At 44.9% G+C, this 72,089-nt stretch overlaps 1 protein-coding gene across 1 annotated transcript; it reads left to right on the top strand.

Moving 5' to 3' along the window:
• The first annotated feature begins 26,407 nt into the window (after positions 1–26,407).
• Positions 26,408–57,397, top strand: LOC134910876 (transmembrane 4 L6 family member 4-like). The gene is made up of 5 exons (XM_063919262.1): positions 26,408–26,584; positions 47,338–47,427; positions 49,778–49,926; positions 54,476–54,680; positions 57,120–57,397. Exons 1-5 carry the CDS (start codon positions 26,411–26,413, stop codon positions 57,135–57,137), a joined length of 636 nt encoding a protein of 211 aa, XP_063775332.1. The 5' UTR covers positions 26,408–26,410; the 3' UTR covers positions 57,138–57,397.
• The last annotated feature ends 14,692 nt before the right edge of the window (positions 57,398–72,089 follow it).

The following is a 72,089-nucleotide window of genomic DNA, read 5'->3' as shown; positions in this document are numbered from 1 at the left end:
TGTCTCGGATTTCCCTTTGTCTCCCATTAAGACCTGAGGGGGCATCGGAGTTGGGCAGACTTAATCCGCCCTTCAAACGCGGCTGCCATGGGCTCAAGCAACCATAGTCTCGCAGGGGATTTCTGACAGCACGGGCGAGACAACGGAGTTAGGGCACCAGGGGCTATTTTCTATTCCCGCTCCCATAACCAGCATTCCCTTCCAGTACTCTGACCATTGCCATGAGATCTCCTCCGGTCAGGAGTACTGGAATCATAACACTCTGTGTATTGTCCCCTTATATATTTGTAGATGTTGATCATATCCCCTCTTAGTCTCCGCTTTTCCAATGTAAACATGCCTAGTCTTTCAAGCCTTTCCTTGTATTCCATCGTCTCCATGCCCTTAATTAGTTTGGTCGCCCTCCTCTGTACCTTTTCTAGCTCCAGGATATCCTTTTTGTAGTACGGTGCCCAGAATTGTACACAGTATTCAAGGTGTGGCCTCACTAGTGATTTATATAACAGGAGTATAATACTCTCGTCCCTAGCATCAATACCCCGTTCTGGATGATGGAACTTTCAGTTAAAATAATTACTGGACTTTAGCTCTCCTATCAATCATTTTTTCAACAGTATACTCAATGAATCTAGCTATGCAATACTGGTGTAGGAAACATGAACGATAATTTCCTGAAAATTCTGCATCGATAACAGGTATCGGAAGTGAACAGAAGAAATAGAATTTTTTAAGTCCTTGGCGAAGCTAATTGCACAGGAACAAAATTAATACTGTAAATGTTCCTATAAAGCCTAGTAAACATGGGTCCAAGTTGTTCATTGCCAATCCTAAACCTATAATGTCTGTGATGCCGGTCAAAAAATATTTGGAACTGCAATACATGACAAAGCCTCTCACTGCAAATAGACTTATGGCGTTATATTGAATAAGGTGCAAGTTTGCTGGAGGTGCAGGATGTCGACCCGAGAATGGAAGTAGTTTTAAAGCAGCGATCATTTACAAAGCAAAACCAACCTGGTTTTACCTTGTAAATGATTGCCGCTTTAAAAATACAGCCATTCCCACACATCATGCCACACCTCTGGCAAACTTGGAACCTATTATATATAGCCCATGGACTTACACAATTTAAAAAATTTCAGAGAAACTGAAATTTTTGGATCATCGGTAGAGAATGAGGGTGGAAAAGGATCTTAGGTGGAGAATGAGGGTGTTTATGATGCGGCCATAGTTGCAGTAGAATGGAAAAACACCTGTGGCAGGATATGGGGAATTTTATGGCCAAATTCAGCCCATGGTAGATGCTCCACCCAAATCATTTTGAAGTTGTGAAGTATAACATCTCAGAAACTGCTCTGAGGACTTCCTCCATCAAGTTGTTGAACTGTGCACGAAATGCTGATGAGAATATCCAATCAATTTTAAGAAGGTTACAGAACTTTTTCCTGAAATATGCAGAGATTGTACTCCTATATCAGACACAATATTTACAGGAATTTCTAATATTTTTAGAACATGTCAAACAAATAAATAGCTTAACAGTTGTAAATCCTCAGAGTGGTACAAATTAAGCCATTTTGCTGTCTCTGTCAACTATACCCAAATAATTGTGAACTCATTGGAGCCTGGTAATTCTGTGATAAAATCCATGGACAGATACATCCAGGAACCCTTGGAAACCAGTAAAAGAGTCAAGAGACCGTAACCAATGGTTCAAAAAACTTTATTGCGGTGACATATGTCATGACAGAACAAAGTCCTGTCTTCAGGTCAACCAGCAAACTAATCTACAAGTACTTTACACAATTATTTAACACCAGTATGTCCAGAAAAACTGTGGTCATGTAATTCAGTTACAACTTGTAAAACCTGAAGGTGTAGGCGGAAGAAATCAGGAGCATATAGGAGATTCCTGGTGGTCTCAAGTGGAGCCAGACTTAAATTTGCTTTAGATCAGGAGTCAGGGCTACTTGATTTAATAATAGCCTTTTTGTCTGGTGTAATGTAATGACAACAAACATTAGTTTTAGAGATTTTTTAAACCAGGACAATAGCTATTGACAAAATTGACCTTTATAAAAAATAAAACCCAATGGGGGTAAGTCTCTGCAGATTCAATAAATGCCTGGTTCTTTTAATTATACCCCTTTCAGACTGCCTGAGGAGCTCCCTGTGCGACCTGCCTCAGGCGCCCTGCTGCCGCTGTCTGCAACCTGGCATATTGCCGGGTTGGTGGCGTCAGCGGTGACACAGTGAAGGCAGTGCTTGGAGATAGAACAACAAAAGAAACTACTTGTTCAGCGCCTCAAACTAATCAATCATTTAAATAAAGCCAACAAATTAAGGTACAACAGGCTCCTGAGACACTGCGCCTGCCACACCACTATGTGAGATGGATTGGAAGACTATAGAACAAGAAAAGTGGCTGCGCTGTGTGTCAGCAGCTATATAAAATAGAGAGCACAACGTATAAAATGTAAAGAATTTAATCTCTTAATCAGTATAGTTATAAAACATGTAGGTTAATAATACACCTATATCTGTCTCAGGTGATATAAAGGTTCAGCCGTGTGATAAAACGGCTATCCAATATATTAAATCCTAATTGTGCAATAGGGAGGGAACAGGAGAATTTGTAGATGTAGTTCCATATAAATATAAAACGTATACTACCTCTCCGGCAAGGGCTGGTATAAACTTGGCCGGGCGTTCCCGGCTAGTGAGTCCTGCGTTGCCTGATGTTCTGCACAGAGGAGAGGAGTGTTGCGGTGCCCAGTGCCGAGCACCTCCCAATAGAAAGTGATGTATAATCGTCTCCTGTACTCCTGATCGCCAGCCGGCGATACAGCAAGCTGCTGAGATGCACAATGTGATTGTACAGCGGAGCGGAAAGGTGGGTATCCCAAAGCTGAGTACCTGCCGCCAGGAGGAAATGTGCGGTCGTCTCCTGTTCTCGTGATCGCTGGCTGGCGGTGATAGCAAGCTGCTGTCGGAGAGTCAAAGGCGGTTTCTTGCCGCAGTCAGCCGGTCAGCTGGATGGAAGAGAAGCTGTGTGGATTGCACAGGATTAATTCACCTGGACCAGGTGTATGGAAGGCGGGGTCCTGACGCGTTTCGTCACGATCACGTGACTTTATCAAAGGTATAATCCTGCCTCTAGGCCAGTCAGTATTTATGACCCCAGTGTCTCATCACAAACAGGTGTCAGTAATGAAAGATAAAATAACACATTCAATATACGTTGGCTCTCATAGTAAAACAGAACTTATAAAAGTTATAAAGCAACCAAATATATAGCAGAAACATTACAATAATGAGGTATAATAACATATATCATATTAAGGAATACAGATTGGACATATAAAGAGGTTTTGAATGTTCCCATGATATACATGGGAACTCTTATAATATGGACTAATCAGACATCATCAGCTTGTCTTAATCTTCAATCAGAGATCTAGTGATAGCAGCCACAGGAATCTCTAATGATATCAGGTGAGAGAATACCTCTCCAGAGATAGCACTGGTCATAGGAGTATGATACAGAAAAGAAAAAAATCATGTTTGTAGATATATAACTATATATAAGCTGCTATATTAGTTTTTCTTCATATTTATTTTATTTATATTTCTATACAGCACTAATTCACCCAAATGTATAAAGGGCTGAATGTATTAAAAATAAAGCACTTAACATATACAAGTGTTACCAGCATGGATTCGAACTCAGATCTAGACAAACACATTGTTCAGTGGTTTAACCTCTTGCACCACTGATTTAGTAGATGTGTGGAAGGGGAAGTTTCAAAGTTATGTATTGTCATTCCGAAATGAGAGATCTCATGTTATAAACCCAAGAATGTTATTAGCAAAGAGTTGAGAGATCAAATAAACATCTAATGCTACAATAGGTGTGTAGATGCATAAAATAAGAAAATTAAACTATAATGGATAAAAATGTACATAAACCTGGAACATTCTATCCAATATCCTAATACTGAAATATTGAATTTATTTACTCTATCAGAGACTTGGAGGTCAGGTGCCTCTGATTAGCACCAGCTAAAATGCTTAAAAGGCAAACAAGAATCTAACGAACATTGTGTGTTCATGTCCCACATAATATTCCAATCCTCCAGAGATAGCACTGGTCATAGGAGTATGATACAGAAAAGAAAAAATCATATTTGTAGATGTATAGCTATATGTAAGCGGCTATATTTGTATTTCTTCGTATTAATTTTATTTATATTTCTATACAGCGCTAATTCACCCAAATACATAAAGGGCTGGATGTATTAAAAATAAAACACCTAACATATACAAGTGTTACCAGCATAGATACGAACTCAGATCTAGACAAACACATTATTCGGTGGTTTAACCTCTTGCGCCACTGATTTAGTAGATGCGAGAAAGGGGAAGTTTCAAAGTTATGTATTGTCATTCCAAAAATAAATTCTTTATTATTTTTTTATTTCATGTATCTACACACCTATTGTAGTATTAGATTTCAATTTGATCTCTCAACTCATTGCTAATAACATTCTTGGGTTTATAACATGAGATCTTCCATTTTGGAATGACAATACATAACTTTGAAACTTCCCCTTCCTCACACCTACTAAATCAGTGGCGCAAGTGGTTAAACCACTGAATAATGTGTTTGTCTAGATCTGAGTTCGTATCTATGCTGGTAACACTTGTATATGTTAGGTGTTTTATTTTTAATACATCCATCCCTTTATGTATTTGGGTGAATTAGCGCTGTATAGAAATATAAATAAAATTAATACGAAGAAAAACAAATATAGCCGCTTACATATAGCTATATATCTACAAATTAGTGATGAGCGGATTCGGTTTTACTCGGTTTTACTCGGTTCTCAAAACGGCATCTTATTGGCTCACGGATGTCACGTGTTTTGGATAGCCAATAAGATGCCGTTTTGAGAACCGAGTAAAACCGAATCCGCTCATCACTACTACAAATATGATTTTTTTCTTTTCTGTATCATACTCCTATGACCAGTGCTATCTCTGGAGGATTGGAATATTATGTGGGACATGAACACACAATGTTCATTAGATTCTTGTTTGCCTTTTAAGCATTTTAGCTGGTGCTAATCAGAGGCACCTGACCTCCAAGTCTCTGATAGAGTAAATAAATTCAATATTTCAGTATTAGGATATTGGATAGAATGTTCCAGGTTTATGTACATTTTTATCCATTATAGTTTAATTTTCTTATTTTATGCATCTACACACCTATTGTAGCATTAGATGTTTATTTGATCTCTCAACTCTTTGCTAATAACATTCTTGGGTTTATAACATGAGATCTCTCATTTCGGAATGACAATACATAACTTTGAAACTTCCCCTTCCACACATCTGCTAAATCAGTGGCGCAAGAGGTTAAACCACTGAACAATGTGTTTGTCTAGATCTGAGTTCGTATCCATGCTGGTAACACTTGTATATGTTAGGTGCTTATTTTTAATACATTCAGCCCTTTATACATTTGGGTGAATTAGCGCTGTATAGAAATATAAATAAAATAAATATGAAGAAAAACTAATATAGCAGCTTATATATAGTTATATATCTACAAACATGATTTTTTCTTTTCTGTATCATACTCCTATGACCAGTGCTATCTCTGGAGAGGTATTCTCTCACCTGATATCATTAGAGATTCCTGTGGCTGCTATCACTAGATCTCTGATTGAAGATTAAGACAAGCTGATGATGTCTGATTAGTCCATATTATAAGAGTTCCCATGTATATCATGGGAACATTCAAAACCTCTTTATATGTCCAATCTGTATTCCTTAATATGATATATGTTATTATACCTCATTATTGTAATGTTTCTGCCATATATTTGGTTGCTTTATAACTTTTATAAGTTCTGTTTTACTATGAGAGCCAACGTATATTGAATGTGTTATTTTATCTTTCATTACTGACACCTGTTTGTGATAAGACACTGGGGCCATAAATACTGACTGGCCTAGAGGCAGGATTATACCTTTGATAAAGTCACGTGATCGTGATGAAACGCGTCAGGACCCCGCCTTCCATACACCTGGTCCAGGTGAATTAATCCTGTGCAATCCACACAGCTTCTCTTCCATCCAGCTGACCGGCTGACTGCGGCAAGAAACCGCCTTTGACTCTCCGACAGCAGCTTGCTATCACCGCCAGCCAGCGATCACGAGAACAGGAGACGACCGCACATTTCTTCCTGGCGGCAGGTACTCAGCTTTGGGATACCCACCTTTCCGCTCCGCTGTACAATCACATTGTGCATCTCAGCAGCTTGCATCATCGCCGGCTGGCGATCAGGAGTACAGGAGACGATTATACGTCACTTTCTATTGGGAGGTGCTCGGCACTGGGCACCGCAACACTCCTCTCCTCTGTGCAGAACATCGGGCAACGCAGGACTCACTAGCTGGGGACGCCCGGCCAAGTTTATACCAGCCCTTGCCGGAGAGGTAGTATACGTTTATATCTATCTGGAACTACATCTACAAATTCTCCTGTTCCCTCCCTATTGCACAATTAGGATTTAATATATTGGATAGCCATTTTATCACACGGCTGAACCTTTATATCACCGGAGACAGATATAGGTGTATTATTAACCTACATGTTTTATAACTATACTGATTAAGAGATTAAATTCTTTACATTTTATACGTTGTGCTCTCTATTTTATATAGCTGCTGACACACAGCGCAGCCACTTTTCTTGTTCTATAGTGCTTGGAGATAACATAATCTCCAAGCGCCACCCGTACACACACAGGGAACGGGAAACCGAACGCATTGACCCGGCTCCCGTTCACACCGCACAGTGAGCTGGGTTGAACACGAGTTCAACCCTGCTCGTGACCAGCGTTTAAATAACGGTCGATCGACCCTGTATTTCTACCCTTACAACTTTCATACTGCACCTGAACACGGGTTATGTGCACTCATGTGCCAATAACCCGTGTTCATTGGTGGCAGTCTGAAAGGGGTATAAGTTAAAATAGTAACACTGTGTTTTGCACCCTCCAACCTGTGATGTCATTATTCAAGAGGCAACTGCAATCAAATCTGGGTGGTACATATGGTGTAATGATTAGCATTATTGCCTCACAACACTGAGGTCATGGGTTCAATTCCCACCAGCCCTGTTTGGAGTTTGTATATTCTCCCCATACTTGCGTGAGTCTCCTCCGGGTACTCCTGTTTCCTCCCATACTCCAAAAATATACTGGTAGGTTAAATGGCTCCCAACAAAATTAACTCTAGCATGAATGTGTGAGTGTGTACATGCAATAGGGGATATAGATTGTAAGCTCCACTAGGGCAGGGACTAATGTGAATGGGCAAATATCCTCTGTAAAGTGCTGCGGAACATGTGTGCGCTATATAAATAACTGGTAATAAATAAATAAATAACGATAATTCTCTAGAATTGTGTTTGACTGAGGAAAACTTTTTGGAAAAATATGCACAAGGATAAAGCCTCTGAGTGAATGTATCAAATTGAAAGATAACAGATTCAGCACTAAATTCAGAAGCAATCATTTCCATAATAAAGGGTAATTGGCTGTTAGGGCAATGAAATACTCTTGTTGAGACAAACATTTTCTTTAAATAATTAAAGGATTGTAATACATGAAGTGATCCAGTGGAAGGTTCTTCACAAAAAAATGGGGGAGGGGCACATTTAAGAGATGGGGGTACATTTACTAAGCTCCCGATTTTGACCAAGATGGTGCTTTTTCTTCAAAGTGTCATCTCAGGAATTTACTAAACTCAAAACACGGCAGTGATGAGGGCATTCGTATTTTTGTTGAAGTCAAAGAAAAAAATTACGAATGAATACACCATCGGTCAAATACGCCTGTTATTTGCTAGAACTCTGTAATTTACTAAAATTTGTATTTCACAAACACTGCCGGCAATAGCCAAACACTGCCGTGAATAAATACAAATCGTAAAAAAAAGCAGTTTTCAGATAGACCTGCTTTTTTTTTACCGTGTTCTGATAGGCATGTTTATCTGTGTTAAGGGGTGGGAAAGTGTTAAATGTAAGAAAAAAAAAATGCGTGGGTTCCCCCCTCCTAAGCAAAACCAGCCTCGGGCTCTTTGTCAAAATATGGGGAAAAAATGACAGGGTTCCCCCATATTTCATCATCCAGCACCGGGCTCTGCGCATGGTCCTGGTGCAAAAAATACGGGGGACAAAAAGCGTAGGGGTCCCCCGTAATTATTGAACTAGTACCGGGCTCCACTAGCCAGGTACAAAATGCCACAGCCGGGGAACACTTTTATTGTGGTCCTGGCGGCCCTGGCATTACATCCCCAACTAGTCACCCCTGGCCGGGGTACCCTGGAGGAGTGGGAACCCCTTAAATCTAGGGGTCCCCCCCTCCAGCCACCCAAGGGCCAGGGGTGAAGCCCGAGGATGTCCCCCCCATCCAAGGGCGGCGGATGGGGGGCTGATAGCCAAGTGTAAAAAATCAGAATATTGTTTTTAGTAGCAGTACTACAAGTACCAGCAAGCCTCCCCCGCAAGCTGGTACATGGAGAACCACAAGTACCAGCATGCGGTGGAAAACCGGGCCCGCTGGTACCTGTAGTACTACTACTAAAAAAATACCCAACAAAAAACAGGACACACACACCGTGACACTAAAAGTTTATTACATACATGCACACCTCCATACATACATACTTACCTATGTTCACACGAGGCTCGGTCCTCTTCTCCATGTAGAATCCTCGGGGTACCTGTGAAAAAAATTATACTCACATAATCCAGTGTATCTTCTGTTCTTTGTATAATCCACGTACTTGCCAAAAAAACAAACCGGAAACCCGACCACGCACTGAAAGGGGTCCCATGTTTACACATGGGACCCCTTTCCCCGACTGCCAGGACCCCCCCTGACTCCTGTCAAAGAGGGTCCCTTCAGCCAATCAGGGAGCGCCACGTCGTGGCACTCTCCTGATTGGCTGTGCGCTTCTGTAGTGTCAGTGAGGCTGCACACGGCAGAGATACAATGTAGCGCCTATGCGCTCCATTGTATCCAATGGTGGGAACTTTGCGGTCAGCGGTTGACCGAAAGTAACCTCACCGCTGACCTGATTGGCTGAAGGGACCCTCTTTTACAGGAGTCAGGGGGGGTCCTGGCAGTTGGGGAAAGGGGTCCCATGTGTAAACATGGGACCCCTTTCAGTGTGTGGTTGGGTTTCCGGTTTGTTTGTTTCCAAGTATGTGGATTATACAAAGAACAGAAGATACACTGGATTATGGGAGTATCATTTTTTTCACAGGTACCCCGAGGATTCTACATGGAAAAGAGGACCGAGCCTCGTGTGAACATAGGTAAGTATGTATGTATGGAGTGTCACGATCCTGACTGTAGTTCTCGTATTTGGTGACTTACCCCTGCCATCTGTCCCGGATCCTGTGTCTTTTTACTCACTGAGTTAAACAGCTTGTCAGCACTATGAGTTTTCCTGAGTTCTCTGCCTGAAAGGTAATAGTTAATTAGCTCCACCTGTGGTGATCTCCTGTGTGAGGCTGAATTCAGTAATCTGAAGTTTAGGCCTAAAAGCCAGCATCCTATGTTTTGCAGAAGTTCAGGCTTCAGTGTTCTCTCGGCCTGCTAGGCCTCATTCTACATCACAGCCTAGTCTAGAGTACTCACATGACAGTGACTGTTCACCTGACCCAGAGTTGTCCAATCCTCTGCCAGCCTGAGACTCTCTGCATCACCTAATCCTGCTCACCAATCACCAGTTCCTCATGTCACACACAGCTCTGTGTGAGCTTTAAAGCTGAGCTCCCTAAAGGTAACCTTTGTACTTTATTTCCTGTGAAAACTCTGTTCCAGTGTTACCCAATTTGGTTTACTTTTGTGTTGCCACTGATATTCACTATTTCCACGAGTCTCAACGTAAAGGCACAGTTGCAGTGGTTCATCTTAAAGGCACAGTACAGTATTCCATAGTCTTAACTGAAAACCATTGCTGCCGTGTTTCATCTTTACTGCTGTTGTAGTTGTGATCTTCAGAGCTCCCGTATCCTTGTGGCTTCAGTGCTTCCAAGAACCTCCGTGCCTTCGAGAACCTCCGTGCCTCCGAGCACCTCCGTGCCTCCAAGAACCTCAGTGTCTCCAAGCACCTCAGTGCCTCCAAGCACCTCAGTGCCTCCAAGCATCTCAGTGTCTCCAAGCACTTCTGCACCTCCAAGCACCTCAGTGCCTCCAAGCACCTCAGTGTCTCCAAGCACCTCAGTGTCTCCAAGCACTTCTGCACCTACAAGCATTTCAGTGCCTCCAATCACCTCAGTGCCTCCAAGCACCTCAGTGTCTTCAAGCACTTCTGCACCTACAAGCACTTCAGTGCCTCCAAGCACCTCAGTGCCTCCAAGCACTTCTGCACCTCCAAACACCCAGTGTTCACAAGCGTAATTGGTGTCTCCAGGATCCGGTACTCCTTCATTCATTCCTCAGCACCTTTTCAAGTTCTGTCTTTCAGGAGACCTCCAGCATCCATACGTGCCTCCTGTCTGCCGACCAAATCCTGCATGAGGAAAACCTAGATTCGACCATCTCAGCTGCAGTTCCTCTTCCCGGTCACCGGAAGAAACCCCGAGTCCACAACACTCCCAAACCAGGTCAGTAATAGTATTCACATTGTCCTCCAGTCGCCAGCGCAGACTTCACTAACACCGGGTCCACAAAACCACAGTCATGACAGTAGGAACTGACCACATGGACCCGGCCGAAAGTGTTTGTCTGACGCAGGACCTCCTAAGCAATATTGCAGGACGCTTGGAGGGTTTGGAGTAGTGATGAGCGGGTTCGGTTTCTCGGAAACCGAACACCCCCGAACTTCACCCTTTTTACACGGGTCTGAGCCATACTCGGATTCTCCCGTATGGCTCGGGTAACCCGAGCGCGCCCGAACGTCATCATCCCGCTGTCGGATTCTCGCGAGATTCGGATTCTATATAAGCAGCCGAGCGTCGCCGCCATTTTCACTCGTGCATTGGAAATGTTAGGGAGAGGACGTGGCTGGCGTCCTCTCCGTTATTGTTGAACTTGATTGTGCTGTGCACTATTGCTTAATTGTGGGAAGGGCTGGGGAGCAGCTGTATATAATATAGGAGGAGTACAGTGCAGAGTTTTGCTGATCAGTGACCACCAGTTATCCGTTCTCTGCGTGAAAAAAACGCTCCATATCTGTGCTCACAGTGTGCTGCATATATCTATGCTCACACTGCTTAATTGTGGGGACTGGGGAGCAGCTGTATTATATAGCAGGAGTACAGTGCAGAGTTTTGCTGACAGTGACCACCAGTATACGTTGTCTGCCTGAAAAACACTCCATATCTGTGCTCAGTGTGCTGCTTTATTGTGGGGACTGGGGACCACCAGTATAATATTATATAGGAGGAGTACAGTGCAGAGTTTTGCTGACCAGTGACCACCAGTATATAATATATAGCATTACGGTACAGTAGGCCACTGCTGTACCTAACTCTGTGTCGTCAATAAGTATAGTATCCATCTACATTCTATACCTGTGGTGCATTTTAGTTTTGCAGTTTGCTGACACAGTGACCACCAGTATACTATATATAGCAGTACGGAAGGCCACTGCTGTACCTACCTCTGTGTCATCATTAAGTATACTATCCATCTACATTCTATACCTGTGGTGCATTTTAGTTTTGCAGTTTGCTGACACAGTGACCACCAGTATACTATATATAGCAGTACGGAAGGCCACTGCTTTACCTACCTCTGTGTCGTCATTAAGTATACTATACATCTACATTCTATACCTGTGGTGCATTTTAGTTTTGCAGTTTGCTGACACAGTGACCACCAGTATACTATATATAGCAGTACGGAAGGCCACTGCTGTACCTACCTCTGTGTCGTCATTAAGTATACTATCCATCTACATTCTATACCTGTGGTGCATTTTAGTTTTGCAGTTTGCTGACACAGTGACCACCAGTATACTATATATAGCAGTACGAAAGGCCACTGCTGTACCTACCTCTGTGTCGTCATTAAGTATACTATCCATCTACATTCTATACCTGTGGTGCATTTTAGTTTTGCAGTTTGCTGACACAGTGACCACCAGTATACTATATATAGCAGTACGGAAGGCCACTGCTGTACCTACCTCTGTGTCGTCATTAAGTATACTATCCATCTACATTCTATACCTGTGGTGCATTTTAGTTTTGCAGTTTGCTGACACAGTGACCACCAGTATACTAGCAGTACGGTACGGAAGGCCACTGCTGTACCTACCACTGTGTCGTCATTAAGTATACTATCCATCTACATTCTATACCTGTGGTGCATTTTAGTTTTGCAGTTTGCTGACACAGTGACCACCAGTATACTATATATAGCAGTACGGAAGGCCACTGCTGTACCTACCTCTGTCGTCATTAAGTATACTATCCATCTACATTCTATACCTGTGGTGCATTTTAGTTTTGCAGTTTGCTGACACAGTGACCACCAGTATACTATATATAGCAGTACGGTACGGAAGGCCACTGCTGTACCTACCTCTGTGTCGTCATTAAGTATACTATCCATCTACATTCTATACCTGTGGTGCATTTTAGTTTTGCAGTTTGCTGACACAGTGACCACCAGTATACTATATACAGCAGTACGGAAGGCCACTGCTGTACCTACCTCTGTGTCGTCATTAAGTATACTATCCATCTACATTCTATACCTGTGGTGCATTTTAGTTTTGCAGTTTGCTGACACAGTGACCACCAGTATACTATATATAGCAGTACGGTACGGAAGGCCACTGCTGTACCTACCTCTGTGTCGTCATTAAGTATACTATCCATCTACATTCTATACCTGTGGTGCATTTTAGTTTTGCAGTTTGCTGACACAGTGACCACCAGTATACTATATATAGCAGTACGGTACGGAAGGCTACTGCTGTACCTACCTCTGTGTCGTCATTAAGTATACTATCCATCTACATTCTATACCTGTGGTGCATTTTAGTTTTGCAGTTTGCTGACACAGTGACCACCAGTATACTATATATAGCAGTACGGAAGGCCACTGCTGTACCTACCTCTGTGTCGTCATTAAGTATACTATCCATCTACATTCTATACCTGTGGTGCATTTTAGTTTTGCAGTTTGCTGACACAGTGACCACCAGTATACTATATATAGCAGTACGGTACGGAAGGCCACTGCTGTACCTACCTCTGTGTCATCATTAAGTATACTATCCATCTACATTCTATACCTGTGGTGCATTTTAGTTTTGCAGTTTGCTGACACAGTGACCACCAGTATATATAGCAGTACGGTACGGAAGGCCACTGCTCTACCTACCTCTGTGTCAAGTATACTATCCATCCATACCTGTGGTGCATTTCAGTTGTGCGCAGTATATATAGTAGTAGGCCATTGCTATTGATACTGGCATATAATTCCACACATTAAAAAATGGAGAACAAAAATGTGGAGGTTAAAATAGGGAAAGATCAAGATCCACTTCCACCTCGTGCTGAAGCTGCTGCCACTAGTCATGGCCGAGACGATGAAATGCCATCAACGTCGTCTGCCAAGGCCGATGCCCAATGTCACAGTAGAGAGCATGTAAAATCCAAAAAACAAAAGTTCAGTAAAATGACCCAAAAATCAAAATTAAAAGCGTCTGAGGAGAAGCGTAAACTTGCCAATATGCCATTTACAACATGGAGTGGCAAGGAACGGCTGAGGCCCTGGTCTATGTTCATGGCTAGTGGTTCAGCTTCACATGAGGATGGAAGCACTCATCCTCTCGCTAGAAAAATGAAAAGACTTAAGCTGGCAAAAGCACAGCAAAGAACTGTGCGTTCTTCTAAATCACAAATACCCAAGGAAAGTCCAATTGTGTCGGTTGCGATGCCTGACCTTCCCAACACTGGACGGGAAGAGCTTGCGCCTTCCACCATTTGCACACCCCCTGCAAGTGCTGGAAGGAGCACCTGCAGTCCAGTTCCTGATAGTCAAATTGAAGATGTCACTGTTGCAGTACACCAGGATGAGGATATGGGTGTTGCTGGCGCTGGGGAGGAAATTGACAAGGAGGATTCTGATGGTGAGGTGGTTTGTTTAAGTCAGGCACCCGGGGAGACACCCGTTGTCCATGGGACGAATATGACCATTGACATGCCTGGTCAAAATACAAAAAAAAATCAGCTCTTCGGTGTGGAATTATTTCAACACAAATGCGGACAACAGGTGTCAAGCCGTGTGTTGCCTTTGTCAAGCTGTAATAAGTAGGGGTAAGGACGTTAACCACCTCGGAACATCCTCCCTTATACGTCACCTGCAGCGCATTCATCATAAGTCAGTGACAAGTTCAAAAACTTTGGGTGACAGCGGAAGCAGTCCACTGACCACTAAATCCCTTCCTCTTGTAACCAAGCTCCTGCAAACCACACCACCAACTCCCTCAGTGTCAATTTCCTCCTTACCCAGGAAAGCCAATAGTCCTGCAGGCCATGTCACTGGCAAGTCTGACGAGTCCTCTCCTGCCTGGGATTCCTCCGATGCATCCTTGAGTGTAATGCCTACTGCTGCTGGCGATGCTGTTGTAGCTGCTGGGAGTCGATAGTCATCCCAGAGGGGAAGTCGGAAGACCACTTGTACTACTTCCAGTAAGCAATTGACTGTCCAACAGTCCTTTGCGATGAAGATGAAATATCACAGCAGTCATCCTGCTGCAAAGCAGATAACTCAGGCCTTAGCAGCCTGGGCAGTGAGAAATGTGGTTCCGGTATCCACCGTTAATTCAGAGCCAACTAGAGACTTGATTAAGGTACTGTGTACTCGGTACCAAATACCATCTAGGTTCCATTTCTCTAGGCAGGCGATACCGAAAATGTACACAGACCTCAGAAAAAGACTCACCAGTGTCCTAAAACATGCAGTTGTACCCAATGTCCACTTAACCACGGACACGTGGACAAGTGGAGCAGGGCAGACTCAGGACTATATGACTGTGACAGCCCACTGGGTAGATGTATTGCCTCCCGCAGCAAGAACAGCAGCGGCGGCACCAGTAGCAGCATCTCGCAAACACCAACTCGTTCCTAGGCAGGCTACGCTTTGTATCACCGCTTTCCAGAATAGGCACACAGCTGACAACCTCTTACGGAAACTGAGGAACATCATCGCAGAATGGCTTACCCCAATTGGACTCTCCTGGGGATTTGTGACATCGGACAATGCCAGCAATATTGTGTGTGCATTACATCTGAGCAAATTCCAGCACGTCCCATGTTTTGCACATACATTGAATTTGGTGGTGCAGAATTATTTAAAAAACGACAGGGGCGTGCAAGAGATGCTGTCGGTGGCCCGAAGAATTGCGGGCCACTTTCTGCATTCAACCACCGCGTACAGAAGACTGGAGCACCACCAAACATTCCTAAACCTGCCCTGCCATCATCTGAAGCAAGAGGTGGTAACGAGGTGGAATTCAACCCTCTATATGCTTCAGAGGATGGAGGAGCAGCAAAAGGCCATTCAAGCCTATACATCTGCCCACGATATAGGCAAAGGAGGGGGAATGCACCTGACTCAAGCGCAGTGGAGAATGATTTCAACGTTGTGCAAGGTTCTGCAACTCTTTGAACTTGCCACACGTGAAGTCAGTTCAGACACTGCCAGCCTGAGTCAGGTCATTCCCCTCATCAGGCTTTTGCAGAAGAAGCTGGAGACATTGAAGGAGGAGCTAAAACAGAGCGATTCCGCTAGGCATGTGGGACTTGTGGATGGAGCCCTTAATTCGCTTAACCAGGATTCACGGGTGGTCAATCTGTTGAAATCAGAGCACTACATTTTGGCCACCGTGCTCGATCCTAGATTTAAAACCTACGTTGTATCTCTCTTTCCAGCAGACACAAGTCTGCAGAGGTTCAAAGACCTGCTGGTGAGAAAATTGTCAAGTCAAGCGGAACGTGACCCGTCAACATCTCCTCCTTCACATTCTCCCGCAACTGGGGGTGCAAGGAAAAGGCTAAGAATTCCGAGCCCACCCGCTGGCGGTGATGCAGGGCAGTCTGGAGCGAGTGCTGACATCTGGTCCGGACTGAAGGACCTGCCAACGATTACTGACATATTGTCTACTGTCACTTCATATGATTCTCTCACCATTGAAAGAATGGTGGAGGATTATATGAGTGACCGCATCCAAGTAGGCACGTCAGACAGTCCGTACGTATACTGGCAGGAAAAAGAGGCAATTTGGAGGCCCTTGCACAAACTGGCTTTATTCTACCTAAGTTGCCCTCCCTCCAGTGTGTACTCCGAAAGAGTGTTTAGTGCAGCCGCTCACCTTGTCAGCAATCGGCGTACGAGGTTACTTCCAGAAAATGTGGAGAAGATGATGTTCATCAAAATGAATTATAATCAATTCCTCCGTGGAGACATTCACCAGCAGCAATTGCCTCCACAAAGTACACAGGGACCTGAGATGGTGGATTCCAGTGGGGACGAATTAATAATCTGTGAGGAGAGGGATGTACACAGTGAAAGGGGTGAGGAATCGGAGGATGATGATGAGGTGGACATCTTGCCTCTGTAGAGCCAGTTTGTGCAAGGAGAGATTGATTGCTTCTTTTTTTGGTGGGGGCCCAAACCAACTAGTCATTTCAGTCACAGTCGTGTGGCAGACCCTGTCGCTGAAATGATGGGTTCGTTAAAGTGTGCATGTCCTGTTTATACAACATAAGGGTGGGTGGGAGGGCCCAAGGACAATTCCATCTTGCACCTCTTTTTTCTTTTATTTTTCTTTGCATCATGTGCTGTTTGGGGACAATTTTTTTGAAGTGCCATCCTGCCTGACACTGCAGTGCCACTCCTAGATGGGCCAGGTGTTTGTGTCGGCCACTTGTATCGCTTAGCTTAGTCACACAGCAACCTTGGTGCGCCTCTTTTTTTCTTTGCATCATGTGCTGTTTGGGGACAATTTTTTGGAAGTGCCATCCTGCCTGACACTGCAGTGCCAATCCTAGATGGGCCAGGTGTTTGTGTCGGCCACTTGTGTCGCTTAGCTTAGCCATCCAGCGACCTCGGTGCAAATTTTAGGACTAAAAATAATATTGTGAGGTGTGAGGTGTTCAGAATAGACTGGAAATGAGTGGAAATTATGGTTATTGAGGTTAATAAAACTATGGGATCAAAATGACCCCCAAATTCTATGATTTAAGCTGTTTTTTTAGGGATTTTTGTAAAAAACACCCGAATCCAAAACACACCCGAATCCGACAAAAAAATTTCGGTGAGGTTTTGCCAAAACGCGTCCGAATCCAAAACACGGCCGCGGAACCGAATCCAAAACCAAAACACAAAACCCGAAAAATGTCCGGTGCACATCACTAGTTTGGAGTCGACTCAGCATCAATTGGCACAGTGTCTGCAGCGGAATTCGTTCTCCAGAGATTCTCAGACCTTCTGCACTAAGACTCCTGACCAACTGCAGATTTTCTACCAGATGTTATTACAGTTACAGGAACTTTTGTCTAGTATTCTTTCTGTGATGCCTGATCTCTTCAGGAATACTACCAACGTTGTTGAACCTGTTTTGTCCCATCCAGTTAATAGAGTCTCTTCCTCTGTGCAAGGAAAAGTTGTTCATCAGAGCTATCCACGGCCCAAGCTCTCTGAAGCTGAACGTCAGCGGCGTAGGGAGCTACACCTCTGTCTTTACTGTGGAAATTCCGGTCATTTTGTTAAAGACTGCATTCTTCGTAAGCCAGGGAATGGTGACAAATCTCAGTATCATAGTGCTCATGTCTACAAGTCATCCACAGTAGCCGATCCTGCTACTGCTGAGAGGGGTATCAAGAAGGCTACTCTGAAAGAGACTCAAATTTATGACTGGGGTCCGGTGATTAAAAGACCTTATCCCAAGTTGGGTGTCCAGAGAAGAATGTTCAAGCCATTTAGAGTCACAGAGGAGTCCGTGTCTACAGCCCAAGGAGGGGCGTCCGTGTCTACAGCCCAAGGAGTGGCGTCCGTGTCTACAGCCCAAGGAGGGGCATCCGTGTCTTCAGCCCCAGTAAGGGGTTCAGAGCGTCCAGCCCCAGGAGGGAGGTCTTCAGAGCGTCCAGCCCAAGGAGGGGCGTCCGTGTCTACAGCCCAAGGAGGGGCGTCCATGTCTACAGCCCAAGGAGGGGCGTCCGTGTCTACAGCCCAAGGAGGGGCGTCCGTGTCTACAGCCCAAGGTGGGGCGTCCGTGTCTACAGCCCAAGGAGGGGCGTCCGTGTCTTCAGCCCCAGGAGGGGGTTCTTCAGAGTGTCCAGCCCCAGGAGGGGGTTCTTCAGAGTGTCCAGCCCCAGGAGGGGGTTCTTCAGAATGTCCAGCCCCAGTGAGGGGTTCAGAGGATCCAGCGCCAGAGAGTCTACAGAGTGCTGCCCAGCCAGAGAGTCTTCAGAGTGCTGCCCAGCCAGAGAGTCTACAGAGTGCTGCCCAGCCATAGAGTCTACAGAGTGCTGCCCAGTCAGAGAGTCTACAGAGTGCTGCCCAGCCAGAGAGTCTACAGAGTGCTGCCCAGCCAGAGAGTCTACAGAGTGCTGCCCAGCCAGAGAGTCTACAGAGTGCTGCCCTGCCCTGTGAAGTGGGGGCTATTGCCTCAGCCCAGCCCAGTGAAGTGGGGGCTATTGCCTCAGCCCAGCCCCGTGAAGCGGGGGCTCTTGCCTCAGCCCAGCCCCGTGAAGTGGGGGCTCTTGCCTCAGCCCAGCCCCGTGAAGTGGGGGCTGTTGCCTCAGCCCAGCCCCGTGAAGTGGGGGCTCTTGCCTCAGCCCAGCCCCGTGAAGTGGGGGCTGTTGCCTCAGCCCAGCCCCGTGAAGTGGGGGCTTTTGCCTCAGCCCAGCCCCGTGAAGTGGGGGCTCTTGCCTCAGCCCAGCCCCGTGAAGTGGGGGCTCTTGCCTCAGCCCAGCCCCGTGAAGTGGGGGCTCTTGCCTCAGCCCAGCCCCGTGAAGTGGGGCTCTTGCCTCAGCCCAGCCCCGTGAAGTGGGGGCTCTTGCCTCAGCCCAGCCCCGTGAAGTGGGGGCTCTTGCCTCAGCCCAGCCCCGTGAAGTGGGGGCTCTTGCCTCAGCCCAGCCCCGTGAAGTGGGGGCTCTTACCTCAGCCCAGCCCTGTGAAGTGGGGGCTCTTGCCTCAGCCCAGCCCCGTGAAGTGGGGGCTCTTGCCTCAGCCCAGCCCCGTGAAGTGGGGGCTCTTGCCTCAGCCCAGCCCCGTGAAGAGGGGGCTCCTGCCTTAGATCAGCCCCGTGAAGAAAGGGCTCCTGCCGGTCCAGCAATATTCCAGGCTCCGCCTGGTCAGTCCGTCCCGGTTCCAGCTGATCCAGCAACTCCAGGCCCTGTCTGGTCAGTCCGTCCCGGTTCCATCCGGTCCAGCGATACTCCAGGACCAGCCTGGTCAGTCTCCTTTGGCTCCAGCCAATTCAAGTATCCTCGGATCCAATCCAGTCCTACTCGTCCAGCCAAAGATTTCTCCAGTTTCAGTCTGTTCAAGCTCATCTGGACTCAAACCGATTCCAAGCATTGGCTCGAGTAAAGAACTTTTGACAGTTGGTCACAGTAAAGGACCTCCACCATCTAGTTCTAAAATTAGACTTCAGTCTGTCTCTGATTCTGTTTCCTCGTCTTCCAGCATTGAGTCCATAGCTTCTGCAGGGAAAACTAATACCTCTTCTCATCAATGTCAGAATAATTCTGCTGTAGCCACCAGTCAAGAAAAATACCAAGGCTATTGACCTTATGTCTGAATGTGTACCTCAGTCTAATGTTTCAGTGGCATCTGTTTCCATGAGTCCAATTTCATCCTCCACTCAGTCTTCAGAACATTCAGCCAATGCTCCGATTTTTGACCCATCGCTTTCTGAGCAAGATAATGCTTTGATGAACCAATACCTTAAGAATTTCAGTGTTGCCAAGAATTGGAAAACAGTACAAAGACAACAGCCTGTGGATTTAAGAATTGGTTATGTTTCCATTGATTCCACTCCAAATTCCTTGTGTTGTTCAGAACTTGTTAATGCAGCTTACAAAACGGATGTAGTTACTCCCAAAGACGACTGGTATCTTCCAATAGACTTGGACTCAGACTCTGAATTTGATCCAGTTTATGATGCTACTCCTTTCCTGGGAGGTCCCATTCATTCCTGTTATGCTTTAACGCATGAAGAGGTTCCAGAATTACCAAAAAACTCTACAGGTCTCTGTATGAAAAGTCCTCGTTATAGAACAAGATTTAATTTAAGCCTCAGTGGAGTGCTAGCTTCAAAAGCACAATCTTCTCGTATTACTAATCTAGGAAAGGAACCTTCTACAGTTTATTCCTCAGTCCTTTCAGATGAAGGAAATTCCAGTTTTGTCAATGATGGATGGTCTACCTGTTCAGAAGATGAAGATCAGGAAGACTTTTGAAGAATTCAGCTTAAGTTTTGTTTCTGGACCTTCTGGTTTCCACTTTTCTGAATCTTTGTGTACAAGTTATTCATCAAGTTCCTCTAAGACCAAAGATGGGTGTACGGAGTCCATCCTTGAAGAGGGGGGTACTGTCACGATCCTGACTGTAGTTATCGTATTTGGTGACTTACCCCTGCCATCTGTCCTGGATCCTGTGTCTTTTTACTCACTGAGTTAAACAGCTTGTCAGCACTATGAGTTTTCCTGAGTTCTCTGCCTGAAAGGTAATAGTTAATTAGCTCCACCTGTGGTGATCTCCTGTGTGAGGCTGAATTCAGTAATCTGAAGTTTAGGCCTAAAAGCCAGCATCCTATGTTTTGCAGAAGTTCAGGCTTCAGTGTTCTCTCGGCCTGCTAGGCCTCATTCTACATCACAGCCTAGTCTAGAGTACTCACATGACAGTGACTGTTCACCTGACCCAGAGTTGTCCAATCCTCTGCCAGCCTGAGACTCTCTGCATCACCTAATCCTGCTCACCAATCACCAAGGACCAGGAAGTATAAGTTGGGAGACTGAGTTGGAAACTGGGCCAGTTCCTCGTGTCACACACAGCTCTGTGTGAGCTTTAAAGCTGAGCTCCCTAAAGGTAACCTTTGTACTTTAGTTCCTGTGAAAACTCTGTTCCTTTGTTACCCAGTTTGGTTTACTTTTGTGTTGCCACTGATATTCACTATTTCCACGAGTCTCAACGTAAAGGCACAGTTGCAGTGGTTCATCTTAAAGGCACAGTACAGTATTCCATAGTCTTAACTGAAAACCATTGCTGCCGTGTTTCATCTTTACTGCTGTTGTAGTTGTGATCTTCAGAGCTCCCGTATCCCTGTGGCTTCAGTGCTTCCAAGAACCTCCGTGCCTCCGAGAACCTCCGTGCCTCCGAGCACCTTCGTGCCTCCGAGCACCTCAGTGCCTCCAAGCACCTCAGTGCCTCCAAGCACCTCAGTGTCTCCAAGCACTTCTGCACCTCAGTGCCTCCAAGCACCTCAGTGTCTCCAAGCACCTCAGTGTCTCCAAGCACTTCTGCACCTACAAGCACTTCAGCACCTCCAAGCACCTCAGTGCCTCCAAGCACCTCAGTGTCTTCAAGCACTTCTGCACCTACAAGCACTTCAGTGCCTCCAAGCACCTCAGTGCCTCCAAGCACTTCTGCACCTCCAAACACCCAGTGCTCACAAGCGTAATTGGTGTCTTCAGCATCCGGTACTCCTTCATTCATTCCTCAGCACCTTTTCAAGTTCTGTCTTTCAGGAGACCTCCAGCATCCATACGTGCCTCCTGTCTGCCGACCAAATCCTGCATGAGGAAAACCTAGATTCGGCCATCTCAGCTGCAGTTCCTCTTCCCGGTCACCGGAAGAAACCCCGAGTCCACAACACTCCCAAACCAGGTCAGTAATAGTATTCACATTGTCCTCCAGTCGCCCGCGCAGACTTCACTAACACCGGGTCCACAAAACCACAGTCATGACATGGAGGTGTGCATGTATGTAATAAACTTTTACTGTCACGGTGTGTGTGTCCTGTTTTTTGTTTGGTATTTTTTTAGTAGTAGTACTACAGGTACCAGCGGGCCCGGTTTTCCACCACATGCTGGTACTTGTGGTTCTCCAAGTACCAGCTTGCGGGGAGGCTTGCTGGGACTTGTAGTACTGCTACTAAAAACAATATTCTGATTTTTTACACTTGGCTATCAGCCCCCCATCCGCCGCCCTTGGATGGGGGGGACAGCCTCGGGCTTCACCCCTGGCCCTTGGGTGGCTGGAGGGGGGGACCCCTTGATTTAAGGGGTTCCCACTCCTCCAGGGTACCCCGGCCAGGGGTGACTAGTTGGGGATGTAATGCCAGGGCCGCCAGGACCACAATAAAAGTGTCCCCCGGCTGTGGCATTATGTACCTGGCTAGTGGAGCCCGGTGCTGGTTCAAAAAATACGGGGGACCCCTACGCTTTTTGTCCCCCGTATTTTTTGCACCAGAACCAGGCGCAGAGCCCAGTGCTGGTTGATGAAATATGGGGGAACCCCTGTCATTTTTTTCCCCATATTTTGACAACCAGGACCGGCTCAAAGAGCCCGAGGCTGGTTTTGCTTAGGAGGGGGGACCCCACGCATTTTGTAAAAAATTTTTTAACACTTTCTTTTTTTTTACAAAAGGTGCACGATGAAGCCCAGCACGGATCTCACAGATCCAGTCGAGATTCATTGTGTTAATGTCGGCAGTGTTTTACTATTCACTCCTGTAAAACACTGCCAAAAAATATGAATGACATCGACATCGGAAAACACGAAAATGCAGAATACGACAGCATAGTAAATTAGTCGTAATAAATTCAAAAAGTTGCAAATTCACACATTCGATGTCATTCGTGTTTGAACTTTAACCTCATTCTGAAAATTACGAATTTTAGTAAATATACCCCAAGGAGTCAATAAACCACATATAGTACTGTAATTGGAGAATCTGAGAACCCTTTGAATGTGGGCTCAGGCAAATTTTGCATGGTTTGTTCTTTACACGAATCTGGTGTACTTCGAATTAACATGATTTTCCTTTTGCAAATAATTGATTTGCTTTTACACATTCCAGAACTTGACAAAATACAAGACTGATAATCAATGATGTTAGATGACTGAATTATTATTATTATTGAAATACACAACACAAGTGAGAAAAACAGCCTCATGGGGGGAATGTAATAGGGTGTGAGAATCAGGAAGTAAGAGATTTTGTGACAGTTCTCCTGTTTTGTTTTGTTTTGTTTTGTTTTGTTTTGTAAATGGAAATCATTTACATGGCAAAATCAACCTGGTTTTGCCATGTAAATGATTGACACGTTCTCTCACACCCTATTACATTTCACCTATAATGTCTACAGTTGGTGTCAATGGCTGTTTTCCATTCATCTGCTTGTAGTAAATATCTATTTTGGAAGATACAATATGGTGGCTCACCATTATTGACTGAATTATTTCTGATACCAGGAGCACTAGATATTAATTTTTAATAGTCATGTTGGTTAGTACCCAAAACTAGACACAGGCATGGTATAAGGCTCCATCTTTCTTTGACATGCAAAAATCCCTATCTGTACTGAAAACCTGTATGGTGAATAAAAACTTTAAGTTTTTAATAATATATTCATCCTTGGTTTGAGATTCAGGTGCAGGCAATTAATATAATATACTAAATTAGATAGAGGAGCTACTTGACATAAGGTCAGTGACAGAATCATGTGGTCTGTTAAGAATCAGCAAAGCTTTTATAGAATACATTTGAAAAAGAATAAAATATATATATTGAACAGGTAAATCTGTCACTTTGAGACCAATATAAATGCATAAACACTTGTGTAGACAAGAATCACTCTAATTAATGATTTCACTAATTTTCCAGTTGATTTGTATACAACTCTGCAACAATCCAGGGATAACCAAGTACTAATGGACAGGCTGGAGATTTGGTGGGTAGGAACACGATCTTCTCAGGATGAAACATTCCAGTAACTTGTGTAACAGAATGAGTGGGAACTCGTGTAACAGAATGAGAGGGAAATGTGATGGGACTTTCAGAAAGGAGTGTCTCATTAACCCCATTTAACATAATTAAATGATGCAAAGGAATCACTTGAATATGTAAAGTTTTGGCTAAATTGAAGTGTAAAATAGGCTAAATTGAAGTGTAAAATATTTCCAACTTCTCTACTATTCACAAAAGCAGAGGTGTCTAGATGCAGAGCTGAACTTAAGATAAGCAGGAAGTTTAGAGGTTAGTAGGAATCCAGATTTTAGACCTAGGAGAACTATCCTCTATGTTTCCTATGATCTATTAGGACAAGATGAATAATAGTAGCCACTGAGATCACAATATACACACAAATTCATATCTCTTCATCAACTGTTTTTGTAACTAGAGAGTCAGGAAAGTCCTTTTTTCATAGGTTCAGAGTTCAGACTGATCAGCGGTTGCAGTGAAATGAGAAGTTGTGTGAGGGAATTGTTGCCTTTTCTTAGGGTGTCTTTCTCTTGCTGTCAATCAAATAAGGAACGATGGGTGCAATGTGCCATTGCCGCGGTATTTCAATGCAAGCAACAGCACCCGGTCTCTCACACTTTCCGGTACTTTATTGGAAGGCGAGCACTTTTGTGTGAATTCAGGCCGCCATTAAGTGACTTGTATCTGTGAGAAGATCACAGCTGATTGGATTGACCCTCTGGATTTACATTATAATCACTGTCATGAATTGGAGTTCATAAGAGTTTCTGATGGGGGATACTGTAGCTGAGCATCTTTTATGGCATCAGTTAGTCCTACCTAAAACTGGCTACAAAGTGCAAGACCATACCAGGTAGTATCTGCTGCCCATATGGGAAACTCAGAGCAGTACATTTCAGCATGGCAGTTAGCCTGTTTCAAGAGATGATTCAAAGCATGGAAAGAGATAAAGTAGAGGGAGCTAAAGGGCTAAATATAACAGCCTGCGAGTTGTCAGAGGTGTAGAATCCGCCCATTTTTTAAAGCAGCAAACATTTACAAGGCAAAACCAGGTTGGTTTTGCCTTGTGAGTGATTGCTGCTTTAAAAAATACAGACAGGCTCGCACAAAGTCTTGCACCTCAGGCAACTCGGAGGCTGTTAGCCCAAAGTACAGCTCCTAACTGAAATTTTTCAAACACAGCCTGTAAATTGGCAGTTAGGAGCTGATTGGCTGGTATTTTTTCTCTCCAGCTTATTTCTGCTTAATGGGGCAGATGTATTAACCGGGAGAAGGCATAAGGAAGTTATTTATGAACAGAAAGATGTTTTATATGTAAAAAGACTTATAAAAACACATAACTGGCCAAAACGGGGTTACAACATCCAAGGTGCTAAACACTAGCACGATGGGACCCTAGCACCTTGGATGTTGTAACCCCGTTTTGGCCAGTTATGTGTTTTTATAAGTCTTTTTACATATAAAACATATTTTTGTTCATAAATAAACCCCCTTCTTTTAATTAATATTAGCAGTCCTTTTTATCCTTCTGCCACCATTGGTCGCTCAGATCTTATCCATCACTTCCAACTTTAATTTTTATCCTGCACTCGTACTAGTGCAGAACCCATTTAAGAGGTAGCAGACGCCTTTTATGTTTTTAGGGAGTGGCATATAGAGACTGTCTTTTGGGGGATTTTTAAGATGACATACTGTGAAAAGCTTGTGTCCACTGCATATATTTTTTTGGCGCTGTTTGTTCACCCCATACACATAAATATATGCTTATCTATGAGAACCAATTTTTAAAGCAGCAATCATTTACAAGGTAAAACCAACCTGGTTTTGCAATGTAAATTATTGCCGGTTTAAAAATACGGGCATTTTCATGCAAAGTCACACACCTCTGGCAGCTCGCACCCTATTACATTTACCCCTAAATCTATATGATGATATATGATGATACTCATTTTTAATGCATCCTACATTGTATTTCACATAGTTATGACATTTGCAAAAAGCAGGCAAAGTTATCTCTCTGTTCCATAATACAGTGCAATGGGGAAGAGTTTGCAGAAACAAATGTCTTCTAGGTATTGATGATCTATTACAATACCCCATCTCTGAAATATGTTGGGAGTGTTCTGTGTGTTTCAGTAGAATATTAACAGGGTTATTAGTTGTCATGACAAATTATTGCTCTTTAGATTATCTCATAGATTTTGATCAACTACCTGTGTGACATCAATGAGTACACCACCATAAAATCATAGACCATAGTAAGCACTACCTGAAGAGAATTACATTACACTGGACCAACTCGCCCAGCACTGACCTGGTTGCTGAGGGCTAAAAATCTTTCATTGGGAAAAGATTTTTACTGTCTTCAATCATGTGCTCCGGGGGCTGTGCGAAATGCCTGGGCATCACCTTAATCCCCTTAGCTATACTGTGTGTCCTGGCAAATATCCTACTGTTTTTCCCTGGTGGAAAGGTAGCCAGCAACACTGATCACATCTCAGATGAAGTATTTTACCTCGGAGGGCTCGCAGGATCTGGAGTTCTGGTGAGTGCATCATTTACTTGTATATTTTTATTAAAAATTTAATTTTCAGGTTGCGTAAGGCTCCAGTAAGTATAATAAGCAATGGGGGCAGGAAAAACAGGTAAACTCTCTGAGGCCAAATTCACTGAGTGTAAGATGCCATACCAAAATAAAACTATGTACTGGGGGAATAATCTAAATGGGTACTGGGATCAGTATGGTCAAGGGGCCATGTGTAAATGCTTTGTCTGAACGAACTTCTGTCTTTAAACACTTAGTCAATAGCATTAACTAGCTATTGGTCACTTTGTTATTGCTATAGCCAATTTAGGTTTTATATACACTATAACTAGTTGTTGGCACCCCTAAAAAAACATTGTTTAACAAGGCAATGACGCTATTTATCATAATGGGTATGATTTAGTAATATTATGGTATTTTCCAGGAATTCTAATTTCTTATCGACACATATCGCTGCAATAAGAAATTATTTTAGCGTGTCACTTATCAACCTACGTACTTTTGGTCGGGCGCAGACTATGATAAGAAACTGTCCTGGTGAAGAGTAATAGGTGAATGTTAGCTGCTGCCTAGTGTCTGCAACACCTGACACACATGCAAATATCAACAAACAGAACAGTTTTAAGTAGAGATGAGCGGGTTCGGTTCCTCTGAATCCGAACCCGCCCGAACTTCAGGTTTTTTACACGGGTCCGAGCAGGCTCGGATCTTCCCGCCTTGCTCGGCTAACCCGAGCGCGCCCGAACGTCATCATCACGCTGTCGGATTCTCGCGAGGCTCGGATTCTATCGCGAGACTCGGATTCTATATAAGGAGCCGCGCGTCGCCGCCATTTTCACACGTGCATTGAGAGTCATAGGGAGAGGACGTGGCTGGCGTCCTCTCCGTTTAGAGAAGAGAGAGACACAGTATTTTCGGGGAGCATTATTAGGAGGAGTACTACTGTATACTACTATACTACTTGCTGAAGTGATATTTATAGATTAGATAGTGTGACTGTAAGTGTATTATCTGACTTGTGGGGGAGACACTGACAGTGGGGAGCAGTTAGAGTCTGAGAGCAGGACTCAGGAGTACATATAACGTACAGTGCACACTTTTGCTGCCAGAGTCAGTGCCACACTGCCATTGTTGTGACCACACTGACCACCAGTATAATAATATATTTTGTGATTGTCTGCTTAGGCCTCGGAGTACTAGTTGCAAGTTGCAACGTGACCTGTCCTGAAGTGACCACCAGTTTAATAATCAATCACCACCAGTTTAATATATATATATATATATATATAATTGTATATAATATATATATATATATATATATATATATAATATTGTATACCACCTACCCGTGGTTTTTTTTTTTTCATTCTTCTTTATACATACTACTATAGTAGCTTACTGTAGCAGTCTGCGGTGCTGTGCTGACCTGACAGTGTCCAGCAGGTCCGTCATCAGTCATTACATAATAAATATATATAGTACCTGTCCGGCTGCAGTACTAGTGATATTATATTGATTTCATCTCATTATCAATAATTTATCATCCAGTCTAGACTCTATATTAGCAGCAGACACAGTACGTTAGTCCACGGCTGTAGCTACCTCTGTGTCGGCACTCGGCAGTCCATCCATAATTGTATACCACCTACCCGTGGTTTTTTTTTTTTCTTTCTTCTTTGTACATACTACTATAGAGTATAGTAGCTTACTGTAGCAGTCTGCGGTGCTGCTGAGCTGACAGTGTCCAGCAGGTCCGTCATCAGTCATCATTACCTAATAAATATATTATCTACCTGTCCGGCTGCAGTACTAGTGATATTATATATACATACATATATATATTGATTTCATCTCATTATCAATCATCCAGTCTATATTAGCAGCAGACACAGTACGTTAGTCCACGGCTGTAGCTACCTCTGTGTCGGCACTCGGCAGTCCATCCATAATTGTATACCACCTACCCGTGGTTTTTTTTTTTCTTTCTTCTTTGTACATACTACTATAGTATAGTAGCTTACTGTAGCAGTCTGCGGTGCTGCTGAGCTGACAGTGTCCAGCAGGTCCGTCATCAGTCATCATTACCTAATAAATATATTATCTACCTGTCCGGCTGCAGTACTAGTGATATTATATATACATACATATATATATTGATTTCATCTCATTATCAATCATCCAGTCTATATTAGCAGCAGACACAGTACGTTAGTCCACGGCTGTAGCTACCTCTGTATCGGCACTCGGCAGTCCATCCATACTTGTATACCACCTACCCGTGGTTTTTTTTTTTTCTTTCTTCTTTGTACATACTACTATAGTATAGTAGCTTACTGTAGCAGTCTGCGGTGCTGCTGAGCTGACAGTGTCCAGCAGGTCCGTCATCAGTCATCATTACCTAATAAATATATTATCTACCTGTCCGGCTGCAGTACTAGTGATATTATATATACATACATATATATATTGATTTCATCTCATTATCAATCATCCAGTCTATATTAGCAGCAGACACAGTACGTTAGTCCACGGCTGTAGCTACCTCTGTGTTGGCACTCGGCAGTCCATCCATAATTGTATACCACCTACCCGTGGTTTTTTTTTTTTCTTTCTTCTTTGTACATACTACTATAGTATAGTAGCTTACTGTAGCAGTCTGCGGTGCTGCTGAGCTGACAGTGTCCAGCAGGTCCGTCATCAGTCATCATTACCTAATAAATATATTATCTACCTGTCCGGCTGCAGTACTAGTGATATTATATATACATACATATATATATTGATTTCATCTCATTATCAATCATCCAGTCTATATTAGCAGCAGACACAGTACGTTAGTCCACGGCTGTAGCTACCTCTGTGTCGGCACTCGGCAGTCCATCCATAATTGTATACCACCTACCCGTGGTTTTTTTTTTTTCTTTCTTCTTTGTACATACTACTATAGTATAGTAGCTTACTGTAGCAGTCTGCGGTGCTGCTGAGCTGACAGTGTCCAGCAGGTCCGTCATCAGTCATCATTACCTAATAAATATATTATCTACCTGTCCGGCTGCAGTACTAGTGATATTATATATACATACATATATATATATATTGATTTCATCTCATTATCATCCAGTCTATATTAGCAGCAGACACAGTACGGTAGTCCACGGCTGTAGCTACCTCTGTGTCGGCACTCGGCAGTCCATCCATAAGTATACTAGTATCCATCCATCTCCATTGTTTACCTGAGGTGCCTTTTAGTTGTGCCTATTAAAATATGGAGAACAAAAATGTTGAGGTTCCAAAATTAGGGAAAGATCAAGATCCACTTCCACCTCGTGCTGAAGCTGCTGCCACTAGTCATGGCCGAGACGATGAAATGCCAGCAACGTCGTCTGTCAAGGCCGATGCCCAAGGGCATAGTACAGAGCATGTCAAATCCAAAACACCAAATATCAGTAAAAAAAGGACTCCAAAACCAAAAATAAAATTGTCGGAGGAGAAGCGTAAACTTGCCAATATGCCATTTACCACACGGAGTGGCAAGGAACGGCTGAGGCCCTGGCCTATGTTCATGGCTAGTGGTTCAGCTTCACAGGAGGATGGAAGCACTCAGCCTCTCGCTAGAAAACTGAAAAGACTCAAGCTGGCAAAAGCACCGCAAAGAACTGTGCGTTCTTCGAAATCCCAAATCCACAAGGAGAGTCCAATTGTGTCGGTTGCGATGCCTGACCTTCCCAACACTGGACGTGAAGAGCATGCGCCTTCCACCATTTGCACGCCCCCTGCAAGTGCTGGAAGGAGCACCCGCAGTCCAGTTCCTGATAGTCAGATTGAAAATGTCAGTGTTGAAGTACACCAGGATGAGGAGGATATGGGTGTTGCTGGCGCTGGGGAGGAAATTGACAAGGAGGATTCTGATGGTGAGGTGGTTTGTTTAAGTCAGGCACCCGGGGAGACACCTGTTGTCCGTGGGAGGAATAGGGCCGTTGACATGCCTGGTGAAAATACCAAAAAAATCAGCTCTTCGGTGTGGAAGTATTTCACCAGAAATGCGGACAACATTTGTCAAGCCGTGTGTTGCCTTTGTCAAGCTGTAATAAGTAGGGGTAAGGACGTTAACCACCTCGGAACATCCTCCCTTATACGTCACCTGCAGCGCATTCATAATAAGTCAGTGACAAGTTCAAAAACTTTGGGTGACAGCGGAAGCAGTCCACTGACCAGTAAATCCCTTCCTCTTGTAACCAAGCTCACGCAAACCACCCCACCACCAACTCCCTCAGTGTCAATTTCCTCCTTCCCCAGGAATGCCAATAGTCCTGCAGGCCATGTCACTGGCAATTCTGACGAGTCCTCTCCTGCCTGGGATTCCTCCGATGCATCCTTGCTTGTAACGCCTACTGCTGCTGGCGCTGCTGTTGTTGCTGCTGGGAGTCGATGGTCATCCCAGAGGGGAAGTCGGAAGACCACTTGTACTACTTCCAGTAAGCAATTGACTGTCCAACAGTCCTTTGCGAGGAAGATGAAATATCACAGCAGTCATCCTGCTGCAAAGCGGATAACTGAGGCCTTGGCATCCTGGGTGGTGAGAAACGTGGTTCCAGTATCCATCATTACTGCAGAGCCAACTAGAGACTTGTTGGAGGTACTGTGTCCCCGGTACCAAATACCATCTAGGTTCCATTTCTCTAGGCAGGCGATACCGAAAATGTACACAGACCTCAGAAAAAGAGTCACCAGTGTCCTAAAAAATGCAGCTGTACCCAATGTCCACTTAACCACGGACATGTGGACAAGTGGAGCAGGGCAGGGTCAGGACTATATGACTGTGACAGCCCACTGGGTAGATGTATGGACTCCCGCCGCAAGAACAGCAGCGGCGGCACCAGTAGCAGCATCTCGCAAACGACAACTCTTTCCTAGGCAGGCTACGCTTTGTATCACCGGTTTCCAGAATACGCACACAGCTGAAAACCTCTTACGGCAACTGAGGAAGATCATCGCGGAATGGCTTACCCCAATTGGACTCTCCTGTGGATTTGTGGCATCGGACAACGCCAGCAATATTGTGTGTGCATTAAATATGGGCAAATTCCAGCACGTCCCATGTATTGCACACACCTTGAATTTGGTGGTGCAGAATTTTTTTAAAAACGACAGGGGCGTGCAAGAGATGCTGTCGGTGGCCAGAAGAATTGCGGGACACTTTCGGCGTACAGGCACCACGTACAGAAGACTGGAGCACCACCAAAAACTACTGAACCTGCCCTGCCATCATCTGAAGCAAGAAGTGGTAACGAGGTGGAATTCAACCCTCTATATGCTTCAGAGGTTGGAGGAGCAGCAAAAGGCCATTCAAGCCTATACAATTGAGCACGATATAGGAGGTGGAATGCACCTGTCTCAAGTGCAGTGGAGAATGATTTCAACGTTGTGCAAGGTTCTGATGCCCTTTGAACTTGCCACACGTGAAGTCAGTTCAGACACTGCCAGCCTGAGTCAGGTCATTCCCCTCATCAGGCTTTTGCAGAAGAAGCTGGAGACATTGAAGGAGGAGCTAACACGGAGCGATTCCGCTAGGCATGTGGGACTTGTGGATGGAGCCCTTAATTCGCTTAACAAGGATTCACGGGTGGTCAATCTGTTGAAATCAGAGCACTACATTTTGGCCACCGTGCTCGATCCTAGATTTAAAGCCTACCTTGGATCTCTCTTTCCGGCAGACACAAGTCTGCTGGGGTTGAAAGACCTGCTGGTGAGAAAATTGTCAAGTCAAGCGGAACGCGACCTGTCAACATCTCCTCCTTCACATTCTCCCGCAACTGGGGGTGCGAGGAAAAGGCTCAGAATTCCGAGCCCACCCGCTGGCGGTGATGCAGGGCAGTCTGGAGCGACTGCTGATGCTGACATCTGGTCCAGACTGAAGGACCTGACAACGATTACGGACATGTCGTCTACTGTCACTGCATATGATTCTCTCACCATTGAAAGAATGGTGGAGGATTATATGAGTGACCGCATCCAAGTAGGCACGTCACACAGTCCGTACTTATACTGGCAGGAAAAAGAGGCAATTTGGAGGCCCTTGCACAAACTGGCTTTATTCTACCTAAGTTGCCCTCCCACAAGTGTGTACTCCGAAAGAGTGTGTTTAGTGCCGCCGCTCACCTTGTCAGCAATCGGCGTACGAGGTTACATCCAGAAAATGTGGAGAAGATGATGTTCATTAAAATGAATTATAATCAATTCCTCCGTGGAGACATTGACCAGCAGCAATTGCCTCCACAAAGTACACAGGGAGCTGAGATGGTGGATTCCAGTGGGGACGAATTGATAATCTGTGAGGAGGGGGATGTACACGGTGATATATCGGAGGATGATGATGAGGTGGACATCTGGCCTCTGTAGAGCCAGTTTGTGCAAGGAGAGATTAATTGCTTCTTTTTTGGTGGGGGTCCAAGCCAACCCGTCATTTCAGTCACAGTCGTGTGGCAGACCCTGTCACTGAAATGATGGGTTGGTTAAAGTGTGCATGTCCTGTTTATACAACATAAGGGTGGGTGGGAGGGCCCAAGGACAATTCCATCTTGCACCTCTTTTTTCTTTAATTTTTCTTTGCGTCATGTGCTGTTTGGGGAGGGTTTTTTGGAAGGGACATCCTGCGTGACACTGCAGTGCCACTCCTAGATGGGCCCGGTGTTTGTGTCGGCCACTAGGGTCGCTTATCTTACTCACACAGCTACCTCATTGCGCCTCTTTTTTTCTTTGCGTCATGTGCTGTTTGGGGAGGGTTTTTTGGAAGGGACATCCTGCGTGACACTGCAGTGACACTCCTAGATGGGCCCGGTGTTTGTGTCGGCCACTAGGGTCGCTTATCTTACTCACACAGCTACCTCATTGCGCCTCTTTTTTTCTTTGCGTCATGTGCTGTTTGGGGAGGGTTTTTTGGAAGGGACATCCTGCGTGACACTGCAGTGACACTCCTAAATGGGCCCGGTGTTTGTGTCGGCCACTAGGGTCGCTTATCTTACTCACACAGCTACCTCATTGCGCCTCTTTTTTTCTTTGCGTCATGTGCTGTTTGGGGAGGGTTTTTTGGAAGGGACATCCTGCGTGACACTGCAGTGACACTCCTAGATGGGCCCGGTGTTTGTGTCGGCCACTAGGGTCGCTTATCTTACTCACACAGCTACCTCATTGCGCCTCTTTTTTTCTTTGCGTCATGTGCTGTTTGGGGAGGGTTTTTTGGAAGGGACATCCTGCGTGACACTGCAGTGATACTCCTAGATGGGCCCGGTGTTTGTGTCGGCCACTAGGGTCGCTTATCTTACTCACACAGCTACCTCATTGCGCCTCTTTTTTTCTTTGCGTCATGTGCTGTTTGGGGAGGGTTTTTTGGAAGGGACATCCTGCGTGACACTGCAGTGACACTCCTAGATGGGCCCGGTGTTTGTGTCGGCCACTAGGGTCGCTTATCTTACTCACACAGCTACCTCATTGCGCCTCTTTTTTTCTTTGCGTCATGTGCTGTTTGGGGAGGGTTTTTTGGAAGGGACATCCTGCGTGACACTGCAGTGACACTCCTAGATGGGCCCGGTGTTTGTGTCGGCCACTAGGGTCGCTTAGCTTAGTCATCCAGCGACCTAGGTGCAAATTTTAGGACTAAAAATAATATTGTGAGGTGTGAGGTATTCAGAATAGACTGAAAATGAGTGTAAATTATGGTTTTTGAGGTTAATAATACTTTGGGATCAAAATGACCCCCAAATTCTATGATTTAAGCTGTTTTTTAGTGTTTTTTGAAAAAAACACCCGAATCCAAAACACACCCGAATCCGACAAAAAAAATTCGGTGAGGTTTTGCCAAAACGCGGTCGAACCCAAAACACGGCCGCGGAACCGAACCCAAAACCAAAACACAAAACCCGAAAAATTTCCGGCGCTCATCTCTAGTTTTAAGTGGCCTGTTGAAGGTTCAAGAGATTTTCTAGCTGGGATCAATATGTTCCAGATGTTCCAGACATAAATTTAGGCTTCAATATTGTATAATTAAAATAACATTTATGCAATTACAGTCAGGAAACAATACCAATAAGCCTAAACCAAGTGATTTTTCCTTTAAGGTCACGCAGTGTTTTAGTGTTGCCGATTGCCAACAACACTGCCACTACATCCCCCACTATATAGGTGTGTGGCATGAAATTGTTACATGTTATATACACACCTTTATTTCAATATTTGGTGTGACCACCCTTTGCCTTTAAAACAGCATCAATTCTTCTATGTTCACTTGCACAAAGTTTTTGAAGGAACTCTGCAGGGAGGTTGTTTCAAACATCTTGGAGTACTAACCACAGATCTTTTGCGAATGTAGGCTTGCTCAAATCCTACTGTCTCTTTGTGTAATCATGGACAGACTCAATGATGTTGAGATTATGGCTCTGTGGGGGCCACATCATCACTTCCAGGGCTCCTTTTTCTTCTTTATGCTGAAGATAGTTCTTAATTACATTGGCTGTATGTATGGGATCGTTGTCCTGCTGCAGAATAAATTTGGAGCTATTGCATGATGGAGTTGCAGCACCTGTTAACGCCCTAGGATTTATTTATTTATTTTGCTGCAAGCCCACAGCTAATTGAATTCCTCCCTTAATTAATGGGTGTCCCCAGTGTTGGACTGGGGCATAAAGGGCCCACCAGTTGGAATACAGTGGTAGGGGCCCATGTTTAGGGGTGTGCTACAGCAGTTTGGCTAACCATGGTCTGGGCCCCTTGATAAATATGTATAGTTAATACTGCTAGGTCATGCATGATAATGTGCTAGATTAATAACAGCAATACACTGTAGAAAATATAACATAGTCCTGTGCAGTATAAAGTAACCAATGTATAATATAATGTATTAACTAGTGCACAGTCTAGAACCTGGTCCTTAGAAGAGGAGATGAGGCTTCCAGGCAGTGGGGTCCACTGGGGGTTTCCCCTGAACCCATGTGGGCCAGTACGACCCTGGGTATATCAAAATTAGATTAAGCATCTGAAGTTTTAACTCTTTCTACTATCTACCATGTTAGGTTGGGTTTACAATCCGTCAAAAGCAGTCCAAGATTGACTTTACGGTGACAGTTCCCACAAGTGGAATGTGTGCTTTTAATCTACATACAGAATGTGCTAGATGGGGAAAAATACATATTTTGTTATTCCAATTCCTTGTGCCCTCATATATTTGCCCATCTACATTATTATTATTATTATTATTATTATTATCCTTTACTAAGGAAAGACAACTAGGGTCTGATTAGAGTAAGGAAAAATCCAGCCAAACAGTTCAAGTTTGCACCTGGTTAAACCATGCCACAATGCAAGAGGTATATAGCTTCTTCTAATTCTTCTTTTGTCACTGCACAGTTTCAGTATGTTCTGATCATTTATCTGTTTTTTGCTATAGAAATAACCTAAAAAAAACCATAGATAATAAGTGGACAGTTCCTAGTTAACTTTGCTTTCATGGAATATAGTAATATACGCTTTTATAAATAATAATAAAAAATGAAAGCCATTCTTTCAGAACAAATCATACGTTTCTAAATCCACCTGCACATGTGTACTAGAATGTAGGTTTAAAACAATTTCCTGCATCATCAAGGTTATCCATAGGAAAGTCACCAAATAATGCAATATATAGCTTTTCTGCTTCCCATTATTGGGTCATAGGTTTGATTCCAACCAGGGTCCTATCTGTGTGGAGCAGAGGCGTATCTAGGGTAGGGCGAGTGGGGCACGTGCCCTGGGCGCCTTGGCAGGCCCAGGAGAGAGGGGCGCCGCCGGCGTCCAGGGCATCATGCCCCACTCGCCCCCGTCAACCCTAACTGTGAGGGGAGGAGAGCGCAGCGTCTCTCCCTCCCCTCACCGCCGCTGCCAGCACTAGCAGCACTGCTGTGTCTGGTCTCCGGCGTTAGCCAATCAGAGCTTGCGGACCGGCTCCTGATTGGCTGCCGGTCCGCGAGCTCTGATTGGCTAACTGGCACTGAGTGGGGCCTGGCACTGTGGGGCCTGTATCTGGCACTGTGGGGCATGTATCTGGCACTGTGGGGCATGTAACTGGCACTGTGGGGCATGTATCTGGCACAGTGGGGCAATGTAACTGGCACTGTGGGGCATGTATCTGACACAGTGGGGCAATGTAACTGGCACTGTGGGGCATGTATCTGGCACAGTGGGGAAATGTAACTGGCACTGTGGGACATGTATCTGGCACAGTGGGGCATGTAACTGGCACTGTGGGGCATGTATCTGGCACAGTGGGGCAATGCAACTGGCACTGTGGGGCATGTATCTGACACAGTGGGGCAATGTAACTGGCACTGTGGGGCATGTATCTGGCGCAGTGGGGAAATGTAACTGGCACTGTGGGACATGTATCTGGCACAGTGGGGCAATGTAACTGGCACTGTGGGGCATGTATCTGGCACAGTGGGGCAATGTAACTGGCACTGTGGGGCATGTATCTGGCACAGTGGGGCAATGTAACTGGCACTGTGGGGCATGTATCCAACACTGTGGGGCATGTATCTGGCACAGTGGGGCAATGTAACTGGCACTGTGGGGCATGTATCTGGCACAGTGGGGCAATGTAACTGGCACTGTGGGGCATGTATCTGACACAGTGGGGCAATGTAACTGGCACTGTGGGGCATGTATCTGGCACAGTGGGGAAATGTAACTGGCACTGTGGGACATGTATCTGGCACAGTGGGGCATGTAACTGGCACTGTGGGGCATGTATCTGGCACAGTGGGGCAATGCAACTGGCACTGTGGGGCATGTATCTGACACAGTGGGGCAATGTAACTGGCACTGTGGGGCATGTATCTGGCGCAGTGGGGAAATGTAACTGGCACTGTGGGACATGTATCTGGCACAGTGGGGCAATGTAACTGGCACTGTGGGGCATGTATCTGGCACAGTGGGGCAATGTAACTGGCACTGTGGGGCATGTATCTGGCACAGTGGGGCAATGTAACTGGCACTGTGGGGCATGTATCCAACACTGTGGGGCATGTATCTGGCACAGTGGGGCAATGTAACTGGCACTGTGGGGCATGTATCTGGCACAGTGGGGCAATGTAACTGGCACTGTGGGGCATTGTATCTGGCACTGTGGGGCATTGTATCTGGCACTGTGGGGCATTGTAGCTGGAACTGTGGGGCAATGTAATTGGCACTGTGGGGCAATGTAACTGGCACTGTGGGGCAATGTAACTGGCACTGTGGGGCATGTATCTGGCACAGTGGGGCAATGTAACTGGCACTGTGGGGCATGTATCTGGCACAGTGGGGCAATGTAACTGGCACTGTGGGGCATCCATCCGGCACTGTGGGGCATTGTATCTGGCACTGTGGGGCAATGTAACTGGCACTGTGGGGCAATGTAATTGGCACTGTGGGGCAATGTAACGGGCACTGTGGGGCAATGTAACTGGCACTGTGGGGCATGTATCCGGCACTGCGGGGCATGTATCCGGCACTGTGGGGCATTGTATCTGGCACTGTGGGGCAATGTAACTGGCACTGTGGGCCATTTTCAGTGGCCACACCCCTTCTGGTGCATGGCCACGCCCCTTCTGGTGCGTGGCCACGCCCCTTCTGGTGTGTGGCCACGCTCATTTTTTCGGCGCGCGCACATGTATCTTTTTGTGTGCTTTTTTTTTTTTTTTTTGGTGGGGGGGGGGGGGGGGCTGCCATTTTACATCTTGCCCTGGGCTCCAAAAACCCTAGTTACGCCTCTGGTGTGGAGTATGTATGCCTTTGCCCCTTTTTTAACATACTCATGTTATGAAACTGACTACAGATATTTCCTCATACATCTTTCTTGCAGTTGTATCAATCAGCTCCTCTTGGCACTCCAGGTCATGTGAGAATCTTTTAGTGTCGGGCGTCTCTTTGCTTTGTTTTGCTGAAAATGCATCATAGTTGCAATGCAATGCAACTAATATGCACAAGGAGGCTGTGCTGATTAATTTGATATATGACACTTGTGTATCTGAGTGCGACTGAGTCTCTGGGGTAAATGTAATAGGGTCCAAGTTGCCAGAAGTGCAGGACTTTGGGTGGGAATGTCCTGATTTTTAAAGCAGTAATCATTTGCAACGGAAAACCAGGTTAGTTTTGCTTTGTAAATGGTTGCCACTTTAAAAAAAATGGGCATTCTCGCTCCCAAAGTTCTGTACCTCTAGAAACTCAGACCCCATTACATTAACACCTTTGAATCTGCAACGTGGGGTGTGCAATAAGTTTAAGGATGTGCAATGCATAGATAGAGTCAGGGCCGGCGCTTCCATTAGGCAGCTTTAGGCAGCTGCCTATGGGCGCCGAGACCTGAGGGGGCGGACCGTTGTGGCTCCCTGTGAAAAAAATCAAGGACTGAAGAGTGGCCTGCTTTGCAAAGATGCCATTCTTATCAGCTCTGCCGTCTCCTGCTCTGTCTGCAGCACCACCCGAACAATTGTCCCTCCAGCTGCATCTGCCTGCCTGCCGCCTCTCAGTACGAGCCCCAGTCAGCTGCTCCAGCCAATCCTTACCTGGGAACGGAGATGCACTCACCATTTCTTGGATGCCGGCTATGTCTTGGAGTCTCTGCCCACCTGCTGCCTCCTGGCTCTCCGTCTTGCTGGTGACATCACCGGAGTCTGGCGGAGATGATTACGTTGAGTGCCTGGCCGATGCTGGTGTGCTCTGGCTAGCGAGGTACTGGGGCTTCGGGGAGACTGTGGGCGCCCCCCTGCTGCTGTTTCCATGTCTGAGCGGATCACAGACCCCTACTCCTGCAGCCTGCAATCTGCTCTCTTTGGTCTGGCACCTATTATACATTTATATGGGCTAAATCACTACTTCACTGGGACTCCCTCTGCAGCCATAAAGGTGCTATGCCCTTATACTGCAAGTTCAGGGCCCCATACCTCTATTGTAACTGAATTTGGATTTGAGGTTGTGATTTGAGCTGTGTATACATAGGCATGTGCAAAAGCCAACATGGGGGTGCCGCTCCGGGACTAAGTGTGCAGTCTATGTCCCAGAGCAAGGGGTGGAGGGGGTGGTCCGTTACCCAGCAGAGGGGGGTGGGGTCCCAGAATGGCACCACCGTGTCGACATCTGCGCACACCTTTGTGTGTGTGTGTGTGTGTGTGTGTGTGTGTGTATATATATATATATATATATATATATATTTACAGTGGGGATTGAAAGTTTGGGCGCCCCAGGCAAAAATTCATTTTAATGTGCAAAAAGAAGCCAAGGAAAGATGGAAAAATCTCCAAAAGGCATCAAATTACAGATTAGACATTCTTATAACATGTCAAAAAATGTTTGATTTTATTTCCATCATTTACACTTTCAAAAGAACAGAAAACAAAAAATGGTGTCTGCAAAAGTTTGGGCACCCGGCAGAGTTAATATCTTGTACTGCCCCCTTTGGCAAGTATCACAGCTTGTAAACGCTTTTTGTAGCCAGCCAAGAGTCTTTCAATTCTTGTTTGAGGTATCTTCGCCCATTCTTCCTTACAAAAGTCTTCCAGTTCTTTAAGATTCCTGGGCTGTCTGTGACGCACTGCTCTTTTAAGGTCTATCCAAAGATTTTCAATTATGTTGAGGTCAGGAGATTGTGAAGGCCATGGCAAAACCTTCAGTTTACGCCTCTTGATGTAATCCACCGTGGATTTTGAGGTGTGTTTAGGATCATTATCCATTTGTAGAAGCCAGATTCTCTTTAACTTCAGCTTTTTCACAGATGGCATCAAGTTAGCGTCCAACATTTGCTGGAATCTTATTGAATCCATTTTTCCTTCTACTCGTGAAATGTTCCCTTCGCCATTGGCTGCAATACAACCCCAAAGCATGATTGATCCACCCCCATGCTTAACAGTTGGACAGAGGTTCTTTTCATTAAATTCTGTGCCCTTCCTTCTCCAAACGTACCTTTGCTCATTCCAGCCAAAAAGTTCGATTTTAACCTCATCGGTCCACAGAACTTTATTCCAAAATGCATCAGGCTTGTCTATATGTTCATTTGCAAACTCCAAACGCTGATTTTTGTAGTGAGGACGTAGAAGAGGTTTTCTTCTGATGACTCGTCCATGAAGACTATATTTGTACAAGTATCTCTTTATAGTGGAATAGTGTACCACAACTCCAGTATCTGCCAGATCTTCCTGGAGGGATCGTGCAGTCAAACGTGGAATTTGACTTGCTTTTCTCACAATCCTGCGAGCTGTTCTGTCTGATATTTTTCTTGGTCTTCCAGATCTTGCTTTAACTTCCACTGTTCCTGATGACTGCCATTTCTTAATTACATTCCGAACAGAGGATATGGGCATCTGATAACGCTTTGCTATCTTCCTATAGCCTTCTCCTGCTTTGTGAGCGTCAACTATTCTCAGTTTCAGTGTTCTACACAACTGCTTAGAGAAACCCATGGTGCTGATTGTTGGAGCAAGGTCAGATGAGTCTGGGCTTTTAAAACCTTTCAGATTGACATCACCTGGTCTTTCCAGACGATGATAGAGAACAATCCATGACACTGCCAGGTCTCAGCTGTCCAAAGGGGGCAGTACAAGGTATTAACTCTGCAGGGTGCCTAAACTTTTTCAGATGCCATTTTTTGTTTTCTGTTCTTTTGAAAGTGTAAATGATGGAAATAAAATCAAACTTTTTTTGACATGCTATAAGAATGTCTAATCTGTAATTTGATGCCTTTTGGAGTTTTTTCCATCTTTCCTTGGCTTCTTTTTGCACATTAAAATGAATTTTTGCCTGGGGTGCCCAAACTTTCAATCCCCACTGTATATATGTGTATATATATATATATATATATATATATATATATATCACCCGGCTCCATGTATAAATCTATATATATATACCCCCAGCTTTGTATATATCTATGTATACCACCAACTCCAGAAACATATATCTATCTATCTATCTATCTATCTATCTATCTATCTATCTATCTATCCTGCTGTGTCCAGACACACACACTACAGCCTGCCTGGGGTCCTCACAAGGAACATGTCTTGCCTAGGGTGCCGAGGAACCTTGCACTGGCCCTGGATAGAGTAGACACAATCTGACAGTCTCTGACTAAAGTTCTTGTAAAATGTTAAGGCACAGAATCATTTATAAGCTGCACTGCACATCGAAAAAATCAGCATGTTCACTTCCTTCACAAACTCATTATGGAGCTCAACAGAGGCCACTGGAGAGACATTATCTATTACGACTAGAAGAGTGGTCTGCCGCAACAGGAGAGTTTTGACCGACTGCGAGCTGCTTTTGTGCAGTAACACTGTGTTTGAGTGGTTTACAGCATTTTGGAGCAGGAGATGGACCCTGGAAGATGACTAGTGCTGAGGCACTGCACTGCTGTGTCCGCCATCATCGAGAATAACGTTGCTGCCATGCGGGCCATAGTTCAGTTGGATGCTACGGTGACCATGGTCCAGTTAGAGAAGGAGATAGTGTCTGAGGAAGACTCTTTTGAGTTGAAACAAGTTGGTGGTCAAGGAAGCAGCTGGGAAATACTTTGTTCTGACATGTTTTTGTCCACGCTCAGTAACCAGAAGGATATCTTTTACCCGGGTCTACCATGTATCCTTTCCATGTGATTGCCCATGCCTTTGGACAAAAAAGGCCATACACGGTACTATGCTGCTCCTGATATTTCATGTGGTCATTTTTTATATATGATTGACTAAAAAAATGTGGTTTTACGCTATGTGGAGCTATTTCTGTATCTCTTTGAGGTTAATATTCAGGAAAAGAAGTTTTAAGGACGTCTGCTGTTTTATACGTGCTGTGCTTGGCCTATTGGGGGCCTAAAAAGGGTACGAAGGAACCATATTGATTATCCATCGTTATTTGTTTCTGACCCACTGATGTAGACTATGAGAAGTGTCCTTCGCTTGCTTTGTTTAGTCTTTGAGGCTATCCAACGGATGGAATAGGGACTTGATCTTGGAAAAGTGAAACATTTCAATATTGGTGGGACTACCAGAAAGATATAAACTTTTACATCCAGAGAAGTTTCTCATCCCAATAGGGGGTGCATATTCCATTTCCTCTATTTTATAGTTCCTACTTTTGACAGTTGTTGGTGAGTGTCCAGAATATTGCAGCACCCTTGAGACGTGCAGGGATTTATTGACTATTTGTAGTCAAGTTCTGTTGTGCTTCGTATACAGACTCCGTTACACATAATGAGGGTCATTCAGACCCTGCCACTATTGCATCTCGCAATGCAGTTTGCCAATATCGGCAAATTGTGCATGTGCAGCGGCTGCATTGCGGCTGATCAGCCACACACATTGTGGTCGCATCCCCGATGGATGTGGCCGCAATGTAATTGACAGTGGCAGGCATTTTTGGGGCGGCGTCTTGGTGTTGGGAGGGGGCTGAACAGGGTGAGCCGGGACCGTTTTCAGGGGCGGCTGCATAATGTCACACGCAGCACTCCGAAAATAAAATGGCCACTGACTGACTGCCAGCGCAGCAAGGATGCACTGCCAGGGGTCAACCTTAGATCCAATGCACTCGCAATTTGATTGCAAACTCATCGGGAGGGCTTACACATGCTGGGCGGCCTTGCCCTATGCTGGGCAGTCCCCAGCATGTACAGAGATGAATGCAGATCTGGTTGCATATGCAGCCATATGCGTTCATCTCTGAATAACCCCCAATATACAGTGTCATATATCAAATCAGCACAGTCTCATCGTGCGTTCTAGTCACATTTGCATTGCAATTAAGATGCATGTTTGGCAAAAAAAAAAGTCTCCTGACGCTAACAGAGTTACACGGCACCTGGTGGCTCACTTATGCCAGGCATCTCTTGCTGCATGGCGTATTGAAGCTAGATGTATGAGGACACATCTGAACATTTAATTGCACCATTTACTTATATACGCAACATGAAATAAACAGCGGGTGGTGAACTGGCTTCTGCCAACAACATGACATGATATAAAATAATTCTTTCCTTTAACATAGAGAAATATGCAATTTTGAACAACGTATACTGGCCCTCATTCCGAGTTGATCGGTCGCAAGGCGAATTTAGCAGAGTTACACACGCTAAGCCGCCGCCTACTGGGAGTGAATCTTAGCTTCTTAAAATTGCGACCGATGTATTCGCAATAATGCGATTACTAACTACTTAGCAGTTTCAGAGTAGCTCCAGACTTACTCTGCCTGTGCGATCATTTCAGTGCTTGTCGTTCCTGGTTGACGTCACAAACACACCCAGCGTTCGCCCAGGCACTCCCACCATTTCTCCGGCCACTCCTGCGTTTTTCCCGGAAACGGTAGCGTTTTCAGCCACACGCCCCTGAAACGCCGTGTTTCCGCCCAGTAACACCCATTTCCTGTCAATCACATTACGTTCGCCGGAGCGAAGAAAAAGCCGTGAGTAAAAATACTTTCTTCATAGTAAAGTTACTTGGCGCAGTCGCAGTGCGAACATTGCGCATGCGTACTAAGCGGATTTTCACTGCGATGCTATGAAAAATACCGAGCGAACAACTCGGAATGAGGGCCACTGTACAATCTAACCACACACATTCCTGAATCTATAGGAGTCATCTGTCTGCATAAAAAAGGCGTATGTCAGTGTTAATAAAACTTCTAAATGAGACCTCTTGATAAGAAAATAAGAGATCAGTCACTTCAGGCATGCCATAGCGAAACACATATAGGGGTCATTCCGAGTTGATCGTAGCTGTGCTAAATTTAGCACAGCTACGATCGTAAACATAGACATGCGGGGGGACGCCCAGCACAGGGCTAGTCCGCCCCGCATGTCAGAGCCCCCCCCCCCCACAAATACAAAAGCATCGCACAGAGGCGTAACTCCTGGCCAGCGCAGCTCCTGCGGCTGGCCGGGAGTTACTCGTCGCTCCCGCTGGCCACAGCAGCTGTGTGAGACGTCACGCAGCCCGCCCCCCGAACGATCTGGATATACCTGCGTTGGCCGGACCACGCCGCCGTTCTGCCCCCTCCCGCCTAGCGACCGCCTCTGTCTCAGAGGCGATCGTTAGGTAACGACGGCTGCCATGTGCCGGCGCACTGCGGCGCCGCTGCATGCGCAGTTCCGACCTGATCGCTGTGCTGCGACAAACTGCAGCAAGCGATCGGGTCAGAATGACCCCCCATAGAGAGTCCAGTTTAATGTGATTACAGCCGGGATACTAAGCACCTTCATTTGCGTTTTGTCTTTTCTCATTCAAGCTCAATGATTATTGGAACTTAGATTAGTTTCTTTAAAATCATGTTGTGTCTTACTGGGACAGATGTATTAATCCTGGAGAAGTGATAAAGCAGTGATAAAGCAGTGATAAGTGGAAGGTGATAATACACCAGCCAATCATTACGGATTTGAAAAATGACAGTTAGGAGCTGATTGGCTGGTACGTTATCACCTTCCACTTATCACTATTTTATCACTTCTCCAGGCTTAATACATCTGCAATGGATTATTATTAAAACCCTGAATTAAACTTTCACATATACGTAGTGGTCACATTTTATTTAAAAAGCTGGTTTTGATGAACTCTACTACACTTAATAATACTATATTATCTCTACTATACTTAGTAATAAGACAATTCATGTGATATGTACAGTAACTGTGCAGAAATATCTGTGCACATATACGCACAAACAAATGAGTGCAAGTGCAAGTAGGGAGGCCACACAAGCCAGACTTATGATCTTATGGTAATACCAGTATCCGTACAGGTTTAGGTGTATTGTCACAACGTCCACTTCATTTCCATCCGCAGCAATCTTCTGATCAGCACTTACACCTACCCCATGCTGGGTACCAGGGGCTCCACAATGTTTTCAGTTTGGGTGGGCAAAGATAAAATGCCATTTTGGCGCCCCTATCATAGGTGTGCGCAGGGGGGGCTGGTGCGCACAGGCACCCCCTAATGTCTGGCACCCCGATCTCACATGCCTGATGAAGTGATCGCCGAGCAGGCTGATTACTGTCCCCTAAGCGCTGCACCCTGTCAGGACTGCATTACTGACCAGACGCCTGGGTTAATCAAGGGTGCCACTGCCACCGGCTTTCAAACTCCTGGCTCCACCTCCATGTACAAAAACAGCGTGATGTGACGTGATTACGTCATGCTGCTAGCACGCCCACCCATCACACCCGCCCACCTCTCTCCTTCTATGCTATGCCAACGCCAGCCACTGATGATGATCAGCATGCAGCCAGCATTCCTCTTAGGAAGACAAATTCAATACTGGCAGGCGGTCCGCAGCAGCATTGAAACATCACTCGTTTTTCCGGAAGCAGCAGTACTAGTACGCGACTGTCAGTGTCAGTGAGTGACTGACTTGTAAGTAAGCTGCTGCAGCTTGCAGGGGAAAGACAGGGGGAGCCAGACCAGGCTGAGGAGGAGCAGTGTAATTGCAGTGAGTGCCATCAGGGGTGTTTGTTTGGTGCACACCACAACATCTAACAATGTATCTGCTTTATTAGGATTGGTACAAGGGTGGATATTTTATATTGCGTTGACCGTCAATAGATGGTGCTATACACACCCCTTCAACGGTGCACCCCCTAATAAAATGTGCTGCGCACGCCTATGGCCCCTATATACCTATACCTGTAATGCACAGGAAAACCCTTCATGATCCCCAGTGGTGCCGCTGCTAGACTCACCCTGCATTGTGCTGTGCTGCCAGCCTCCTCCTCCCTCCCTCCCTCTCTCTCCCCCAGTGCGGATAAGCGCTCACCTCCGGTTCCGGTGGGTGGCTTCACCACAGGGTGCTGTGTCCCATCTGCTGTCCTCCTATGTGGCTCTGTCTCTCTGAGTCTTCACTGATACATTAATGGGAGGAGGCGTGGCCAGTATTTACCCTGCACAGAAACAAAATAACCCATCAAAATCTGACTCTCTCTGCAAATGTTATATCTGCCACACCTGCAGTGCACATGGGCCCTCATTCCGAGTTGATCGTAGCTGTGCTAAATTTAGCACAGTTACGATCGTTACCTCAGACATGCGGGGGGACGCACAGCACAGGGCTAGTCTGCCCGCATGTCAGTGCCGGCCCCCCCGCACAGATACAAAAGCATCGCAAAGAGGCGATGCCTATGTATTTGAGGAGTAACTCCCGGCCAGAGCAGCTCCTGCAGCTGGCCGGGAATTACTCGTCGCTCCCGCTGGCCGCAGCGCCCCCCCCCCCAACGGTCCGGTCACGCCTGCGTTGGCCGGACCAGTCCTCCTAAACGGCGGCTAAACGCTGCCCTTCAGCCCCTCCCGCCTAGCGACCGGCTCTGTCTCAGAGGCGATCGCTAGGCAATGATGACTGCCATGCGCCAGCGCACTGCGGCGCCGGTGCATGTGCAGTTCAGACCCAATCACACGGCTGCGAAGAAGTGCAGCGTGTGATCGGGTCGGAATGACTCCCATGGTTTTGCCCAACTGCTAACAAATTTGTTGCTGCAATCAATTCTGAATTACCCTCGGTGTTAGCTAAGTGCTAGGAGTTGCCACTCACAGCAAGAGAGACAAAATGGAGTAAGGTGACGAAATCGGACAGTGGAGAGGGTGGTTGGTTCCAAACCAACTGAAGGATGGGATGAGGCTGAGCTGCAGAGTGAGAGACTGAGATGACCCAGGTTCTCTATACTAGTATGTCAATAATAATTAATTTTGTACAATAATTTCTTATTTTGGTTTTGCTTTTTGTAGATGATTTTCCCAGCTCTGGTATTTCTGGGTATGAAGCAAAATGACTGCTGTGGATGCTGTGGTAATGAAAGCTGTGGGAAGAGATTTGCGGTAAGCATAAATCAATATATTTTTTTATGGGATAAGCCGGGATGATTTCACACTGTTTGTGCACGCTCTGGGACAAACCCAAATAATGTGTTTTCATATTTCTTTCATGTATCTAGGTCATACATAGATATGAAAATGACGGTTTAGATATTGTTAGCGAGGAATATTTTCCATCTCAAAATGTATTCTGGTTTATATACAATGGGTTAAAATATGGACTGAATGGACTCTCAGTTGCACACAGGAGTTAAACATTTTTAATCGCTATAGGGGCTATCGGAGTCATTCCGTGTTGATCGCACACTGCCGATTTTCACTGTGCTGCGATCAGGTCTCTACTGTGAATGCGTATGCACCGTAATGCACACGCGCGTCGTACGGGTACAATGCGGATCGTTGCCGAGCTATGGATTTAACGAAGAATCCATACGCACAGCTGATCGCAAGGTGATTGACAGAAAGAGGGCGTTTATGAGTGTCAACTGACCGTTTTCTGGGAGTGGTAGGGAAAATGCAGGCGTGTTCGGGCGTTTCGTGGGAGGGTGTGTGACGTCAATTCCGGCACCAAAAAGACTGAAGTGATCACAAGGGCTGAGTAAGTTCAGATCTACTCTGAAACTGCACAAAATATTTTTGTAGAGCTCGGCTGCACAGGCGTTCGCACACTTGCAAAGCAAAAATACACTCCCCCGTGAGCGGCAACTATGCGTTTGCATGGCTGCTAAAAACAGCTAGCGTGCGATTAACTCGGAATGACCCCCTATGTACTAAGCCTTGGAGAGAGTAAAAGTGGACGTAGATAAAGTACCAACCAACCAGCTCCTGTCATTTTTCAAACACAGCATGTAACATGGCAGCTAGAAGCTGATTGGCTGGTACTTTATCTTTGTCCACTTTATCTCTCTTCAAGGCTTAGTACATAGACCCCTAAATTTGATTTGGATTGACCCACTGAGGTTTAAATATGGACCGAGTGTGGTCTCTGTTACCATGTGATGAAACTGCCACTGTATTTGGATGGAGTAACGCTTTAGGATTGAGAATTGGATGGTCTATCACTACCTCGAAAGACCCCTCTGACCGCTTACCTAATTGCTTGATTGCCTCTGATAGCCTTCTGCTAAAGACAGCCTTTTTCTGGGATACAGATCGTGGAGAGCTGGATGTGACGATAATCGCCCAGACTAGTGCACCGCCGGCTGAGTGTAGCAACTGACGGTTGGGAGATCACTGCTTGAGAGCCTTTTGTTTTGCATTGTTGCTCTATCCCAGTCCCATGGTTACAAGCAGTAGTTGGCTTACCAGCTTCATCAGCAACACAGCCTGCTCTTTTATGGGAATTCATTGTAATCAGAACAGTTATAGTCCCCTATACCTAATGTGGATCTATGTGGATTAATAATTAACTCAATAACACCTGGCACACTAACGTTTTCAGTGATTATAAGCATCATAAATGTGAAAGTGGTGAATAAAAACTGTATTGGGTTTCAACATCTCCATCATCTTTGAAACAGGATATGCGGAGTGACAGTAATCATTGGTGTGATTATCACCTGTAGGGTGACTACATGCTATTTAAATTGATTTTCTAAATATTTTATTGCAATATTTATTAATTGACATCATTGAATAAATTGTGATTTATTTTATGTCCATTTGAGGTTCAGGATTTAATTAATAAACACACCCAACAGTGAGGAAACTCACTCTTTCTTTAAATTGATATCAATGTGTAGAAACTTTTTTCTAAATAAAAAGAACTCTGATATCCCATTTTGGAAGGGGATCAGTACGTAATCCCGCTGGACGGGATCCCGGCAGTCGAAATACCGACGCCGGAATCCCGACCACACAATCCCGACAGGGGTGGCGAGCGGAACGCAGCCCCTTGCGGGCTCGCTTCGCTCGCCACGCTGCGGGCACACTATTATATTCTCCCTCTATGGGTGTCGTGGACACCCACGGAGGGAGAATATGTCGGGATTGTGGCGGTCGGGATTCTGGCGTCGGTATTTCGACCGCCGGGATCCCGTCCAGCGGGATGTTGACCGCATCCCTTTGGAAGCACCACATCAGTTTACAGATGATATCTTACATGGTATTTTATTATTGGGCTGATGCTGTAAGTTAGACATCATTGTTTTTTGCCTGATAAAGTCACAGTAAGACGTAGGAGAGAAGATCTCATTTGCATAGAGGTGGGTATTAGCTATCAAGAAAAAAAAAGTCTTCAATAAAAACAGTTTAAGTAAATAAATAGAAAACTCTTCGATTGAAAGAGAAAGTCAACAAAGCTCTTGAGACATGTTATTTAATAGGCATTCCTGTTTTGTGTATGTTGTTGCAGATGTTTTCTTCCGTCATCTTTGCTGCCATTGGTCTTGCTGGAGCTGCCTACAATTTCATCATTGCTGCAGTGGCTATAAACAAAGGGCCAAAATGTTATATAGGAACAATACTTGGTCAAGAGGCTTGGGGTTATCCTTTCGGAGATGGGTACGTGTTTTGTGTTTAACTTTCTACTTAAATTCATAATCTGTGGCATCCAATAATTGCTCAAAACAACCATAGAACCAAACTTCTACATATAGTACTTTAAATGTATAAGAGGAGACAGACAATCGTTTTTTATTGATTAAGGGAGCAAAATGCCATAAATAATAAGCTTTGCCCACATCATACATTATTTATTGCCCCATAACAATCGTGTGTGTGTGTGTGTGTGTGTGTGTGTGTGTGTGTGTGTGTGTGTGTGTGTGTGTGTGTGTGTGTGTGTGTGTGTGTGTATGAGTGGGTTCAGTATTGGATTCTATTACTTTGGAGAAAAATGCAATGGGTAGTATGAAATAATCTATTCTAGATACGGTAATGTATGGTGTGCTACAGACAAACATTTGTATTTTTTGTAGGGTATAGTGCCCTACAAAGGTCTACCAGTGGCAAATTAGACATAAACATTGGGATCCCAAATTTAGGTAAAGAAGATGAGTTTCTATGGGAAAAAGATCTGTCTAACTGTGTGTTAGAGACTAAAATGAAGTCACCACAGACTTTTAAAGATGCACCAGAATGAAGAAGTATAGCAGCAATTAACATCTGGAAAAAAATCTTGGAATAAGTATTAGTGGTATATACATTACACATTGTGTTACATATGGTGTATGTTATAACATTACTGCTACAATGACATATCGACCTTCTGGATCATCTTGTACAGAGAAGACAGTCAGTGGGCTGGAGCGTTTTACTAGTATCTCCACTCCACGTGCTTTAGACGTATACAGTAAGGTGCAGAAGCTATCAATAACCAACTTAACATTTGTAGCTTAGCCACTTCAGTAGCGAATCAATGCGTCTCTTGTGTAAACGCTATATCTAAATTATGTTTAGTTAAGTACAAAAGAACCATACGCCATTTAGCTGGCAAGTTTATACCTCTGATCTTGGGATTTTATACCTGTGTGGAGGAACCTGGATTGGCTGACACAATCAGCTGATCATCTGGCTGACTGGGATTGGTGAAAGTCAGATCACATGACGATGACCAACATGGTGACATCCATACTGTCAATCTAGCGGGAGTTATCTGGGCCCAGAGCCTTTGAAAGTTTAAGGGGTTTAATTGCAGCAGTGACCATCTCTAATGTCATAGGTCATACCAATAAACCTGCAATCTCTGATAGTACTTGTGGATATTTTAGCTGAGGCCATAAGTCACTATTCTCAGAAGCAGCCAAATGACATGTTACAGTGGGGGGAGCCAAGGGCCAAGTACAAATTCTCATAAAAATCTTTCATAAGGGTGGTAATTTGATTATTAGAATTTGAAACCCTCTGACATTTTCAAGGGATGAACCAGCATTGGGGGGTTGAGTACCATTTAATGTACTCATCCACGTGCTTTAGACGTATAAGGTGCAGAAGCTATCAATGACCAATTTAACATTTGTAACCTTGCCACTTCAGTAGCAATTAAATGCATCTCTTGTATAAACGCTATATCTAAATTATGTTTAGTTAAGTACAAAAGAACCTTTTACCATTGGCTGGCAAGTTTATACATCTGGTCTTGGAATCTTATACCTGTGGAGGAACCTGGATTGGCTGATACTATCAGCTGATCATCCAGCTGACTAAGATTGGGGAGAGTCAGATCGCATGATGATGACCAACATGGCGAAGTCCATACAATCATCCGGGACCAGAGCCTTAGCCAGTTTAAGGGCTTTAACTGACCATGAGAGACCCAGTTTTGCATGCAGCATCCTGCCCTCTGCAACCATGTACTGTACTCCTGACCTCACCAGTGGCCAGACAGGTAGAAAGCAGGGCTGACTATGAGGTCTTTCTTAGGGGCTCTGACACTTTCAGCTTTAAAGCTTTAATTCAAGGGAATAAAAAAAATATTGTATGAAACGTTTAGGAATTGCAGTTTCACCTATTTTTATACACAGTACCCAGTCTTCAGTGGGTCAACTATAATTGGACAAATTAACATCATAAATAAAATGTTAATTTTTAATACTTTGTTGAAAATCTTTTGCAGGCAATGACAGCCTTAAGTCTGGAATCCATGCTGCGTTTCCTCCTTTGTTATGCTTTGCCAGGACTTTACTGCAGCTGTCTTTCACTTGTCATTTATTTGTGGGTCTTTCTGCATTTAGGGGGTAATTCCAAGTTGATCGCAGCAGGATTTTTGATAGCAATTGGGCAAAACCATGTGCACTGCAGGGGAGGCAAATATAACATGTGCAGAGAGAGTTAGATTTGGGTGTGGTGTGTTCAATCTGCAATCTAATTTGCAGTGTAAAAATAAAGCAGCCAGTATTTACCCTGCACAGAAACAAAATAACCCACCCAAATCTAACTCTCTCTGCACATGTTATATCTGCCTCCCCTGCAGTGCACATGGTTTTGCCCAACTGCTAAAAAATTTCCTGCTGCGATCAACTTGGAATTACCCCCTTAGTAGTGTCTTCTGCAAAAGAAATGCATGCTCAATCGAGATCAACTGCAGAATATTCCACTTTCCCTTAAAAACACCTCAGATTTTCTTTTGCAGTATGTTTTGGGTCAATGGGGCTAATTCAGACCTGATCGCTGCTGTGTGCGTTTTCGCACAGCGTTCGATCAGGTCTGAACTGTGCATGCGTATGCACTGCAATGCGCAGGCGCAACGGTCCGCAGCAACGGGGAGCGCTGGGCAGCAACAGGATGGTGCGAAGAATCAAATCGCACCGGCGATTGCAAGAAGATTGACAGGAAGAGGGCATTTGTGGGTGGCAACTGACCGTTTTCAGGGACTGTCCGGAAAACCGCAGGAGGGACCCAGTGTTTTGTAGGAGGATTTGTAATGTCAGCTCCGACCCCGATCATCACAGCGGCTGAGTAAGTCCTGGGCTGTGCAGAGACTGTACAAACTTCTGTTTGTGCAGCTTTCCTGCACATGCGATCGCACACCTGCACAGCGAATTCCCCCTCCCCCTGTAGGCGGCGACTACCTGATCGCAGGGATGAAAAAAACGCACCCTAGTGATCAGGTCTGAATTACCCCCAATGTCCATCTGTACTGTGAGGCATCATCCAATCAACTTTGCCCACACCTGTTCATGAAACAGCTTATGAGTCAATGGGTGGAGCTACAGTGGGGGTGGGACATCAATTGGTGCATAGACCAATTTTTTTTTTTAAATTGTCTTAGGTTGGGAACAGACAAAAAAGTTTCAAAACTTTTTTGAATCACGGCACCTTCGAGTATCACAATTCTTTTCACAGCACCCCTAGGCAAAGGTTTCTTATTAAGAAATTCAGAAAAAATATTAAATTAAGTAAATTGTGTTTATATGTAATCTTTATGTTCAGCTATGTGATGCAGGATTCGCTTCTGTTTACCACAAACACTGGTTTTGCCTATTACATTGACTATAAATAAGTTGAATTGGTCCTGGACCACCAACCCAGGGCACCCAGTTTGGGAACCACTGCATTATGCAATATATCGTTTGTCCAGCGGACAATTGATATATCGCTAGACCATCGGCAGGTGTGTACAACTGATAAGTCTGTGAGCAACGTCGTTCACAGACATACTGTATTAGGTCAGCACTTCAGCACAACCGATGCCAATTCATTATGCACATACATCGGTAAATTTACCTGTGTGTACGGGGGACCCGCTGATCCGTTATGTGGCCACATGAACAAACAGCCATGACATCACAGCTGGGTGGGCAAATTTAAATGCCCGTCCAGTGATGTCTGGCCAAACATATCGCGCAACCAATTAGTAAGGGTGTATAGCTTACCAAATTGATCACTCAGTTGGTGGGATGGTTAATCAGCCAGTGGGTTGCTCAGATGTGTTCCCAGCATTAGAGCCGCTGCTCCCAAAAGTTCATCCTCCACCTCGGCAGTAATAGTGTTTGCACATCCACAAACTGCTCCGGCCAGGAAGCACAAGCTTGCAGCACACCGTTCTGTCTCCTCTCTCAGGAGCCACTGGAAAGCTCTATGCTCAACACCAGTGTGGCTCTTCAGCCGTCACGCACAGCAGTAGCCTCCCCTTTACCTTTGTTACACCTCAACGGGCAATGGGTCTGCTAATAAGTGCACTGCATGATGCAATGACAGGCGGTTTAGGAACTCGACTCTGAAATTGTGTCATTTTTCAAAAGACCTTCAGGAACAGCATTCCAGTGCCTTCCGCCTCAAAAGTAGCCCGGGTTCTGCATGCACCAGCATACCCAAGATGTACTGCAAACATTATATAGTCTAACATCTATTAAATACTGGACATGGGACGGTGTTGTGTAAAGTCCCAGTACTTCAGTACAGACTGTTTTCTACTGCTTCACATTATAGTGATATGTATGGTACTTTTCCCAGATATTAAAACCATGAGCTTTTTTGACAAATCATTTGAATAAGGATAATATTAATGAAGTGAAATGCAGTTTGAACCCATCCAAATGTGTTCTCTAATATAATATTGCTATTTTAATGTATTTATGTGCAAAATGTTTTTACATTTTTCTTTTCTTTTAAGGAATTATCTAGGAAAACCTGAAATATGGTCCATCTGTAGAGAAATAAACTCCTTTAAAACTGAGATTATTGTCACTTGGAATTTGACCCTCTTCTCTATGCTCCTGATAATGGCTGCAGTACAAGGTGTACTCTGCGCTGTACAAGTCATCAATGGTCTTATTGGGACCATCTGTGGGGACTGCAAGTGCGGATGCTGTGGCGGGGTATGTTGACCAACATTACTATTACCATTGTCCATTGTTTCTATTTTATTTATGTGGAGTCTACATAATGTGCAACTGTTATTAAGTAAGAAGCATAGAAAAGTGCTAACAAGTCTAGTGCCAGACCAGGCCATCCCAGCTCCCTGGGCAGTCCGGCCCTCCTCCAGTGCATGTGATGCCACCTGAAAGCTGGAAGCTAGGTATCAAAAGCAACCTAGTGACAGGCCAGGCACCTCTCCAGGCATCCCACATCTGGGCACAGTTGTTGCCAGAGCTGGTACCATGCTACCTCCTCAGCCGTGTGACCTTGGTTCGGACACTGCCCTTGGTATGGCCCTGACAATGTGTTATTTAGATTGCTTTTAACAAAATGCATAAACAGTGTTGTAAACATATACCACTTGGTGTAATATACAAAAGATAAAGCCTGTGAGGCGAAATGGAGAATAAACAAGAAAAATGTAACAGACATTACATCCTTCATATGAGTGAGAAATAAAAACATGTGAATAGAAATACAGTATACAAATCTGAAATCACTTTTCTGACAAAGAACAATTGTGCAACAGTAAAACGCCATAGAAATTGTAGCAAATAGATTGCCCATAGGGTCAGGTTTCACTTTATAATTTCTGCTTTGGTTGCCGTCTTCCCTTTCACACAAGTTTACGATGATATCACGTGGCACTATTAGTGCATAACACAGTACTGGGAATGTTTATGTAAAACCACTGTCAGAAGGTTGCAGATCTGTTATCCTGCTGTGTTTCAAGATCATGTTATATATTGGATTAGGCCTGTAAACCTGTATATATAAGGCCAAAATGCTCTATGGCTAGTGAAAGTGGCATTTTTCCCTACAGTATACTGTACATCAGCCACTTTTTTGCTGATTATTTTATTTATTTATTATATTATTTATTACCAGTTATTTCTATAGCTCACACATATTCTGAAGCGCTTTACAGAGAATATTTGCCCATTCACATCAGCCTCTGCCCCAGTGGAGATTACAATCTATATTCCCTACCACACATACATGCACACACATTCACGCTACGGTTAATTTTATTGGAAGCCAATTAACTTACCAGTATATTTTTGGATTGTGGGAGGAATACGGAGCACCAGGAGGAAACTCACGCAAGCACGGGGAGAATATACAAACTCCACACAGTTAGGGTAATGGTGGATCGAACTCATGACAGTGCTGTGAGGCAGTATTGCTAACCATTACACCATCCATACTCCTGATGTGTTATTCTTGCATCTGAACATGCATCACTTAGTGAGGGAGTATAAAGAAATCTGGTTACCACCAAGGCAGTCCTGATTACCCCAGATGTCATCTCAGCTACTAAGTACTCAGTAGGGATTGTAAAATAATGGAAGCTCCATTTCCTGTTTATGGGGTAGGGGCAAAGAGGAAGGTTCCCTGAGTACTCCGATGGCCAAAAGCAGTTTACAATAGTACAGAAGATCTCCCCGATAGTTATCCCAAGCTGTTGATCAGATTTTTAAGTTAAAAAGTCCCTTTCTCCAGCACTATTAAAAAATGAACATTAAAACTCAATTATATTCTCCCACAGATTGATGTATAACCACTTAGCTGTTTGTGTCACCGCTTTAAATTCTACTGGGTTGGACTCCTGGGACAAGGACAGGAAACTCAGTAGAAATTACAGCATTGTAGACAGAGGCGGCCCTAGGCATATGTAAACTAGGTAAATGCCTAGGGGCACAAGCAGCTTCTGCTGATTAAAATGATATACAGCATGCCTATATTCTGTGTGTGACCGCAGCTCTATCTGCATATGAAATGCATTACTAATGTGCGGCATTATGTGTATAAGGTATACTACAGTACTTTGTGGCGTAACGTAAAGAAAGGGCACTACTGTGTGGTCTAATGTGAATAAAGAGCAATATGGTGTGGTGTAATGTGAATAAGGGGCACTACTATGAGGAGTAATGTGGTACTACCTTGTGATGTAACGAGAATTAGAGACACTATTGCTTGATATAATGTGAATAAAGTTGCAGTACAGGGTGGCGTAATTTCAACTGGGGGTATTATTGGGTGGCCATGCCCCTTCCCAGCAAGAACATGCACCGTTTTGGGCTAGCACTGAATGTGCACACTGTTCCTATTTAAAATATAGGGGATTAGAGCACCAAAATGAGGACTGGTATGGGTGAGGGGTTATGGTGCTGGGAAAGGGGTACAGGGTCAGAGGCGAAACTAGCATCTATGTAAGGGGGCACCAGCCAAAATCTTGTCTAGGGCATCATATTGGAGAGGGCCAGCTCTGAATGTAGAGATAAAATTGGTAATATCAAAACTGTCCTGGGTAAACTAGATAATATTATTTTGTCACCAGTACTGATAATTATACCAATTAATTATATTATTAATACCTGTCTTTTTTTTGTACTCAGAATGATGGACCTGTTTAACTTCTGATGGATTTTCCTACATTCCATGAATTCCATTCATCATCTACTATGACAATGTGAGCTACTAGGAGGAAGACTAGAAATGAAGAGCCTCTATGACTTTGATTGAATCTTCTTTTGTACAAAACTGTAAAACAAATAAAGCACTTTTACACAATTCATAATTTATATATTTTATGACATACAGAGTGTCAGATATTAGGAGGTTATCACTCCTGTCCTGCCCTACTGCTAACTATGATAATAATATCTGTTTTGATACTGGGGTCTATTCATGAAGCAGTGAAAAGGGTGGAGAAGTGAGCCAGTGGAAAAATTGCCCATGGCGACCAATCAGCTGCTATGTATAATTTTATAGAATGCATTTTATAAATGTTACCTCAATGCTGATTGGTTGCCATGATTAACTTCTACACTTGCTCACTTCTCCACATTTTTCACTGCTTCATGAATAGACTCCATATCGCTTATACCCTATCTGTAAAAAGAGCAGCTAGAGATTGCAACATAAGACATATAAAAGAGGAACTAGACACACAAAATGAAACATATTAAAATTCTACGTCAACAATTCATGCATTTGTTATTGGAAATAAAAGCTCCTCCAATAGATAAAATGATTTGTGAATTATTGTTAGAAATGCGACTGTTGTCTTTTGGTGGAAATTCAGTATTTACACATATTAGCTTCTATGGTGAACCTCTTGACTCCCAGCCTTGGTTTCTTGACATGACAGAACCCAGAATAACCAATATCTTTTTAATCATGGATGGACAAGCAGATACATAAAAAACTGCTTTGGCAAATATTTTCTTTCCATCTTAAGGCAACAAAAACAGAATAACAATGATCTGCAACTCTTTTTTTTATTACTAGTTGTGAAGTAGAAATTAAGAAACAAATATGTAGGGTGGGGTTTTCTTCCAATAAGACCTGTCAAAAGTTGTCTTCCTACCATTGTCCTCTTGTGGAAGAACTGTTTCTGTTTACATCACGTTTGTTTTCCTATGCATGTAATATCTGTTTGCTGTGCTAGCTGCATAATATATTGCTGGAAATGCTTGTATGTATTAATAAGGGATTTTTTAAAGAAAAAATATTAAATAATTAGAGTGTTACATTAATGTAGATTTACAAAATGGGAAATCAATAAAAAAAAATAACTTTTGAGATACAAACACAGGATTGGCATGTTTTATCTGGAAACAGATATATGTACGGGATGTTACTAAAGTCAGAAGAAAAATAAATACTTGACTGCTAATCTGTATGAGATTCTGCATTTGTGCTGGTTGTGTGATTCATCTCCATAGCACTGACAATCCTCAAGTGGGTTACATATGTTATCCCGGCGGGCGAGCACTAATTGTCCCTCTGCGGGCTCTCTGCAATTGCCATGCTACGCTCACCACAGGATCTATTCCCACTTTATGGGTGTTGTGGACACCCACGAGTGGGAATAGCCCTGCTGCACCAGGATTTCAGCTGCCAGCACTGTCGGCTGTCAGAATTTTGGCGTCGGTGTCCTGAAGCCGAGATCCAGACAGCTGGCACTTTAAAAGCATCCCCTCAAGTATGTAGAAACCAGGGTATGATTAAGCACCACATGGGCCTGGGGCTGAAAATGTTCAAGGGCCTACTGTGAGAAGCAGAGGGCGTGCTGTGTGGGTGTGGTCAGCACACCATTTTGTTAACACGGAGATGGGTCCTGCCGCAGCTGCGGCTCTTCTGCTGCTGGGACCAGAGCATTAAGATCACAGGGCTGGATATCCGTCGCTGTTACCGCTTGTAATGGTATGCCACACTGCAGCGCATCTGCCGTAGGAGCTATAAGCTGCTTGTATTGGTGTGTCGTGCTGCAGCGCATCTGCCACTAGAGCCTGGAACCACTGTCAATATTGTGTCATGCCACAGCTCGTCTGCCGTGATGCCTGGACCAGAGCAATCAGCTGTCTGTGCAGAGTCTTGTCCGCCTTTCTGGAGTGGGCGGAGCAAGGAAATGGCCTGACGTACATTTAACATTCAGGTTTGTTCACAGGGGTCTCTTGTGCTGCAATCTTCTACATGCACTTGCAGAATGGTGAAAATGTGCCAAAATTTTTCGGGCCACAGACATCATCTCCTGCACACCCCTGTCATTTAAAAAAAAAAAATGAGCATGACCAAGTTAATTGTGTGAGCAAAATAGGGGACATGTTGGAATATGCCCAGCTGTAATGCTCTCACAATATTGGTAGCATTGTCAGATATCACAAATCCCTGAATTTTTCTGAGGTTGTCAGCGGTATGCCTCGTAGTGAAACCGGTGATACACAGAGTAGCCTGCCTCTGAATGAGCTGGAATTTGTGAGATGCTGCTTCTGCTGCTGTTGGTGCTGCTGTAGGCAATACATCTACCCAGTTGGCTGTCACATTCATGTAGTCTTTAGTTTGCCCTGTTCCGCTTGTCCACATATCCGTGGTTAAGTGGACAGTGGGTACAACGGCATTTCTGAGGACACTAACAACGCTTTTTTAATGTCCTTATACAGGCTGGGAATTGATTTCCTAGTGAGGTGGAATCTAGATGGGATTTGGTATCGGGGCCACAGGACCGCAATCAACTGTCTAAAACCCACTGCATTAATGGTGGATACTGGACACACGTCTAATACCAGCATAGTTGTTATGGCGTCAGTAATCCACTGTGCAACTGGATGACTGCTGTCATACTTGCTACCCCTTGCAAAGAATTGTTTAACAGTAAATTGTTTAGTTAAACTACAAGTAGTCTTCCTGGTCCTCGCCTGGACAGTAGCAGCAGCTGCAGCAGGCATAGCACTCAAGGATGCTTCTGAGGAAGCCCAGATAGAAGAGGAGTCAGTCACGCTTATGAGATTGGGAGCAGCACTATTTCCGATCATGACTGAGGGTGTTAATGATGTAGGTGTTGGTGGTGGAGATTGCAGGCCCTTGGATCTAACAGAGAGAAGGGAGCAGCTAGGTGACCCTGGACTGGCTGTTATGTTTTTAGCCAAAGTTTCTGAATTTGACAATGACTTTTGATGAATGTGCTGCAAGTGACGTATAAGGGAGGATGTTCTTAGGTGATTAAGGTCCGAACCCCTACTTACTATGACTTTACAAAGGCTACAGATGGCTTGACGGGATGCGGTCAAGATCCCGCTGGACGGAATCCCGGCGGTCAAAATACCGATGCTGGAATCCCGACCGGCACAATCCTGACATATTCTCCCTCCGTGGGTGTCCACGACACCCATAGAGGGAGAATAAATTAGTGTGCCAAGCGTGGCGAGCGAAGCAAGCCCGCAAGGGGCTGCATTCCGCTCGCCACCACTGTCGGGACTGTGTGGTCGGGATTCTGGCATCGGTATTTCGACCGCCGGGATCCCGTCCAGCGGGATTTAGTACTGATCCCGGCTTGACACCTGTTGTCCGTATTTGGGTAGAAGTAATTCCACACAGAAGAGGTGGACTTTTTTGTCTTTTGCCCAGGCATGACAATGGGCTTTTCATACCATGGGCAACAACTGTCTCCACTGGTGCCGTATTTAAACAAACATCATCCTCATCATCAACATCTTCATCATCAACGTTCTTATTAGAGCCAGCTAAACAAATAACCTTCTCATCCTGGTGTACTTCTACAGTAACAGCCTCAATTTCAATTTCAACAAGTTTACTTGTGCTGCTCCTCCCAACACTTGCAGAGGGCATGCAACTGGTGGAAGGAGCCTCCTCTTTCAGTATGGTATTGGAAATGTCAGGCTCACACATGGCACCCACGGACACTCTTGGGGGGAATTCAAATGTTTGAAAAGTAGGTTGGGTGTCTGTTTTTTCCTGCCCATGACATAGAAAAAAACAGACACCTAACTGACTTTTCAAACAATTGAATATCCCCCTGGGACTCTCCTTTGGGATTGGTGATATTTCTGAGTACACAATTGTCTCCTGTGCCTTAACAAGTTTAATTTTTTTAACTCTTCTACAGGGAGAAGGGTTTATGTCATCATTATGAGATGCAGAACCACCAGTCATAAACAAAGGCCAAGGCCTTAGCCTTTCCTTGCCACTTCATGTAGTGAATGTCATATTGTCAATTTTATGTTTCTCTGCAACTAACTTTACTTGTGTTTCTTTTTTTATTTAGCACTGTAAAATGATATTGCTTCTTTAATTTTACATGCACCGACTTTGATTTTACATGCCCTCTATGCAATTGGGTATCAACATTAGCAAATGACGTTGACGGACTTGCATTGTCAGGACAGCAGCTTCAGCGCTAGTACTTGGTTCATGATCTCCTCTCAATTGTTCGTCCTTTCTATCAACAAATGTGAAGTGGGTTACAGCTCACACCACAATTTGTAACAAAAATGTACCACCTACAGTGTCACCCAATATGTGTGTTTGTCAGAGATAGTAGTCAAACAATCTGTTTGACCTTCACCAACAGTGTCGCACAATACGTGTATGAGTCAGAAATGGTAGGCAAAAACTGCGGTTGACCTTCACCAACAGCGTGGCACAAAACGTGTATGAGTCAGAAATGGTAGTCGAACACTGCGGTTGACCTTTACCAACAGCATTGCACAATACGTGGAAGAGTGAGAAATGGTAGTCAAACACTGCAGTTGACCTTCACAAATAGCGTTGCACAATACATGTATAAGTGAAAAATGGTAGTCGAACACTGCGGATGACCGTCACCAACAGCGTTGCACAATATGTGTATGAGTAGGAAATACAATATATTACTGTGGTACCACCTTCACCCACGGTGTCTCAAAATATGTGTATGAGTCATAAATGGTAGTTGAACACTGCGGTTGACCTTCACCAACAGCATCGCACAATGGCCCTCATTCCGAGTTGTTTGCTCGTTGCCGAGTTTCGCTATATTGCGATTAGTCGCTTACTGCGCATGCGCAAGGTTCGCAGAGCGCATGCGCTTAGTTATTTTACTCAAAAGTTAGGTATTTTACTCATGGCATAACGAGGATTTCTCTAACGTCCTAAGTGGATGCTGGGGACTCCGTAAGGACCATGGGGATTAGCGGCTCCGCAGGAGACTGGGCACAACTATAAAGAAAGCTTTTAGACTACTGGTGTGCACTGGCTCCTCCCACTAAGACCCTCCTCCAGACTTCAGTTAGATTCTTGTTCCCGGCTGAGCTGGATGCACACTAGGGGCTCTCCTGAGCACCTAGAAAGAAAGTATATTTAGGTTTTTTATTTTACAGTGAGATCTGCTGGCAACAGACTCACTGCAGCGAGGGACTAAGGGGAGAAGAAGCGAATCTACCTAACAGGTGGTAGTTTGGGCTTCTTAGGCTACTGGACACCATTAGCTCCAGAGGGATCGACCGCAGGACCCGACCTTGGTGTTCGTTCCCGGATCAGCGCCGCCGTCCCCCTTACAGAGCCAGAAGCAACGAAGAGGTCCGGAAAATCGGCGGCAGAAGACTTCGGTCTTCACCAAGGTAGCGCACAGCACTGCAGTTGTGCGCCATTGCTCCTCATGTACACCTCACACTCCGGTCACTGATGGGTGCAGGGCGCTTGGGGGGGGGGGGGGGGGGCGCCCTGAGGGCAATATATGACACCTTGGCTGGCAAATATACATCATATATAGTCCTAGGGGCTATATAGATGTAAAATTGCCCCTGCCAGTATTCCAGAAAAAGCGGGAGAAAGTCAGCCGAAAAAGGGGCGGGGCCATCTCCCTCAGCACACTGGCGCCATTTTTCCCTCACAGTTCCGCTGAAAGGAAGCTCCCTGGCTCTCCCCTGCAGTCTGAACACTACAGAAGGGTAAAAAAGAGAGGGGGGGCACTAAATTTAGGCGCAGTATAGATAATATATATATATGATATATATAAAAAAGCAGCTATAAGAGAAAACACTCATTGATAGTGGGATCCCAGTGTTATACAGCGCTCTGGTGTGTGCTGGCATACTCTCTCTCTGTCTCCCCAAAGGGCTTTGTGGGGTCCTGTCCTCTGTCAGAGCATTCCCTGTGTGTTTGCGGTGTGTCGGTACGGCTGTGTCGACATGTTTGATGAGGAGGCTTATGTGGAGGCGGAGCAAATGCCTGTAAACGTGATGTCACCCCCTGCGGGGTCGACACCTGAGTGGATGGTGCTGTGGAAGGACTTACACTACAGTGTCGACTCCTTGCATAAAAGGTTTGACGACATACCTATTGTGGGACAGCCGGCTTCTCAGCCTGTGCCTGCCCAGGCGTCTCAAAAGCCATCAGGGGCTCTAAAACGCCCGCTACCTCAGATGGCTGACACAGATGTCGACACGGATACTGACTCCAGTGTCGACGACGATGAGACTAATGTAACTTCCAGTAGGGCCACACGTTACATGATTGAGGCAATGAAAAATGGGTTGCACATTTCTGATGTTACCCCCGGTACCACAAAAAAGGGTATAATGTTTGGAGAGAAAAAACTACCAGTAGCTTTTCCTCCATCTGAAGAGTTAAATGAAGTGTTTGAAGAAGCGTGGGCTTCCCCTGATAAAAAGCTGGTAATTTCTAAGAGGTTACTAATGGCGTACCCTTTCCCGCCAGAGGATAGGTCACGCTGGGAAACATCCCCTAGGGTGGATAACGCGCTCACACGCTTGTCAAAGAAGGTGGCACTACCGTCTCCGGATACGGCCGCCCTGAAGGAATCTGCTGATAGAAAGCAGGAGGCTATCCTGAAATCTATATATACACACACAGGTGTTATACTGAGACCGGCTATTGCTTCAGCCTGGATGTGCAGTGCTGCTGCTGTGTGGTCAGATTCCCTGTCAGAAAATATAGATACCCTAGACAGGGACACTATATTGCTAAACGTAGAGCATATAAAAGACGCACTTTTATACATGAGGGATGCACAGAGGGATATTTGCCGGCTGGCATCCAAAATTAGTGCAATGTCCATTTCTGCCAGGAGAGGGTTATGGACTCGGCAGAGGACAGGAGATGCAGATTCCAAACGACACATGGAAGTTCTGCCTTATAAGGGTGAGGAGTTGTTCGGGGATGGTCTCTCGGACCTCGTTTCCACAGCAACAGCTGGGAAGTCTACATTTTTACCCCATGTTCCCTCACAACCAAAGAAAGCACTGTATTATCAGGTACAGTCCTTTCGGCCCAATAGGGGCAAGCGGGTTAAAGGCGCGTCCTTTCTGCCCAGAGGCAGAGGTAGGGGAAAGAAGCTGCAGCATACAGCCAGTTCCCAGGAGCAAAAGTCCTCCCCCGCTTCCTCTAAGTCCACAGCATGACGCTGGGGCTTCACAGGCGGAGCCAGGTACGGTGGGGGCCCGTCTCAAAAACTTCAGCAATCAGTGGGCTCGCTCACGGGTGGATCCCTGGATCCTTCAAGTAGTATCTCAGGGGTACAAGCTGGAATTCGAGACGTCTCCCCCCCGCCGTTTCCTCAAATCTGCCTTGCCAACCACTCCCTCAGGCAGGGAGGCAGTGTTACAGGCAATTCACAAGATGTATTCACAACAAGTGATAGTAAAGGTGCCCCTACTTCAACAAGGAAGGGGTTACTATTCCACAATGTTTGTGGTACCGAAACCGGACGGTTCGGTGAGACCCATTTTAAATTTGAAATCCTTGAACACATATATAAAAAAATTCAAGTTCAAGATGGAATCGCTCAGGGCGGTTATTGCAAGCCTGGACGAGGGGGATTACATGGTATCACTGGACATCAAGGATGCTTACCTACATGTCCCCATTTACCATCCTCACCAGGAGTACCTCAGATTTGTGGTACAGGATTGTCATTACCAATTCCAGACGTTGCCGTTCTGTCTATCCACAGCTCCGAGGGTCTTTACCAAGGAAATGGTCGAAATGATGATACTCCTTCGACAGAAGGGAGTTTTAATTATCCCGTACTTGGACGATCTCCTGATAAAGGCGAGGTCCAGAGAGCAGTTGTTGGTAGGGGTAGCACTATCTCGGGAAGTGCTACAACAGCACGGCTGGATTCTAAACATTCCAAAGTCACAGCTGGTCCCTACGACACGTCTGCTGTTCCTAGGGATGGTTCTGGACACAGAACAGAGAAAAGTGTTTCACCCGCAGGAGAAGGCTAAGGAGCTGTCATCTCTAGTCAGAGGCCTCCTAAAGCCAAAACAGGTGTCGGTGCATCACTGCACGCGGATCCTGGGAAAAATGGTAGCTTCCTACGAAGCGATTCCATTTGGCAGGTTTCATGCAAGAACTTTTCAGTGGGACCTGTTGGACAAGTGGTCCGGATCGCATCTTCAGATGCATCATCTGATAACCCTGTCTCCGAGGACAAGGGTGTCTCTGCTGTGGTGGCTGCAGAGTGCTCATTTTCAAGAGGGCCGCAGATTCGGCATACAGGACTGGGTCCTGGTGACCACGGATGCCAGCCTTCGAGGCTGGGGAGCAGTCACACAGGGAAGAAACTTCCAAGGACTATGGTCAAGTCAGGAGACTTCCCTGCACATAAATATTCTGGAACTGAGGGCCATTTACAATGCCCTAAGTCAGGCAAAACCCCTGCTTCAAAACCAGCCGGTACTGATCCAGTCAGACAACATCACGGCGGTCGCCCATGTAAATCGACAGGGCGGCACGAGAAGCAGGATTCTCCGATGGGCGGAAAATCACGTGTTCATTCCGGGAGTGGACAACTGGGAAGCAGACTTCCTCAGCAGGCACGACCTCCACCCGGGAGAGTGGGGACTTCATCCAGAAGTCTTTCAAATGATTGTAAACCGGTGGAAAAAGCCACAGGTGGACATGATGGCGTCCCGCCTAAACAAAAAGCTAGAAAAATATTGCGCCAGGTCGAGAGACCCGCAGGCGATAGCTGTGGACGCTCTAGTAACACCGTGGGTGTACCGATCGGTTTATGTGTTCCCTCCTCTTCCTCTCATACCAAAGGTACTGAGGATAATAAGGAGAAGAGGAGTAAGAACTATACTCATTGTTCCGGATTGGCCAAGAAGAGCTTGGTACCCGGAACTTCAAGAAAGGATGTCAGAGGTCCCATGGCCTCTACCGCTCAGACAAGACCTGCTGCAGCAGGGGCCCTGTCTGTTCCAAGACTTACCGCGGCTGCGTTTGACGGCATGGCGGTTGAACACCGGATCTTGAAGGAAAAGGGCATTCCGGAGGAAGTCATTCCTACGCTGATTAAAGCTAGGAAAGAAGTAACGCAAACCATTATCACCGCATATGGCGAAAATATGTTGCGTGGTGTGAGGCCAGGAAGGCCCCAACGGAGGAATTTCAGCTGGGCCGTTTCCTGCACTTCCTACAGTCAGGGGTGACTATGGGCCTTAAATTGGATTCCATTAAGGTCCAGATTTCGGCTCTATCGATTTTCTTCCAGAGGGAACTGGCTTCACTACCTGAAGTTCAGACTTTTGTTAAGGGAGTGCTGCATATTCAGCCCCCTTTTGTGCCTCCAGTGGCACCTTGGGATCTCAACGTGGTGTTGGATTTCCTAAAGTCACATTGGTTTGAGCCACTGAAAACCGTGGATTTGAAATATCTCACGTGGAAAGTGGTCATGTTGTTGGCCTTGGCTTCGGCCAGGCGTGTATCAGAATTGGCGGCTTTGTCATGTAAAAGCCCTTATCTGATTTTCCATATGGATAGGGCAGAATTGAGGACTCGTCCCCAGTTTCTCCCCAAAGTGGTATCAGCTTTTCATCTGAACCAACCTATCGTGGTGCCTGCGGCTACAAATGACTTGGAGGCTTCCAAGTTGTTGGATGTAGTCAGGGCCCTAAAAATCTATGTTTCCAGGACAGCTGGAGTCAGAAAGACTGACTCGCTCTTTATCCTGTATGCGCCCAACAAGTTGGGTGCACCTGCTTCAAAGCAGACTATTGCTCGCTGGATCTGTAGTACGATTCAGCTTGCACATTCTGCGGCTGGACTGCCGCATCCTAAATCAGTAAAAGCCCATTCCACGAGGAAGGTGGGCTCTTCTTGGGTGGCTGCCCGAGGAGTCTCGGCTCTTCAACTTTGCCGAGCAGCTACTTGGTCGGGGTCAAACACGTTTGCTAAATTCTACAAGTTTGACACCCTGGCTGAGGAGGACCTTGAGTTTGCTCATTCGGTGCTGCAGAGTCATCCGCACTCTCCCGCCCGTTTGGGAGCTTTGGTATAATCCCCATGGTCCTTACGGAGTCCCCAGCATCCACTTAGGACATTAGAGAAAATAAGAATTTACTCACCGGTAATTCTATTTCTCATAGTCCGTAGTGGATGCTGGGCGCCCATCCCAAGTGCGGATTGTCTGCAATACTTGTATATAGTTATTGCTTAACTAAAGGGTTATTGTTGAGCCATCTGTTGAGAGGCTCAGTTGTTATCATACTGTTAACTGGGTATTGTATCACGAGTTATACGGTGTGATTGGTGTGGCTGGTATGAGTCTTACCCGGGATTCAAAATCCTTCCTTATTGTGTCAGCTCTTCCGGGCACAGTATCCTAACTGAAGTCTGGAGGAGGGTCTTAGTGGGAGGAGCCAGTGCACACCAGTAGTCTAAAAGCTTTCTTTATAGTTGTGCCCAGTCTCCTGCGGAGCCGCTAATCCCCATGGTCCTTACGGAGTCCCCAGCATCCACTACGGACTATGAGAAATAGAATTACCGGTGAGTAAATTCTTATTTTTTCATCGTTCATCCATGAACGAGGATTTTTCATCGTTCATGGTGATCGGAGTGTGATTGACAGGAAGTGGGTGTTTCTGGGCGGAAACTGGACGTTTTATGGGTGTGTGCGGAAAAACTCTGCCGTTTCTGTGAAAAACGCGGGAGTGGCTGGAGAAACGGGGGAGTGTCTGGACGAACGCTGGGTGTGTTTGTGACGTCAAAGCAGGAACGAAACTGACTGAACTGATCGCAGTGGCAGAGTAAGTCCCGAGCTACTCAGAAACTGCAAAGAAATTTCTATTCGCAATTATGCGAATCTTTCGTTCGCAATTCTGCTAAGCTAAGATACACTCCCAGTAGGTGGCGGCTTAGCGTGTGCAATGCTGCTAAAAGCAGCTAGCGAGCGAACAACTCGGAATGAGGGCCAATATGTGTATGAGTACAAAATAATAATATACTGTGGTCTGACCAGCAGTTTCACAGTACTTAAAACTACTTAAGTAAGAATTGTATAGTACACTGGGGTACAGCACACACAAAAAATTATATCATTATATTTTTATGCTTTTTGTTTTTAGCGTTTATTATTTACATTTTGCACTGGGATGGAGCCCCTGGATGGACGGACAGAGCACTCCCTGGACTGATACAGTGGAGCTGAAAGAGCACCCCTGGACTGATATAGCAGTGCTAAGCAAGCACCCCTGGACTGATACAGTAGAGCTGAAAGAGCACCCCTGGACTGATACAGCAGAGCTGAAAGAGCACCCCTGGACTGATACAGCAGAGCTGAAAGAGCACCCCTGGACTGATACAGCAGAGCTGAAAGAGCACCCCTGGACTGATACAGCAGAGCTGAAAGAGCACCCCTGGACTGATACAGCAGAGCTGAAAGAGCACCTCTGGACTGATACAGCAGAGCTGAAAGAGCACACCTGGACTGATACAGCAGAGCTGAGAGAGCACCACTGGACTGATACAGCACAGCTGTAAAGAGCACCTCTGGACTGATACAGCAGAGCTGAAAGAGTACCCCTGGACTGATACAGCAGAGCTGAAAGAGCACCCCTGGACTGATACAGCAGAGTTCACAGAGCACCCCTGAACTGAAACAGAAGAGCTCAGAGAGCACCCCTGGACTGATACAGCACAGCTGAAACAGCACCCCTGGACTGATACAGAAGAACTGACTGTGCACCCCTGGACTGATGCACCTCACACCAAATATACACAGTACTAATGGACACTTCTATCCAGTACACTCTTCACAGCCGGAGTGAAGATTGCGCCGATCACGGGGACCTTTAAAGAATACAAAACCCACAAGACTCAGACAGCGGGAAGACGATATTTGGCCCCTCTTTTGGATCCGAGTCTAATGGAATAACCCGAGCCGGACTAGAATCCCAGCTTGGATCTCAATGTTCGGTGAGTCTGATTCTCGGAGAACCTTACCCGCTCATCTCTTTTGTCCAGTGTATTTAAGAATTGTAAATAACAGTTTTAAGGGGTGCCATTTTTTATTTGTCCTGGACACCATCAAATCTAGATACGACTCTACATCCAGATCACTGGTAGGAAAAACCCTATTGGTAAGTTTTGATGTAATGTCACTGCTGTGAAATGGTTTATGGACACCTTTCTTGGCATTGCTGTTTCCAACCTTCATCCTCAACAGCCTATTTTACAAGCAGCATATTGGTATTGCCATGGGACCTGCAAATCTTCTCATGGTATTTTGGGAAAAAACTCTATTCATATTAGAGCTGTGCACAGACCCCCGTGTTTTGGTTTTGATTTTAGATCTGGATTTCTTAAAAAAAAAATATAAAAACAGCTAAAATCATGTCATTTGGACCTGTTTTACGTTCTATGGTATTATTAACATCAATAACATTCATTTCCATTCACTTTTGACAACCTCACAGCTCATAATATAGTTTTCACCAATACTGGACAAAGGCTGCATTGAGCTGTCTGGCTAAACTAAGCAACAGAGCAGCAGCACAGACAAATGGCAATTTAAAAGAATAAAACACATTTATAAAACATAGTGGCACAGCAGTAGCAGCAGTGGCGTAACTCCCAGAGGCAATGGAGCCTTTTGCCGCCGGGCGTTAGCCACCAGGGGGCACAGAGGAGCAGGGCATATCCGCGGCGAGCGGTAGCGTACCGCTGCTGCAGTTGTGTTCTAGTCGACAGCAAGGTCCCGGGAGCCCGTGCGTTCAACCACTGTGCCGCGGTCCTCAACAATTGCCGGCTTCTTCTATCAGCGCGTGTGCTGGGTGCTGAGAGAAGAGACGATACAATGGTGTGGAGTACAGATCTCCGAGTATGGAGCCGTACCACTGGAGCCAGCGCCAGCCTAGCTAAAAAGTATGCTATACACAAAAGTACTGCCTGGCACGTGTATATTATATATATATATATATATATATATATACATATAGTATATGTTTGCATATATTTATATATATATATATACATTATAGTGTGGTTCAGTGCAACTTGATTTCCTTGGCCCGATTCTCCAGGCTCTACGTTTTTTATTTATTTATTAGATTGAGGGATATATAGTAGCATATGGTGGCGACAAATGCTGTTTGTGTGTGTGGGGGGGGGGTCACCAATGCTGTGTGTGTGGGGAGGGAGGGCACCACTGTCTTTATCGCCTCCGGGCACCTGGTATGAACTTACGCCTCTGAGTAGCAGAGAGTATGACAGTTTAATAAACTATATGACCCTATAGAATGTTTTCATTAATAAAGGTCTACAGTTAAAGCCTAGTTAAAAAGATAATTAATAAGATAAAAGCAAACCACTCCAAGCAGCAAAGTACAGACAGGGCCAATATAGATAAATGGAGATGGGGTATATATGTAGCGGAAGCCAAGTAAAGTATTAATTAATTAATTGGTTGATTGATTCCTAACAGTAATAACTGTAAAGAAAAGCAAATCAAACACATGGAATAAACTATTTAAAAAAAAAAAAAGCATCCAAATGTCAGTTTACTGTTGCAATAGCAAAGTTCTCCAAGAAGCAAATCATAGACCCAAGGCCAGTATACGTAAATGGAGACAGAGTATTTATGTAGTAAAATCCAGGAAAAGCAATGATTGAATGATGATTGATTGATTGATTGATTGATTGATTGATTACAGTAAGAATAATAAAGAAAAGTTAATTGGAGACATGGAAGAAACTATTAAAAAACAAGCTTCCAAAATCCCAATGAGAATTTAAAAACGTGAACTGAATCCAAACAGCAAATCACAGGCCTCGGGACAATACAGGTGATTTAAGCAAGAGTGACAGCCTAGTTTAAGTAGAAATAGATAATAGAATATAATAGAATAGAGACTGCATACTAGAAATTAATAGAGCAATAGAAATTGATAATTGTAGAAAGTAGAAAATGATAATTAATTAGAGTCGAGAAGCTGGCGCTCATACTTCAACATATGCTACAAGAGGTAAAGCTGAAATGAGCAACTTGGATGATCTGTACTCATCATAGTCAATTAGGAGGAACATAAAGGAGAGTCTCATTAGCAGTGGGTGCCTATTAGTATTCCCGTGTACTGTTGCCATTACTATTAACATTCATTGGGCCTGATTCAGAGTTGTACACAATGCTGATATTTATGCAGTTGGCTGATGTTTTTATTACATCACATTTATTTTTATTACATGCAGTCTTATTTCTGTTGGCCATTCTGAGTAGTCATAGGGGGATTGGGGTTTGAAATCTGCACTGGATCGGACCGTTAATTAGATGTGAAAAATTGTTTCGATTATAAAAAGTATCTATGTTAACCAACATATGGCAACTGATTTTACCCAAAAGGGTTTGTTTTGATATAACAGTAGAACTGGGTTGGTGGTGCTCCCAGAAATAGTTCAGAACCAACTGTTATGGGAGTTTTTGCAGGGGAGCAAAAAAAGACTGTTTTTTTGTCTCTCTGGGGCACACTTTAAATCAATTGATATAACTATAGTAGAATATAAGTATAAAGTACACTATGTGTATGAAAATTAAAACTTAACTTTTAATTGTGCTGCTGGTTCTAAACAGATGATAACAATAAAGATTCAATAGACAGAAATCGTGAAATAAAAGAAGATTACATCAAGATAAAATGTTACTCACTAGGGTTCAGTAAGGTGAAAAGTTATTTACACCTACTGTGTTACCAGTGAGTGTTGATATAAAACGTTAGTGAGAGTGATATTTTCTGTTTCCCAATTCTCTCAGTCAACTCATGAGATTTGTATATAAGTATATG

The sequence above is a fragment of the Pseudophryne corroboree genome, chromosome 4 (genome assembly GCF_028390025.1).
Source record: "Pseudophryne corroboree isolate aPseCor3 chromosome 4, aPseCor3.hap2, whole genome shotgun sequence".
Taxonomy (NCBI): Eukaryota; Metazoa; Chordata; class Amphibia; order Anura; family Myobatrachidae; genus Pseudophryne; species Pseudophryne corroboree.
This window is presented reverse-complemented; position numbering and strand designations above follow the sequence as displayed.

Coding starts and splice junctions, on each gene's coding strand:
- LOC134910876 (XM_063919262.1), top strand. CDS start 26,411: ATGTGCTCCGGGGGCTGTGCGAAATGCCTGGGCATCACCTTAATCCCC. Junction 47,428..49,777: donor GCTGTGGGAAGAGATTTGCG/GTAAGCATAAAT, acceptor ATGTTGTTGCAG/ATGTTTTCTTCCGTCATCTT. Junction 49,927..54,475: donor GGTTATCCTTTCGGAGATGG/GTACGTGTTTTG, acceptor TTTTCTTTTAAG/GAATTATCTAGGAAAACCTG.